Below are 72,089 nucleotides of genomic sequence, written 5' to 3'. Positions count from 1 at the left end.
TGCTCCCAAGTTCTACAAGAACACGTAAAAAGAAGTCACTTGGCTCGCATGTGAATCCCTTTCCACAAATGAAGTAACTACATTTCACTCCTAATCACTGATCTCAAATGAAAATCATACCACAATCAAATAATTTTTTTATAACATTAGATATTTAGAATTCAGGGAATCTTTTTGACTTATCCTTCTTGTCACAAGCATATATATTTTACAAAATATCACAAACCCAAGTTCTTAACGTGTATAAGTTATGATCTATTCTTCAATATTACATAACATCATTTTTTCTTAGGACTTCAATAAAAGATTATTTTGAAACATAAGGAATAATTCATTCTGAATTAAGATATAAGAAACTTTGGAAAGTGTTTAAGACATCATTATCAATACCACTTATTTCATATTAGATGGTCTAGATTAATAGCATAAAAAATCACAAAATAGAATTAATAAATGTCGTACAATTCAAAGAAAGAGGATTCATATGAAAAATACCAATTAATTCACTATGAGAAACAAAATGATTATAAAGTATATTCATTGTAATCGAAAGGATAATTTCAAAGTAGAATGGATTTAATCTTTTAGTTTATGTATCTACGAGTAACATAAATTACTATATATGGAAACTGAAATGGTCAAGTGCTCTGTTGAAATCAATATATCAGATAGTCCTTAGATATTTATTGCAACTAAACAAGCCAATCAAAGCATATGCATCAACATCATCTTCATACATCTCCACGGATGGCCCAGATTTTACATTCATGCTGTGACGACCCGCTCCCGTACTTAAGGGTTAAGTATCGTAATGGCTAGTAACTGAAGTTACTTCCGGTTAATTCTTGAACAAATAAATAAATGCGAGTGGAAAAAAAATATTAAGTGAGGGTACCAAAATAATCATTGGAGTTTCTATTTTATTACAAAATTTATTGACCAAAAAGGCTAATATTTACATATAAAAAAAATATCATAAAAGTGTTGTTTGTGTCTATTCCGCAGCCCCGCATCTAAGACTTTCCAAAAGCTATTTCTAAATTGCATTGTTTCCTGAAAATTGGTAAACAGCTATAAGCACATGGCAGAATGAGAAATAATATGCCAAAAGTATAAAGGACACAAAATAACTATGGATAGTTATGTAACTAAAATATTTAAGATAACTTAGTTTAAACAAATAATTATTTAAGTAGCAAAACTGAGATTATGTAGATAAATAACCATAACCACGGTACCGAACAAAACAGAACAGAGATCACAGGAGTGACAGTCAGTACAGAGGTGCGGATTCAATAGGTGGCTCGTACGGATTATAGAGGTGGCGCCCACAATAGTGTAGCACTTATCTCTGCACAACACTTTGCTCCACACAGAACAGAAGTCAATAGATCCATGACAATAGAGGGCCATAAAGTGACCAAACAGAAACCGATGGTTATTTAAGTCCTTCAAGGCGTGGGACTCCAGTGGTGGTACTTACAAAACATAATTGTTTATAAGGTCATTGTCAAATATTTTTTAAAATATAAACAAACATATCCATGAGTTTCATTTTAACAAATAAAATTCAGAAAATAATCCACGTAATTAAAATATTAATATAATTTATAAAACATAACTTGTATAAAATAAATTATGGTAAGTCAAAACATACGTAAAATATATTATGGTGACTTAAGGTATAATATAACTCATCTTAATATTGACCCTTAGCCTTACTCCACTATCATAACCTTCCTACTATAAGTTCCTACTACTAACAACTTACGTGTCTCTCCCCCTCTCTTTTTTTCCTTTTCTTTTAGTTGATCACCTCCTCCCGATTTATAGGGAGGTAAGAACATTAGCTGGCCAGTGCGTATCCTCCCACAGATTTGATCATAAATTATATGGATTGATACTCATCTTTAATAAATATTTAAGATAATTACACTTTGGCCCAGTTTTCTAATATAACTATATAAATAAATTAATCCGTAATTAAATTACACTTTATCGTATACCAACAAAAAATTAATTATTTATTTTACTACCACACCCATTATTATTATTATTATTATTATTATTATTATTATTATTTATTTACTCTTACTTTTATTATTTTTTATTTATTAATATATTATCACATACAATCATAATACTAATATAAAATTTAAAGGACAACTTAAATTTTTGGGTTGTTACACATGCATGCCATCTAGTAAAGCATCTGATACAAGTATGTTGAATTAAACGTGACGTCACAAGAAGAATTAGTTAATCATAACAAAATGTCTGAATTAAACGTGACATCACAAGAAGAATTAGTTAATCATGATAGAATGTCAAAGCAAACTTACAGGTCCACAGCTCGATAGTAATTTAATCCACTAATGAAACCTATTTGGTTAAAGTTGGTTACATAATAATTGATGTCTTCTTTTGATAGCCAAGAGGGCATGATAACTGGATTATGGGGTGAACCACCAAACCCAACTTTTTTATGTACACAAAGCGGACCTGGCCTATGAGATGTGAGGAATTTCTTTATTAGTCTTGCAGTGTCAACACGAGCAAACTCTTCTTCGACCTCTCCAAGTTCCTACAGAAAAAGTAGCACATTCACTAAGATGGTGTACCAAGTATACTCTACATGACATATGACAAAGATTTGAAAGAAATATTTTGAAATGGTGTATTAATCAACCATCTAATTTGAAATGAAACAAACCAATATAGTGAATTAACCCATTGATTGGAAGAGTGTTAACAAACCTGAAACAAAAGGTAATCATGGAGAGGCAAGGTTTTAAATATCGAACATTACGTATTGGGATTTTGAACTTTTGATATAATTATTCATCGATATATCAACCGATACTATCCAATATTGGCTGATGTATGATCATATACTATTATTTAGAACCATGTGGAGAGGTAATAGAAAGACAATGGCAATCTCTATAATGACAACCTTGATGTCCAACATTCACTTTGAATACAAGTATTATGCTATCAACAAAACTCAAAAGAAAATACTTCGGCATAGTTTTATAGGTGCAAGTGGTATAAGATAAGGGCCAATAAGAGCATGCCAACTTGCTTCTTAGCGAGCAAAAATCAGCTCAACAACTTGGCAAGCAAAGTCAGCTCGACAACTTGCTTCTTGACGAGTAAAAATCAGCTCGGCAAGGAATTTCAACGTTGGCGAGCAAAGTCAACTTGGCAACTTGCTTCTTGGTGAGCCAAATCAGCTTGGCAAAGAACTCTAAAATTAATCAAAACCATCAACAAACGTCTTGTCGAGCAAAATCCGCGCGACAAGGAATTCCAAAGTTGATCAAAACCATCAACAAACCACTTGCTGAGCAAAATCCACCTGGCAAGGAATTCCAATGTTGAACAAAACACCAACTTTCATCTTGCTGAGCAAAATCAACCCGACAAGGAATTATGATCTTTTCATCAAAATGATTCAGTTGCCCCTTGGACCACGCTAAACCCACTTGGTGAGGCGAAAATACAGCAATCTTCAAGAAAACAGTCTACTTTTTTCATTACATCAATAGTAGAATGGGTTACAAAAATAAAACTAGAATAAAACTTTAGATTGGCAGTGTTCCACATTCTAGGAACAGATCAGCCGTCTATATCTTACGAATTTTATGCCTATTTTCCTCGGACTTCTTACTGCCGTCTTTCAAAACTAATCTCCCCAGATCTCTTCAATCGATCACTCCTTGAGGAGGGATGTCTTCGATTGCTTGGCCATTTGGCAAGGTCTGCTTTGGAGGAGCCGCTCTGACCTCTTCATCAACGTAGCGATCCAAATGCCCTGCAGCCACCAACTCTTCCAAGTGTAGTTTGAGCGCCATCCAATCTTCTATTTTGTGCCCTCTCTCATCATTAAAGGTGCAACGATATCTGAGATTGAACCCTCTCTGGGCATCTCCCAACTTGGTTGGCCATCGGATGTATTCCTCGTCATGAATTTCATTCAATATGCGATAGATCGAGATCTTGAAGACCGTAGTAATGCTAATCCAGGCTTTTAACTTTCTCTTGGCATCATCCTCCGTGTCACATGGGTTAGTAGCGCAGTCATTGTTACGACCCTTATCCAAGTTGTTGCGGTTAGCGTCGCGGTCATGCTCTCTTCCACAGTTGTTTGCACGACCATCATCTTGTCCGACTGCATTGACTTTTCCCGCAACTCTTTTGTCTACCACTATTGGATTTGCCTTCACAGTAGCTGCGGCCGCGTCATCCTCAACTCGGATGTGTTCGTTGATGCGTTGCATGAGTAACTCCATGGTCGTCAGTTGGTTCATGGTAAGCGAGTCTCTGAGTCTATGTCCGATTGGAAGATTGCGCTTGTATTGAGTGATTGCTAGGTTCGTCAGGCAATTGAGAATTCCGCTGAATGTTTCCCAATACTTGGCGTTGTACACCTTTAAAAAGTCATATGTTTCCTTCTTGATTCCCAAAAGGTGGTCGACTTCTTTGGGTGTTTTGGTGTTAGTCTTGAATCGTGTCACGAATGCCTCCGCCAATTGTTGCAACCTCTCGATACTTTCCTCCAGCAGCCTTTTGAACCATTTCAGGCCCAACAAGCCCAAACTCGATAGAAAAACAAGGCACATGAGCACATTGTTTTGCCTGTGCCCAGCCATAACCTGTCGGAAGTGGCTTACGTGCATGTACGGATCGGTTTTTTTGTCATAAAGTGTGAACTTTGGCTGATGAAACTTGAAGGGGAGCAATGTGTTCTCGATCTCTACAGAAAGGGGTGGCGCTCAGCCTTGCTAACTCTCTGCTTGGTGGCACGTGTGCCGCCAAACGTGGTGGTGGCATGGCGACCTCTTCACTGGCTTGCCCTCTAGGGGCCAACTGCTACAGTGCAAGTACCCTCTGCACTTTCTGCCGGCGAGCATGCTCTTCCAACACATCCTTGAAGTCTTTCGAATGGTCGGAACATGAATGTCTTGAACGTGAGGGGTGGTAACTGTTGTCCTTTGTACAAGATGTCGCCACCGGTGCATCGTAGTCTCTGACTCTGAAGCTTCTCGTTACAGAGAGTGAAGGGGTGTAGCGTCTATTCTGACTGTCGGAACGGTGAGAACGAGCGTGCTCACTGTGGTTCCCCACTCCAACGACGCCTTTTCCCTTCATCTAGCATTTTATGGCCTCCATCTCTGTCGCCATCTTCTTGATGATGATATCTTGATCTTTCAGCTTGTCTTCCAAGTGCTTAGTGTGTGAGTCTCGCCGTCGACGGCACTCTTTTGGGCTGATAGAGCGCCCAGAACTCCTTGTGCACTTGTCTCACGTAGCCCTGGGAAGTCCTCGCCCGAAGGTCTCCAAACCAACCATCGTCGGAATTGCGAACAGGTCATCTTTGTGCCGAATGGACTCTGGCGTGATGCCATCGATGGCGGACAACGGAATATCGTCATTGTTCGCCATAAAAGATGACCAGAAAAGCTTGGAGGACAAGGTTTTGTTTGTCGGATTCCCACAAACGGCGCCAATTGTACGAGTAGGAAATAATCATCGCTTTCCATACTCCTTGTGTCCAAGCTTCGCTTATTTTCGACTGACCTGAGAACACAAAGACGGTGAGTTACCCGGCGGTTTGCTGTCGAAAAAACCCTCCGACGGTCAAGTTAGCACACTTAGAAAGAAGAATAAGAAGAAGAAGAGAGAGAGAGAGAGAGAGACAGAAGGGTAGGTAGCTCTGATAACCAGATGTTCCAGACCTATTGTATGGAGGCGTCGCACAGTTTAAATAGTTTTTGCGTGCACCACTCTGCTCGAAATTTTCTGGACGCGTGGTTGTATTGCCCTCTCTATTCTTTATACGTGCACGTGTCAGTATTGCCAAACAACATTTTGGGCAAACTACTAATGGAACTGATGTGCAACTTTAGTGGATTCCTCTCCTTACATTCCGATCGGGCCATGTAGCAAATCCTACCGAGTTATTTCTTGCATGGTGCTATAGTCCGCCCTTTGGAATCGCATTACTCCCGACCAGCAAAAATCTGAGGCCTCTAGCTAACTTCTTTAGTTGTACCCATTCGTCTCCACTGACCTTGCTCGGTCTTGGACCATCGCTTCACTTAGCTTGGCAAATGATTCACGCCGAACAACTAGCCCAGTCCAACTTTTGAACCTCAAGCTAACTCAGTAGCGTGATCTAGAACCTCAGCCAAACTGCCCTCGGCTATGCCCACTCAGTCTTGTAATCCAATAGCATGGCCCAAGTCACAACTAGCTCGGCCGATTTGCTTGGCCCAAACTCCCCTTTCAATTGCCCCTTAATTCCGTCCGCATTCACGTGACCGGAATTACATTACTAGGCCGGGCTAGACTCTTTACTCAGTGGTTCACTTGCTCGGTCGTTGGCCTTAAATCCTTTCTGTTGTAATATGATTGCGATTACACAACTTCAGCTCAGTTTAAGAACTTCAAAGTTGGAGAGTAAAGTCAACTTGGCAACTTGCTTCTTGGCGAGCAAAATCTACTCAGCAAGAAACTTCAAAGTTGGTGAGCGAGATCAACTCGACAACTTGCTTCTTGGTGAGCAAAATCAGCTCGGCAAGTAACTCAAAAGTTGGCCAACAAGGTCAGCTCGACAACTTGCTTCTTGGTGAGTAAAATCAGTTTGGTAAGGAATTTCAAAGTAGGAGAGCAAAGTCAGCTTGACAACTTGCTTCTTGGTGAGCAAAATCAGCTCATCAAGGAACTTCAAAGTTGGCGAGCAAGGTCAGCTTGGCAACTTGTTTCTTGGCGAGTAAAATCAGCTCTGGGAGGAACTCCAAAGTTGGTGAGCAAGGTCAGCTCGGCAACTTGTTTCATGGTGAGAAAAATCAACTCAGTAAAGAACTTCAAAGTTGGCGAGCAAAGACAGCTCGTCAACTTGCTTCTTGACAAGCAAAATCAACTCGGCAAAGAACTTCAAATTTGGCGAGCAAAGACAGCTCGTCAACTTGCTTCTTGGCGAGCAAAATCAACTCGGCAAAGAACTTTAAAGTTGACGAGCAAAGACAGCTCGACAACTTGCTTCTTGGCAAGTAAAATAAACTCGGCAAGGAATTCCAAAATTGGTGAGCAAGGTCAGCTTGACAACTTGCTTCTCGGCAAGGAGTTTCAACGTTAGCAAGCAAAGTCAGCTCGACAACTTGCTTCTTGGCGAGTAAAAATCAACTCGGCAAAGAATTTCAACGTTGGCGAGCAAAGTTAGCTCGGTAACTTGCTTCTTGGAGAGCAAAATCATCGCAGCAAGGAACTCTAAAGTTGATCAAAACCATCAACAAACCTCTTGTAGAGCAAAATCAGGCCCACAAGGAATTCCAAAGTTGATCAAAACCATCAATAAACCACTTGTCGAGCAAAATCCGCCCGGCAAGGAATTCCAATGTTGAACAAAACACCAACTTTCATCTTTCCGAGCAAAATTAGCCCGACAGGGAATTCTGATCTTTTCGTCAAAATGATTCAGTTGCCACTTGGACCGTGCTAAACCTGCTTGGTGAGGTAAAAATATAACAATCTTCAAGAAAATAGTCTACTTTTTTCATTATATCAATAGTAGAATGGGTTACAAAAATAAAACTAAGAATAAAACTTCAGATTGACAGTGTTCCATGTTCAGGGAATAGATCGGCCGTCTATATCCTGCGAATTTTATGTCCCTTTTCCTTCGCCTTTCAAAACTAATCTCCCCAGATCTCTTCAATCAATCACTTATTGCGGGGGGATGTCTTCGATTGCTAGGCCATTTAGCAAGGTCTTCTCTAGAGGAGCCACTCTAACCCTCTCATCAATGTAATGATCCAAATGCCTTGCAGCCACCAACTTTTCCAAGTGTAGTTTGAGCGACATGCAATATTCTGTTTTGTGCCATCTCTCATCATGAAAAGTGTAACAGTATCTCGAATTGAATCCTCTCTAGGCATTCCCCAACTTAGCTGGCCACCGAACGTATTCCTCGTCATGGATTTCACTCAATATGCGATAGATCGGGATCTTAAAAACCATAGTAATGCCAGTCCGAGCTTTTAACTTTCTCTTTGCATCATCCTCCGCGTCATATGAGTTGGTAGCCCGGTCAATGTTACGACCCTTATCCAAGTTTTTGCGGTTAGCGTCGCGATCATGCTTTCTTCCACAGTTGTCTGCACCACTATTATCTTGTCCAACTGTATTGACTTTTCCCATAACTCTTTTGTCTGCCACAATTGGATTTGCCTTCACGGTAGCTGCGGCCACGTCATCCTCAACTCGGATGTGTTCGTTGATGCGTTACATGAGTAACTCCATGGTCGTTGGTTGGTTCATGGTAAGCAAGTCTTTGAGTTTATGTCCGACTGGAAAATCGCGCTTGAATTGAGTGATTACTAGGTTCATCGGGCAATCAAAAATTTTGTTGAATGTTTCCCAATACTTGGCGTTGTACACCTTCAAGGAATCACTTGTTTCCATCTTGATTCCCAAAAGGTGGTCGACTTCTTTGGGTGTTTTGGTGTTGGTCTTGAATTGTGTCACAAATGCCTCCGCCAATTGTTACCACCTCTCGATACTTTCCTCCGGCAGCCTCTCGAACCATTTTAGGCCCAACTCGCCCAAACTCGATGGAAAAACAAAGCACATGAGCGCATCGTTTCGCCTGTGCCCAGCCATAACCTGCCGAAAGTGGCTTACATACATATACGGATCGATCTTTCCATCACAAAGCGTGAACTTTGGCTGATAGAACCCAAGGAGGAGCAGTGTGTTCTCGATCTCTACGAAAAAAAGAGTGGCGCTCAGCCTTACTAACTCTTTTTCTGGTGGCGCGTGTGCCGCCAAGCGTGGTGGTGACATGGCGACCTCTTCACTAGCTTGCCCTCTAAGGGCCAGCCGCTGCAGTGCAGGTACCCTCTGCACTTTCCATTAGTGAGTGCACTCTTCCAACACATCCTTCAAGTCTTTTGAAGGGTCAGAGAATGAATATCTCGATGCTGTCGTCGGACGTAAAGGGTGGTAACTATTGTCCTGCGCACGAGATGTCACCGCAAGCGCAACGTAGTCTCCAGCTCTGAAGCTTCTCGTGACAGAGAGTGAAGGGGTGTGGCGTCTTTTCTGACTGCTGGAACGGTGCAAATAGGCGTGCTCACTGTGGTTCCCTACTCTAGCGATGCCCTTTCCCTTCATATGGCATTTCATAGCCTCCATCTCCGTCACCATCTTCTTGATGATGGTATCTTGATCTCTCAGCTTGTCTTCTAGGTACTGAGTGTGTGAGTTTCGCCGTCAGCGACGCTCTTCTAGGCTGACAAAGCGCCCAGAACTCCTTGTGCGCTTGTCTCGCGTAGCTCTTTTGGGCTGAGTATGTGAGTCTCGCCGTCGAGGACGCTTTTCTTAGGATTTCAATAAAAGATTATGTAATGCCCCCAAAACATAACATAATTACATCCGTAAATATATAGAAGATAGCATAAATCAGAGTCTCAGTCCTTTCATTACACGAGGTTAAAGATACAAAAGAGTTTAATATAAACAATAGCCCTATTGGCTTACATCTTTCTAAGCCTTAACTTGGTTACAACAAAAGTGAGCTTCACTCTTTACATATTTAGCCCCAGGCTATACAAAATAAAAACATAACAAAACATGAAGCTCTTGCTTCCCAAAGTTCACTCTCATGCTATTGCCTTGGAGGAGGCATGCCATCATTACCTGAAAATGTTATTCCCAACTAGGGTAAGCCATAACCCAATAGAGATCATCTAACACAGTATATGAAACTTAACAAAGGTATAAGTACAAGTGCATAAACAATGCATGTGGTAAAGATTTTCTCAACATTTAATACTTATAAGCTTTCAATTTCAAGCCTTTATCCATTCACTTTCAATTCACTTGTATGTTCTCCATTCACGAGTCAATTTCATTATTTTTCAACAAACGAATTAAGGCTACAACTCAATAAATTGCAAATCACACAACACATATGCATAAACACTTCAAACTTCTTGTTTCACGGAAATTTCGTCCACGGGCAGCCGTCAAACAGGACTCATGTAAACGTAGGCTATACAAGCACTACAATTTCCATTTTATGGATATTTCATCCGCGGGCTAGGCACCCATGTATAATTTCGGGACTTTCACCCAGGACACTCCGGCCAACTTAATTATAATGGAGTCTATCCTCTTTCTCCTACCAAGCAAATATCCACACACATGCAATGTATTTAAACAGATAATCAAACATGAAGCACATCATCTTTCCACTTCCTAACAAATATACATATACAATGTATATAAACATGGTTATATTCTATGACAACCATCAAAGATTGGTTTCAATTTATCTAATCCACATGCAATTTCTACAACAATCCAAAGTTATCCTTCACCGATAGCCCAATACAATTATCTCTAAACAGATGTTCAATCTTAACAAATAGTTTATTCAAAATTTCCAAAAGAGTAAGTTAACCAATTCCACCATTTATGTCAATACCCTCTCAATTTCATATTTCTAATACCAATTCCAATTTTTGTACAAAATAATAGTTTGACCCAATTAGGGCAATTTTTCATTTTTTCCAAATATTAGTCAAGTGCCAAAATCATCAAATTAGGCATAGCACAACATCATTTTCAAACCCCACAAACATTAATTTCATTTACACTCAAAACCCCTCTTTGAACTCTATACTCAAAACCCAAGGTTTGTTTTAAAACATCCCCAAATCACACCATTGTTACACAAAAGACAATATCTAAGCTAAATATTATATGAAAGTGTAGAAGGAATCCCTACCTCAAAGAAAAAGACGAACCCAACAAGAGAGAAATTCTAAGAATTCTGAAACCCATTTTTATTCAAATAAAAATGTAGATCTTGGCAAGCTCTACCTTTTTCCTAAAGGCACTAAGGTAAAAAGGAGGATGGATCTAGATGAAATCTAAGAGAGAAGGTGAAACATAGAGAGAGAAACTCAAGAATAAGTTTTTTGAAGAGTTTTAGAGAGAGAGAGATATAAGAAAAAGTGACTCAAAACTTCCTCTTCTCGGACTGATATTCATGCAGTTCTCTCAAGCGTGGAAAGTCCCACTCGAGTGTAAGACACAGACTCTCTCTCGAGCGTGAAACTGGACGCTCGAGTGTCAAATGCACTCTCCCAGTATCCGCAGACCTGCAAAAATGCTGAAAGTTGTAGAATCCCACTTGAGCGCGAGAATGTCCGCTTGTGCAGAGGAGAAAATTTTGTAAACCCCGCTCGAGCGAAAGAATGTCCACTCAAGCGGAGAGACCAAAATCTGGGCAACATAGGTTTTGAAAAGGGAGCAACTAACCTGTTCCAAACGCACAATTACAACCCGATAACCAAAAAAATAGATAGGAGATAAGGGAAACAAGATATGTATAACCTTTCAACCCATACAACCTAAGTACGGAATACAACAAGAGATGTGCAAAGGAGCAAATTTTGTGAACCCCGCTCGAGCAAAAGAATGTCCACTCGAGCGGAGAGACCAAAATCTAGGCAACATAGGTTTTGAAAAGGGAGCAACTAGCCTATTCCAAACGCACAATTACAACCCGATAACCAAAAAAAACAGAGGGGAGATAAGGGAAACAAGATATGAATAACCTTTCAACCCATACAACCTAAGTACGGAATACAACAAGAGATGGGTTAAGAACTGGAATCGCTATAGATTATTTTGAAACAAAGGGAATAATTCATTTTGAATTAAGACATAAGAAACTTTGGAAACTGTTTAAGACGTAATTATCAATACCACTTATTTTAGATTAGATGGTCTAGATTCATAGCACAAAAAATGGCAAAATAGAATTAATCAATGTCGTACAATTCAAAAAAAGAGGATTCATATGAAATATACCAATTAATTCACTACGAGAAAGAAAATGATTATAAAGTATATTCATTGTAATCGAAAGGATAATTTTCAAAGTACAATGGATTTAATCTTTTAGTTTATGTATTTATGAGTAACATAAATTACTATATAAGGAAACTGAAATGGTCAATTGCTCTGTTGAAATCAATATATCAGATAATCCTCAAATATTTATTACAACTAAACAAGCCAATCAAAGCATATGCATCAACATCATCTTCATATATCTCCACAGTAGATACTATGAATATGCATGGCCCAGATTTTACATTCATGCATGCCATCTAGTAAAGCATCTGATACAAGAATGCTGAATTAAACGTGATGTCACAAGAAGAATTAGTTAATCATGACAAAATGTCTAAATTAAACGTGACATCACAAGAAGAATTAGTTAATCATGATAAAATGTCAAAGCAACTTACAGGTCCAAAGCTCGGTGGTAATTTAATCCACTAGTGAAACCTGTTCAGTTAAAGTTGGTGACATAATAATTGATGTCTTCTTCTGATAGCCAAGAAGGCATGATAATTAGATTATGGGGTGAAACACCAAACCCAACTTCTTTAGGTACACAAAGCAAACCTGGTCTACGAGATGTGAGAAATTTCTTTATTAGTCTTGTAGTGTCAACACGAGCAAACTCTTCTTCTACCTCTCCAAGTTCCTACAAAAAAAAAAAGTAGCACATTCACTAAGATGGTGTACCAAATATACTATACACGACATATGACAAAGATTCGAAAGAAATATTTTGAAATTGTGTATTAATTAACCATCTTATTTGAAATGAAACAAACCAATATAGTGAATTAACCCATTGATTGGAAGAGTGTTAATAGACCTGAAACTAGAGGTAATCATGAAGAGGCAGGGTTTTAAATATCGAACATTACGTATTGGGATTTTGAACTTTTGATATACTTATTCATCGATATATCAACCGATACTATCCAATATTGGCTGATGTATGATCATATACTATTATTTAGAACCATGTGGAGAGGTAATGGAAAGACAACCTCGGTGTCCACAAGCTAAAGATACAACACGGTCCAACATCCACTCTGAATACAAGTATTGTGCTATCAACAAAACTCAAAAGAAAATACTTCAGCATAGTTTTATAGGTGCAAGTGGTATAAGATAAGGGCCAATAAAAGCATGCCACAAGTGTGTCACATCTGCAAGTGAAGACACGTGTTTAAACTAGTATAAATGAGTGGATGAGATAACCACACAACTTACTCTTATTGGCCAAAAAAGCCACCCACGTACATGGAATACCCAATTTTTTTTTTCTATATATATTTGTAGTAGAGAACTCCCTTAATTTTGCCATCAATTCTTGAATTGATAAATGTGCACCACCTATAAAGAACAAGTTAACCTCAAATCCAGCATCAAGAGAGATACGAATAGTATTCAACTATCATCTGAAATGCCCAATATCTTATACTACTATATTAATGACCAAACTTCAATTCAAGTAAGATAACTCCAAAACAAAATTGCTAAGTAAAGAAAATTTTCAATCGCCCAAAGTTATCTTCTTGAAAACAAAACAACTAACCAAAATACATCTTATCTCAATAAATATGGAAAGGCAAAATAGTATAGAAACAAAATCTCCCAAATATAATAAATTATTCAACTAAGATTATTTATAGAAGTAGCTAAGTGTTCACAGGTCCAGCTAAATTGAACCGTTGTCCATTAAATGCAGAATATTCTGCATAATCCAAATAGTTCTGTAGGCAATATGAATTCTTATAAAATGGGCAAGGTCAACTAAATAAAAAAAAAAACACCCACATCAAATAAAGGCTAAGTTTGGAAGAAAAGAATCTTGAGAAAAAATAAAAACATGATTCTGAGACCACATAATTTCATAAAAGGTGATGCACCAATAAATCCCAAATTATAAACTTATAGACTATTTAGTCCTAAAAGTTTTCTTGTAGATTGAAAGGTCCCATTATAACGAAATTGACCATTGAGGACATATACATTGCGCTCATGAGTGGTAACATTAATGGGCAAGCTTCGTCATTTAACACTGTGTTAAATTACGAAACTAAGACATCGGTTCCTTATGGTGTTGCATTATTATTTCCTTCTTGGACGGTGGTGAGGTTGAATTGAAGGAAAGATTTGGGGTTTCAAAAAGGAAACCTACATTCGAAAGTGGAAAGGGCGGAAATATTTGGGGCAAGGTAACCCTAAATTATGGGAACCCTAATTTGAATGTTCCCCAATGTTGTCACGGTGACGTTCATTATAAACATATTGTGGTTAAAGCGAAAAGGGATCATTGACATTGACTTCAGACTGCATTTGCATCAAGGTTTATTGTGGATTGAAAGTCGGTGTTACGTGGCGCAACGTCCAAAGATGACTGTAAGGAATGGAGGTATGAAATGTGTTACTGTCATTTTTTTATTTGTAAAGTTGTTTGTTTGATAGTAATAACAATAGTGTGAGGATGTAATGTTGTTGTTGTTGAACTGAATGTCGAAAGGAAGAGAGGTTTCCGTGTAATAAGAATGATGTTACCGTGTCTGAGTGGGCAATTGATTAGTGTTTGAGTTTGTTGTTGTTGTTTAAAATTGATAGTGTGTTGTGTTTGTGGAATGTTAAGATTGGTGTTAAAACGATATTGGGTACGATATGGGGAATGATTAACATATGTAAATTTGTGTTTTGAAAATGTTTTGAACGTTGTGTTGGGGAATTTTATTTGAATAACATTGTTGTTTAATGTGCTGGTTAACATTCATGGGTGTAGACGAGCTCCCGGGAACTCTCCGACATCCGCGCTCGCGAGGGGGACGCGAATCTCGTTTCGTTCCGAGCTTACTGCTACAGTTCGGACTCAATGTCACGGTTCTGAATCTAATCTCGCAAAGTGCAATGCGAGACCGATAATTCACCAAAGAGTCCAAATCTGGCAAATTGTTTTGGAAAACTGATTTTTGTAAAGAAGTGTCAAATATGGACTGCTTTGCCAGATATAGAGTCACCACCTAAATATTTTATTGGGAGAATTTAGGAAACCCTGACTCGTGCCTAAGGCCACGTGTCCGTCATCACCAAAGTTGCCTCGGCTCGGGAACTTGGGTACGAGAGGGGAAGGTCATGCAATGAGCACCCCCGCTCGCCCGATTAAAGATCAGCCTGTACTAAGCATGATATCTTGTTTTTGAAAACACATGTGTTCTTATTCCGGTTATTAAACCTAGAATTACTATGTGATGCGCACAACAAACAAGTATAGACTAGATCGTCTAAGTTGGAACAAAACATTGCATTTCCGTTTGTTTGAACAAAACATTGCATTTCCGTTTGTTTGAAAACAGTTTGAAGTTTGCTACTCGTAAGTAGGTTAAATCGCGGATTTCAATGAATTGTTCCAATTCAAGTAACCCAACCTTCACCCACAGGCATTCAGGCAGTTATAGCAAATAAGCAATTAGCCTCATGGCAAGCATGCTTTTATGACAACAATAACACACATGCAGTATGCTAAAGCATAAACACTCACAGTGTACTCCGAGCCAAAACATAGAACTAGCTAGTAATCAATGCATGATCCTAGTTCATGTTAAGATGGCTAATGCAACACATGCAAAATGCAACTAGAAATAGGCTTGACTATTCTAACATGGCATATGAGATGCAACTTAGTACATGTATTCAACTTGGAATTGAAATACAATACAGTTAGTATGATGCGCTGAGCCCGGTGCATGCAATGCAGATGAATGGATACAAACATGCAAGCATAAGGATGCTAATCAAAACATGGCCTAAAACTAACTACTGAAAGCAAGTAAGTAAAAGGGAGAAAGAAATGGGGGTTGGAAGACATGCATACACGTACGCACACTTATTACAACAATATGCCCTCTCGACGGAGGGTCCGGATGAATAATACTGACCAACTAACTAACTAATTAATAAGCTAATTAATTATTATATAACCGAATGAATAACTAGCTACAACTAATTATTACAAAACTTAATTAATTAACTAATTAAATTACAAAACCAAATGCTAATTAGCAAGTAAGGAAAACAGTAAACAATGTTGTTCCAACTCTGGTTGGGGGAGAAGAGGATGCATGCTCGGTTGCCGCCCCGAAAAGCTCTCCGGTTGCTCTTTAGAGGCTCTGTTTGCAGGGTGTCCTCAAAGAATTCCTGCTGAACCTTACCAAAACCAGTCTGGGGAATACACCAGTGGCCTGCCGGCCATGAGGAGCCACTGCCGACCCCTCTGCCGACCAAGAATGAAGGACTGCCGGCCATCTGCAAGGCACTGCTGGCCACTGATGTGCTGTGACACCAAGCTGCAGTAGAGCACAAAATAGAGAAAAATGAGGGTCTTCCAAGGGTATGTACGCACTGTGCCACTCCATATCATTTCAAAACATCAAGGGAGAGGCATAATCGGATCCAAGACCATCAATCACGCATCTCGATGCATGATGGCCAAAGATTCAATTTGTGCAAATTCAATGTAAAATGAATGCACAAATAAACATATAAAGCCTAAAACTCTATCATGCATCGTCAAGAGCGTCGGCGACCGAGAATTGAGACACGTTTCATCACTTGAAGTATGAAACGTCCCTCGTTTCTCATGCTCGGATTTAAGACTTAATCCAAACAATAATGCAATACAAGCATGGCATACACATTGCAACTCAAGCATGCAAACATGTAATATAATGTGAACAACCTAACAAGGCTAATGGCATGCACAATGCTAATGCATGCAACAACTAAGTATACACAATGCAAATGATGGCATGCTCACTACAATGTAACCTAAGCATACACAATGCGAAGTATAAGGCATAGACAATGCGATGTAATGCAAGCATGCAAACAACATGTAATCAACCATGCTCAATGGACTTAAACCGAAAAGGACAGATCTCAGATATGCCCAAATTAGTGGCCAAAAGTGTTGGAATGAGGGCACAAAAGCAAAGTATGCATGCACAATACATTAGCCCAAGAATTAAAGCATAAAGACACAACTCTCAAACATAAGCAAAGAGTGATAATCATGATAAGATGGCAATGAGGTAAACTCTGAAATATCATGTAAATAGATGCCAAACCCACTAAACAATATAAGCATATAGCATGCTAGGATGTTCAAAGCACGAAACTAACGAAGGGACTCAAGCCAAGGCCACATGAATCAAACCCCAAAGGGCCAAGGACAACCAAAACAGTCCTAGATCATGCCAAAATGAATCTAAAACATGCATAGACCAAGGCCAAAATAAGTCAAAATGGAAAGCATAAAGCATGGTGTAAGTAAAGCCAACAAGGGGGATTGTACTACACCTATTACAACCAAACATGGCATGACTTAACCAATAGAAAACAGAGTTATGGTATGATAAAACAAGCCCAAAAACCCACTGAGATGGCATTCTAAGGACCTAAGCATAGAGGCATGCACAAGGATCCATTCATGAGGCATAAAAACACCAACTCTTCAAGGCATTGAAAGCATGACAAAGACAAGTTTTTGACCATGAAACATGCACTGAAATAACATTTCAAATGATGCCAAAGCATGCAAACATCACAAGTATAGCATGGTAGGGGCCTCAAAGCTCAAGACTAGTCGAAGCATTTACACTATAGAAAACATGAGTGATATGACATGGAAGCCCAAAACAGTCCTAGAACAGCCCAAAATATGAATAAAAATATGCTGTAGCATAGCCAAAATATGCTAGAATGATGAGTCAAAACATCATGCACATAAAGCTAGTAAGCAAGATTTGTTCTACAAGTACATGAGCCACTCAAGAGACTACCAAACCAACTTTAGACAGAGTCATGACATGTCAAATGATGATAAAAAACCCACTGAAATGGGGCCAATACATGCTAGCAAGACATGTTACTTTGATGAGCCAAAAATGGGATTACACTACACATACAAGATGCATGCACAAGGTAACCAAACCAGCCATGGAAAGAGTTAAGGCAGGCCCTAAAAGTCACAAAAAAGTGCCTAAACCAGGCCTCAAAAGTATAGGGATACATGCTCCTTTGATAGGCCAATAACTCAAGCAAACAAAACAAAAAGAGAGGGGGTCACCCCCCCTCTGATTTGAAGCCTCAAAACCACATGCCTACCATTGAAAATCCACTGGATTTCAGTGGCTAAAAGGCCAAACCAATACTATTCCAAAGGCCTTAAAGCATGGCACAAAACAAGGCCAAACAAGGCATACAAGAGGGTTGTACACCCCTAACACCAAAAAGACCTTAAACAATCATCAAAAAAACTTTAAAAAAAAACTTTTTTTAGTTGATAGCAAGGTCTAAAACAATATGCAAGGATGGACAAAATGAGATACAAACAAAGGCTTAAATGGGGAATATACTCACCCTTGAAGATTAATTTCAAAACCAGCAACCTCAGAGGCTAGAAACCAAGTTTCAGAGCTCAAGTAACCCTCCCAAGAACCTCATCTCAAAGATGGTGGTATATCACTATGTGTTGTAGTGCAAAAGTGCAAGAAAAATGGACTTTAGAACATAAGCAAACACAATATAGAGAGAGAGAGAGATACAACTTCTCCAAAATTTTCTTCCACCTCTGATAAAGAGGAAGGGCCTCTCCTTATATAGAAGAATGCAAGAAGAAGCTTGTTAAACAAGCTTGGCAAGAGCTTCATCCCTCCATACACGTGTATGAAGGGGAAAGGAGTGAAAACCAGCTGGTTCAAAAGATCTGGCGTGAAACCTGCTGAGACAAGGGGTCTACCGGCCATCAGTGGTGGCCGGTAGTGGCTCATTGATGGCCGGCAGGCCTCATCAATGGCCGGCAATAACAAAGGCATGGCCGGCAATGCACCAAGAGAATTATGCTGGAAGGACCAACACATGGTTCAAAAATAGGGCAAAAAGGATACAGGGTTTGGAAAGCTCAAACTTGTGACGTTCCGCCGTGAAAGTTAAGCACTCAACGAGCAATCGAACTTGTGGCTGGATATACCTGCAAACACAACCAAGTCTTGAGGACGGTCAAAAATAGGGGTCTACAATGGGGTTGCATCGTTGATGCGTAATATGTATTGTAAATGGCATGTCCATGGCACATAATGCTTTGGAATGGGAAAATAGTTGTTGGGTATTTTAAACGTGCATTAGTCGAATACATATTTAGGATTCCTATGATTTGGACATGTGTATATGGTGTTAGGGGACAATGTTAATGTGGCTATGTTGCTTTTGTTGTTGGTTGTGGAAGTGTGACATTGCAAAATGCAAGTAATTGTCGCGCAACACTGTGTTTAGTGTGTATACTAAGTGGTGTTGGTTATTTATGCAGGTGTGATGCTGAGGCAGTCGCCATATAAGAAGTGTAATGGCGTGGCACATGACATGGGGGATTCTGATTTCACGTCGGACCCGATGGTAGTCAAAAGACAGGGCAAGTTACCATTCAAGGGGAAAAAACAAATTGTTCATGTAATGAAGAAACCAGTAATCGACACTACGCGTTTGATATATCATTCTAATATCAACGGGGTTATCAAGACCGTGATGAAAATCAATTTGAAAGAATCCCATGAACGACACTTGCGGAAAATCACCGTTCTGGCCAATGATTAATTCCATCCGCAAACATAACCTGACGCCGAATGTATATAAAAAATGTGATGAGACGGTATTTCACATAAAGCAGGCATACAATCGTAAGGACGAAAAATTCTACATCGAGGGGAAAGGCGTACCACTTCATCGAAGCGATGTCCGACTAATTTTTGGTATCTAATGCAGCGTGGACCAGCTTGATTTGGTTCATAGGTCGAGGCCACCGTTTGATTTTATTTAGCGTCGCTACGACATTGTGGGAAGGATATCGTGCAAAAAAATTAAGGAGCTATTAGACGATACAGTACAGGGCAATAGTCGTGATGACGAAGAAGACATCGCAAAGCTACTGTCATTGTATATATGTGCAAAATTGTTTTTTACCATAACCGGAGAGTTACTTGGCTAGGCGTTTGTCCCAGTTATTAACAAACTAAGTACGATACAGTTGTATGATTGGACGGCTGCAATACGGACCGCGTTAATTGTGTCACTGAACAAGTTCCATGATCGGCCGGAAAAGGTAACCGGATGTGTTGTTGTTTTGCTCATAAGTTAATGTGACATGTTTGAAATAGTATGAATTTTTCAGTTAAGGACATGTTTTAATTAGTTTAGTAGTACGTAGTGTTCATGAATGTGTTTACAATGTACTGCAATTTTTTTTATGTGAACACACCAACCTCATCGAACCGAAACAACACAATGTGCTGCCATGGTTCTACAAATGGAGCATTGCAACTTTGACAACACAAATGAAAGGGATTGACTGGACTCGCAGAGGACAATTTTAGGTATGACACGGTAGAATGATTTGAATGTTTTTATTAGAAAATACGTAGTAGAGTTGGTAAAAATTATGTGTCATGTTTGATGGGTGAGGTGCGATAAGCTGGAGGGTGCAATTGTTGAACGATACAAAATTGGTACAACATTAGTTAGTGGTAAATGTACGAGGACAGAAGGCAAGCTGTTGGAAGTAGAACCAGTGTCGGTGCGTGCTGTTGTGTCACGTAGGGATGTTGTTTCTGATGTTGTAGAGCCTAGTTTTGATTGTTGGCGAGTGGACTCACCTGCAGGGGGCCACGTCGAGAAGGGCAGAAGGATGGACGAGGCAGACACTCACGAATGAGGCAGCAAGTGTGTTACGAAACATGGCTTGGGCATGGTTGTTAGAGGTGAAGGGTGGCTAGTATTATTTTCGGATCTGCTGGATTTGTTAACCACGCAACTAATTGAGAATGAGGATCCAAAAGTAGTCAGTGATAGTGATAAAATGAGGGAAACATTTAAAAGAAGAACAGAGCTGGAGGACGAATTGGGACAGAAATCAGAATGTGTGCGTGAACTAGAAGGTAAGGTTATGAGCATGGAATGTGCACTTGGTTCGCAAGCTACAAATTTGTGTATGGGGTTCGATAGTGTCATCAACTCAAAGGACGCTGAAATTGCACGTTTAAATGCCCTCCTGTTCGAGATGAAAACAACAATAGCATGATTGGAGGACCAGGTTGACGAGTACGAGGTGCACGAAGTAACACAGTCGGCTAGGAACGTAGCTTTAGGTCGGGGCACATCATCAGACCAAGGTGGTGGCTATAAGTCAATTCCACAGTGCCATAATAGAACCGGCAAGCAAGGGCCACCGAAACACATAACTAGTGTCGATGCTAACGGATGTGCAGTAAACGAACCACGTAATAACGATGTTGATGCAGTGAATCGAGGTTTTGTTGTCGAAAACATAATGAAACCAAAAATGGGTGAAGCTGCAGATCGGTTTCCATCATTATAGGAAGGTGTATGTAGTCCCACAGAGGAACAAGGTCCATGCCATTCAGTGGCCACAAGTAATGCAGCCCTAGCAGCAAATAATACAAACATTAAACAGGTTCTGGATCGGCCAGGTATTGATGTGGTAGATAGGGTAATAGACTTTGTGAATATTGAGACCCCAAATATCACATCGTTGGTACGGCGTGTGAAGAGCAAAGCTAGGCGGGAGTGGAGGTTAGAGGATTATGAGTATCCTGGGTTGGTAAAGCGTTCCAAACAATCAAAAAATGAGGGCAACATCGAGCCAAACACAAATGAGGTTATAATTAACGTTGAAGACAACAAGGGAGGGGAAGACATGGGCAGGATTTGGAATGAAAAATCGGTATACGGTTTGGAAAATGTTGGCTGAAGATGAACAGAAACTGTTAGAGGTGGTGTACACCTTCGAAGGGGACGGGTAATGTATACATTTGACAGTATTGTTGTTGTAGTTTCTGTGAAATTGTTTATACCATTTCAATTTTACTTATGTGATTGTAATTTGGTGTAGAGCTGTGATATGGAGTGCACCAGATCATGGTGTGCATGTTAATTTCAAAGACATCTAGGCGCTTGTACAAGGGGGTGCGACCGCCGAGAATGTAAGTCTGTTGTGTTAGTGTCGGTAGCGCAATATCGCAAGTCCCACCATGGTTATGGGACATGTAATGTTGCTGCATATGCGCATCATCGTGTAAGACTAATATACTTGGAAATGTGTGTAATTTGTGTTGTTAGGTTATTGATGCATATGCTGAAATTCTAAAAAGTGCACAAAACCTGTCAGCTTCTAATACAGTTAATTTCAATAAATTTTACTTCTATAACAATGTGTGTTTGGTGCCTACATGTTATTATGAGTAGCGTTTCATTGTTCTTTAATTTGATTAATTTATTTTTGATAATGGGGCAATAAATGTATGGTTTTTTGTTGGTTTGTCAATGTTTGTAGGACATGATGAGGAACCCAAGTGTAACGTCCAAGAACTGTTACCTTAACGTACACGTGACAGCTGCCTCTAGGTTCAGATACGTCCACTACCCTATATACCATGCGAATCATTGGATGACCATGGTGTACGATTCAAACTCCAGGACATGGACACACTATAATTCAATCAAATCGCATAGAGGCAATAAGGATGATCATTTTGCTGAGGCGGTGAAAGTGGTAAGTACAATTGTATCTAAATTACATGTTTTTGTGGGATGTGTGTGCGTTACATATATGGTAACAGTGTTTGTTCGATGTGGTTGATTGGGTCATGTTATGTAACACAGAAACAGTGGGTTGTGGATTACACAAAGCGTGTGGTAGATGTTACGCAACCATTTGTGGGTGTGACATCAAAAAACATCGACAGACCCTTGGAGGCTTTGGGTGATTGCCCTTAACAATACCCGGAATCGTATATGAAAATTAAAAAATCAGTTAAAATTTGTTCCAATATTTTTTTTGTAATATATTTCCTTTGGCAATGCTGGTTAACATGTTCCCGCGTTGCCTACTAGTAGACTGGATTGCGCTGTTATGGTATGCTTTATTATGCGGTAGTACGCAAATAATGTGGAGGTGAAAGATTCAATGGATGGCATGTCAGCCAGGGTGTTTAGAGCAAAAATGGTTAAGGCATTCCTCAATGATCCACAAAGAGGGCTCTGAAATCGACCTTTGCCTTGACTGATTTGGTCGAATGCATATATTACCTGAACTATTTTTGTTTTATGTGTTGAAATGATACTGTTTGGTTTTGATAGTAGTGATTTTTTGATGGTGCACTACCTATGTGGCCATTATTGGAGAACAAACAAATTTTAAGTACAACAGCATTATAAAAACAGGGAGCAAACACCCGATGCTAAGTTTTTTGCGCGTTAGCATATGGCGTGAATTTTGTGTGCTTTTGATTACAGCGTGTTTGTGAATGATGTTAATTTGGGGTTTAATAGATTTTAATGTTCATGGGTTGGATATGGTAAACATTCAGTGGATCGATTGGCGTTATTTTAATGCGTGAAGTAATTTTGGAAAAAACAATTGTACATTGGATGTAACGGAAACGTTTTGTTGATTGTGTAGTAATTAATGTAGTCATAGGGTAGTTAGGTTTGAATGAGCAGTTGTTTCTATTTTAATATTTGAAGTGGATGAGGCAAAGAGGGTTGTTGCTGAAAGTAGCGTCACCTCGTTTGGCAAGTGCCCCTTTTAGCCAAAAAGTCAAAAAATTACTAAAAAAACCAAAAAGCCAATAACCCATACCAAAAAGTCAAAGATTCCCTTTTCTCTCTACTTTTTGCACATCTTTTCGTAAAAATTCAAAAAGTCATTCCAAACATACTAGTTTTTTTTACATCACATTTTAGCCAAAAAACTAAAAAGTTACTAAAAAAGTATGTTCCCAAACGAGGCCTTAATTTTATATGGGGTAAATTACATATACCTCCCTCGAGGTTTAGCTAAATTACAGATACCCCCCTGAGGTTTCTCAAATTACAGATACTTTCCTGAAGTTTATATTTTCATAACGAATTGCCCCCTGAGGTTTATATTTTCATAACAATTTACCCCCTAATTTGTTATGCAAATATAACCTTCAGGGGTATCTGTAATTTCTCAAACCTCAGGGGGGCATCTGTAATTTTGCTAAACCTCAAAGGGGTATATGTAATTTGCCCTTTTATATGTGGATAACATAATATAGGATCATTCAAGCGTACCATATTATTGTGTTGAGGAGGTTTGCATTGTGGTAAGAAAGGGGATGTTAATTTGAAATTATCAAGTTTGTGTTTTGAAATGTGTTGAACTCTATGTTGGCAAAATTTATTTGAATAACATTGAAATTGTTACTTTGATGATGGTGTTATCGGTTATAGGAGTATTACACTGCATAATACATGTACATACCATGTGACATCAATGCACAACAAACATCGAAAGTATTTGTACACCGTATTAATATATTAAAATTCCATGTAACATCACATGCACAACACATATCCAAACTCTTTAGTAAGTAACACAATTATGTGGTTAATGTGGGTTATGTTACTTCATTCGCTGTTGTGTAACAAAATTATGAGCACTTGTATTTGTGAAACTGAGCTAATTTTTTTTGTGAAAAGTTAGTACAACCGTTAAACGTAATGGGAGGTGGTAGGACACAATGCATTTGAGATAATGTGATAAATGTAAAAACAAACCCACATTCCACATCATATTTATTTGCAACAGTAAAAGCATTATGATGTGCGTGTTCAAATCAACAGTAAAAAATGTTTGGAAAGGAAAATTGTCCGACGTTGCAATGAATTGGGAACAGACCCACAATCCGAATAGAAAATAAGCATGGTGTAACACGACTAAATCGGCTCCTTGCATGTCTTCCTATTGTGGTTGCCAATTTGTCCACACCGACCACAACGAATCCGTTGCACGACTTCACCCTTTGATGGAATTCTCTTACGTTTGGGCCTAACAAGCAGACGCTTCACCTTTGGCAGCGCAATCATAAAATCATTGGGCGTAAATGCCGGTTTCTCAACAGTTGGAATCGGATATATTGTTCCGCTATACGAAGCTTGGAATTCGTCAATATAATAGTACCTTTCAATCAAATCATATATATTTCATTCGCTATTACAAAAAGCGACAGCAGTATGGGAACATAGGAACCCATTTAGCTGCCACTGGAAACATGAACATGATCGCCTTGTCACATCAACAGAAACAGATGGGTGAAAGTGCACCTCGTAAACATTGTCATTAGCCTGGCTGACACTCTAAGCCCTACTATCATTGTACGCCGTGACCAATTTTTTCCCTATTTTCAGGCATAATACGTCAGCCCATTTCCTTGACTTGACTCTATGCTCTACCATTTGTTCTATTATTTGACCCCTAACCATATCGACCAACCTAGTAATTGGAAGATGATGGGCCTCCCATATCCAGTTATTGAATGATTCAGCTGCGCTCGACCACATCTCACCGTAACATTGCCCCCTGAAAGGTTTAGAACAATCAAACAAAATTCAACCCGAATTCCCAAAAAAAAAAAAGCAAACTGCTACCATGTTACTGTAGAAAATGAATTGAAAAAAATGAACTCATTAAACTACTACGCAGACCGGGTACAATCAAACTTACATGAAGTACGCATTAGCCCAGTGGGATGGTTGCAAGTCTTTCAAAAAGTTTTCAATCACAACCGGGCTGGACTCCTTTAACACCTCTATTTTCTGATTAAAACATGCTATAGTAGGCGTGTAAGCACATTCTCGGAGCTTGCACATCAACCCAACTTTGTGCGATGTGTTAACATATTCCATTCGGTCTCTCAAATTCATTTGAAGATGTAACAAGCAAAATGTCTGATGTGTCGAAGGGAAAATAATTGGCATAGATTGCAAAAGACCCGCGTGACGATCAGATACGAACGTCAACGTACGCCTGCCACCCACGACTTCTTTAAGATTCCGTAAAAACCACTTCCAATTTTGTTGATTTTTAGAGTCAACAATTGCGAAGGCCACTGGAAACAACCCTACAAAAAATAGTGGACCAACCATATTTGAAGTACACACCATGGGAATGCAAAATGTTAGTGCATCTGTAATCCTGCATGCATTACATATATGTATAAAGGATTCATAAAAAGAATTGGATCAGAAATGTTAAATTATTTTTCGATTACAAAATAAGGAAAAAATTTTGATACCTTCTTATCTTTATTGTCGTCCTTCGCAGTAGCAGCTAGCAAATTCCCCTTGAATCTGCCTTTCAAAAACGTCCCATCCAAAAAAAGTACTAACTGACAATGATTGAACCTATCTGTACATACACGGAATGATATTAAATACCGAATGAACCTCCCAGTTTGTTGGTGAAATTCAAGGTTAATGTAACTGTTTCAGTTCTTTTCCATAACGGAATCGCTATACCACATAATTTGGTCGAATGACATAGCGTGATCCCCATACACTTCACCCCTCGCTTTCTCAACTCCTAACCATGCAACCCGGTAACTAATAACCAACCCATAGTCATTTTTCAAATCAAACACAATGTCTGTAGGATGCGTCAGTGGCTAATCACGCACCCAATTTGCGACAACACTTGAAACCAAATCGGACCCCGTCCGCGAGTTCCTCTGTGTTCGTACAATACCTCCATACTTGTGCACACTATCCAACTTCTTAACACATAAAATCCCATTCGATGGCAACACCCTCGCATGCACCGACCATGTGCATGTTGTGGACTCTGCAAACTTACACACTGCTGTAATGCGAACTGAATCATTTTTCACATACTTGAATTGAAACCCGCATTCCACGGCATACTTGCATAATATTTCCCGAAATTCATTAGCACCACCGACAAAACATTGTCCAACATGGGTAATCCCAAATGCTCATTGAGTAGACCAGAACATCTTTGATTTGTTAGGGCAATATGTTAGTAACAAATCCGTCTGATCGTCCATATCGAACGTCCGATTACCAATATTTGATTTTCCGCCTTCATTACAATACGCATCCCCGTAATTACCACCCACCGGAACATCCCGAATCTAAATAAGAACATCAAAATGGTTCATCTCAAATGACTTCGCAAGGCACAAAATGTTTCGGATATCGTCATCACTATCAACCTTAAACTTCTTATGCTCGGGGGCAATCCACAATATATACACCGCATCCCGTACCAAGTCGTCGAACTTTCCACAAATAGCATCGACCAGCTATGTGAATGTCATCGCGTGATGCAACCGAACAACAACATTGGTTTGCCCGTAAGTGCACAACAACAACAACACATCATCCATACCTGTCACGCAACCCATAATCGAACCGTTAGACCGCTAACACATACGACAATGAATGAATAAAAAAATGATATTTGACATTTCACACCAACTGTTCGCTGCTAATGTTGCAAACTGTGAACAAAATCAAACCGTAAAATCCATGAGATAAACAACACACCCACACTTCACCCCCTTAAAAATTACCTTACACATTAAAAAAATTCAAATCCAAATAATAACAACAACATTGGCGCTGAAACTAACCAATTAAAAGCAACTGTGCATATTACAAAAATTCAAATCCAAATAACATTAACAACATTAGCACTGAAACTAACAAATTAAAAGCAACTGTGCATATGTGGATGTTATCAGTACCCACAATGAAGCCATGTGAACAACCGAAAAACGTTTAAAAAATGGGGGAAAATAATCCCACAAAAACACCAATCGCAATGATAATGACACGGAAAATAACATCGCAACGCACCACACTGTCAACCACAACATCATGGGCAATGACATATACATATGCAAAACACACGACATTGCGACTTACCTGCTGCAGCACAACGAGGGCGACTGAAAAAATCACCCAAAACTGTGAACCAATGGAACAACCCAATCAACATCCACCACTCCCCTCCCAAAGTCAAACCAAACCCTTGTACACGTTAACATTACCAAATCCCCAGCCAACACATTGAACCCTTTATTTAGGAAAAAAGAATCCCACAAAGGGTATTACTGTAAACTGTAAAAAGCCCAAAATTAACTAAGCAAACATTACCAAATAAAAGGGGACTAAATGGTGCATAAGAAAACTCTTAGGACTAAATGGTTCAACTCTCCACAAAATAGGATTTATGGGTAAATTTTCTTTTCATAAATGAGTTGATATAGGAAAATTGATTCTAATTACCTGCAAAAATTACATTATCAAATTAAGTAGGAATCAAATTTCTAATAAAACCAACTAATTGAATAACATTAACACAAAAAAAAACTTGACTTATCTCAATTCCTAATATACATATATATATAAGTCTGGGTTAAATTTTAAAATTCGTTTAGTAAACTTGTCAAACTCAAGATAGAATAAACATAACACATAAAATTAGATAAATATATTACTTATATATTAAATAATATAAAATATAGTATATTTGTATATTTAATATATAATAATGTTTTATGAGCCGAATAAGTTTGATTATTAAGCTAATATTTATTTTAATTATCGAATTTCAAACCCTGGTTCAAACATGATTAGTGTAAATGTGTTAAGTCTAGCTCAAACTTACCCCCCCTCCACACAAAAAAAAAAAAAAAAAAAAAAAGAGTCTAGCTCAAACTTGATTTCCAAGTTTAATAAATAAATGAGCTAAACTAATATAGACCAATGATGTCGTTTCATACGTAGTCAATGTTTAAAAATTAATAATTTTAAGCAACGTAAACAAATCAACCTCACCAAACTATTTAGAGCTCTTAACACCCCCCGCCCCCCCCCCCCCCCAAAAAAAAAGTCTAGCTCAAACTTGATTTTCAAGTTTGATAAATAAATGAACTAAACTAATATAGACCAATGGATGTCGTTTCATACTTACTCCCAATGTTTAAAAATTAATAATTTTAAGTACCGTAAACAAATCAACCTCACCAAACTATTTAGAGCTCTTTTGGGGACAACCCCCCCCCCCCCCCAAAAAAAAAAAATTCTAGCTCAAACTTGATTTTCAAGTTTGATAAATAAATGAGCTAAACTCAATATAGACCAATGGATATCGTTTCATACTTACTCAATGCTTAAAAATTAATAATTTTCAGTACCATAAACAAATCAACCTCACCAAACTATTTAGAGCTCTTTTGGGGACATTAGAAGTAAGTTATTTATTGGACTATTTTTATCACATTATCTCTCTACTTTTACATATATTTTCATAATAAATAAAAAAGTCAACTTATAACTCATACTTAAAACAACCCTTATATTATTGAACTCTTTTTCTAATGGTGATTGTAATAGTAGTAGTAGTAGTGCAGATGGTAACGAAGGGATGCTAGAGATGGTGGAGGTGGTGGAGATAATAGTCGGATGGTAGCAATGGTGATCAAGATGGTATTGATGATAATACAAGTAGCGACAATCAAAGTGATCATGATGGTGGTGGTTATAAAATCATGGTAGTGGAGGAGGTTATGATGGGATGATGAAGAGGGTGGTGATGATGAAGGAGGTGGTATGGTGGTCTGACTTATTGAAACCCAACTAGCCCAAACACTTTTGGGCGAGGCCATTTTAGATGCTTCCAGTCTGCATGAAATCGACCCGACTATTATATAACTTAGAATTATTTTTGGAGTTGGTCAAGACTTTTTATTTTTCAAAAATGATCCGAACCCCCTCCAAGGATGACCCCCACGATCTCCTCTGGCCTTTGATTGGCCAGATTTTTTATTTTTTTTTTATTTTTTTTTCTTCTCCTCCAATCACCAACCCCACGTGTGTGTGGGAGTGATGGGGGTTGGTGATTGAGCGAGATGGGTTTTACGGTGTCACGAAGCCTTAACTTCTTATGTTGTCAAGTGCATATATTTTTATTTAAAATATATATTAAAAAAATTTAGATAAATAAAATACGTGAGACTCAAACCTTTGACCTTTAGTTGAATAAAGAAAATACTTATCAATTAAATAACACATTATACATAACAAATATTTTATTTATTTTTATATATTTAAATTACACACTCAGTGGCTGCTATTTAAAAGGTGGCGTGTACCTGTACGTTAAAATTTTCCCTTATGCCTCTTGAGCCAAAGTTCTCTTCTTGCAGTTTCGTATTTGTGCTCGTTTTTACAAGTCTTTGGGTCTACTTTTAGGCCTAATTTTAATAATCCGAACCGTTCATATTTTATGATTTATTCAGTATATCATACCTGTAAAAAATCAAATTTATCGGATATCAGAAAGTATATGTTCGAAAAATTGTTTATTAAATTCTTTAAAAAATAGTTTTTAGTTCAATTTTTCGAACACATACTTTCTGATATCCGATCAACTTGATTTTTTACAAGTATGATATACTGAATAAATTATAAAATATGAACGGTTCGAATTATTAAAATTAGGCCTAAAAGTAAACCCAAAGACCTATAAGGACAGGCACAAGTACAAGAAGAGGATCCTCATTCATGCCTCTTTCTTTCATTTTGCACGAAACGCTACTTGGGGTTGGGGGTCAAAATCAGACCCAACAATCTCGCTCTATCTAGACTGTTCCGACTTGGAACGGTGTCTCGCTTCGGCGGCGAGACTGGTTCAGCGGCGACAATCGACGGTACGCACTCATTATCTGCTCTGCGATTGATGACACTATTTTCTAAGTCTGCTTTTACCGATCTAATTTTTCTCTCCCATTGATTTGGGTTTTTTTTGCAAAATAAGGTAATTTTTCTTCTCTTTTAATGTACATTTTATTTTTTGATGATGATGGTGATGATGTTGGTTCATGATGTTCATATAAAATAATTTGATTTTTTTTTTTTTTGTAAATTTTTTTTCATCTATACTAACTAATGAGAGAGTTTGAAGGTCTGGGTAGGATAAAATTACAGAATTTTATACTTTTAGGGCTATTCTGGATTATTTCTCTTCTTTTTTTTTTTGGGTTAAATTTTTTTTTGATTGTTTGTTTTATTTTATGCCTCTACTTATGTACTCAAATCCAGGTGCCTCTATGTTTAATCTTTCTTCTTCATTGTCAGTAAAGGTATGAAAAGAGAAGTGAAAACCCTAGTTTGCGGTTGATAGACTTTTGTAAATATGATTTGAGAGAATGAGTTGTATTTTGAGTATGTGATATGTAGAATTATGATTTTAAGGTAGAAAATTTGTTTGGTTATGATTTTTGAATAAAGTGTTGAATTGAGTTTGAATTGTACGCGTGGAATTGAGTTTTGAAAGTTTGATATAACATGTGAAATAAGAAAATTTGTTTGGTGATGAGTTTTTAAAATAATTTTCAAACTTAATTCAACCTATAATTAATAATTAAACATAAAACTCATAACTCGATATCCGTATTTTTTGATCAACAGTCATAATTAAACTATTTTTAAAATACTTAAATAAAAAAATGATTTTTTTTTTCAATTAATTGTTTTTAAGTAATTTTTTTGAACAATTTTTTTTTTCAAATAACTTCTATGTCAATTATTTTATGTCAATTAATTTTTCTGCCAATTCATTTTTTAGGCCTGTATAAACGTTAAAAATATTAAAAATATTTTAAAATATTAAAAATATTCCGAAAATTAAAATATTAAAAATATTTACAATTAAAATATCAAAATATTAAAATATTTTTATGAAAAATAAATATTAAAAATATTCCTATAAAACAAAATAAAATATTTAAAATAAAAAAAAAATAAAAAATATTTAAAATAAAAATTAAGTTGTTTTTTAGTTTTGAAAATAGTTTTGAGTTGTATGTTTGGTTATGAGTTTTGAAAAGTAATGATTATAGTTTGAAATGAGTTTTGAGAAACAACAATGATTCATCCCACTAAAAACATCACCACTAATAGCACTAATGCATTAAAAAAGTTAAAAAAAAAAAAAAAAAACACAACTCCAAGACCAAAACATCACATCATTAATGACGGGACCCACTGCCACCTAATTAGTGGGAGCATTTTCTTTTGAGAAATGAGTGTAGAATTATGATTTAAAAGCTGCAACTACTTTTGAAATCTAAACCAAACAGAGCCTATTTTTTTCAACGACTTCAAATCTTCAGATTTGTAGTGACTTGTAGAAAAGCAAAAAATCCTAATTTTTCAAACCCTGAAGCTTTATACCGAGGACTTAAGAGATATTCTTTTGCTTTTTTCTTTTCTTTTTCCATTTTTGTGGTCAGTTTCTGTTAGAATTATGAATCTTTACTTAGGTTTTCATTTCTTAAATTTATGTTCTTGTTCAAACTCAAATGCTATTTGGTTGTTACTAAAAGGTGCAAAAAGAAAAGTGAAAGTTACATTTTTGTTATCTTTATTTTGCAATACTTACAAAGAAACAATTTGGAATGAAAATTTTCTGCTGTTGTGCAGTTTGTGAGTTTCTCTTCTAATCCTGTGGAGAATGTCCAACTAATTGGTAATATATTGGCAATGCTATACGAAGCGACACTGAATTGAGTAGGCTGAGTTAGTTTGTCAGTTTTGATCAATTACTCTTGCTACTTGGAGAGGCAAAAATGCTTGAAATGTTGCCGATATTACCCCTTCCAGCGCCCCCCTCTGATGGGAATCTTGGTCCTCTTCCCCCATCTCAAGTTTCAGAGCAATCTGATGATGAGAAGAAAATAGAGACCGAGGATCAGAACAGACCTAACTCTGTTCCCACATCAATTGCAACCCATACAAGAACCATTGGAATTATACATCCTCCCCCAGACATTAGGAATATTGTCGATAAAACTGCACAATTTGTTGCAAAGAATGGACCTGAGTTCGAGAAAAGAATTATTGCAAACAATGCTGGCAATGCTAAGTTTAATTTCTTGAATGCCTCGGATCCATACCATGCTTATTACCAGCACCGCCTCTCTGAGTTTCGAGCTCAAAATCAAACTTCTTCCCTACAGCAGCCTTCAGATACATCTGCCTCAGAGTCGGCTCCTTCTGTTCCTGACGCGGATGGTAACGAGGCAGTTACAAAATCTGACCCCTCGGCCCAGTTTAGACCTGTCCGTAAAGTTCTCGAGCCACCAGAGGCTGAGCAATACACCGTTAGGCTTCCAGAGGGGATTACAGGGGAGGAATTAGATATTATTAAGCTCACTGCCCAGTTTGTGGCTCGTAACGGAAAGTCTTTTTTGACGGGATTGACTAGCAGAGAGATTAACAACCCTCAATTCCATTTGTTGAAGCCAACCCACAGTATGTTCATGCTTTTCACGTCACTTGCGGACGCATATTCAAAAGTTTTGATGCCTCCAAAGGGATTGACAGATAAGTTGAAGAAGAGTGTCACTGATATGACTACCGTGCTTGAACGTTGCTTGCACCGGCTGGAGTGGGAACGTTCACAAGAGCAAGCAAGGCAGAAAGCTGAAGACGAGATTGAGCAGGAACGGGTGCAAATGGCTATGATCGATTGGCATGATTTTGTTGTGGTTGAGTCTATAGACTTTGCAGATGATGAAGATGAGGAGTTACCTGCTCCAATGACCCTCGAAGAGGTTATAAGGAGGAGCAAGATGTCAGCTGTGGTAGAAGAAGATATTGTCGAGCCCGGAAAGGAAGTGGAAATGGAAATGGATGAAGAAGAGGTCCAACTTGTTGAAGAAGGAATGAAGGCAGCTAGTCTTGAAGAGAACGGCGAAGAGAAGAAGAATGAGATGACCATGCCAATGGAGGAACAGGAACCACCAATGAGAATTGTGAAGAACTGGAAGAGGCCCGAGGACAGGATCCCTGTAGAAAGAGATCCGACAAAATATGTTGTTTCGCCAATCACTGGTGAGCTAATTCCCATTAACGAGATGTCAGAGCATATGAGGATCTCTCTCATCGACCCCAAGTACAAGGAGCAGAAAGAGAGGATGTTTGCTAAGATTCGGGAGACTACTCTTGCTCAGGATGATGAAATTTCCAGAAACATTGTTGGACTTGCACGGACCCGGCCTGATATTTTTGGTACCACGGAGGAAGAAGTTTCTAATGCAGTCAAGGCAGAGATTGAGAAGAAAAAAGACGAGCAACCAAAGCAGGTCATATGGGACGGTCATACGGGGAGCATTGGTCGCACTGCAAGCCAGGCCATGTCACAGAATGCAAATGGAGAGGACCAAAACGACACTGCGAATAATGATTCAAGGAATCTTCCGGGGCCTGCCGCCCCTCCCCCTCCTAAACCTGGTGTGCCATTGGTTCGGCCACTTCCTCCTCCACCTGGTCTAGCCTTGAATCTTCCTCGTCTACCCCCAAATGCAGTCCAGTATTCAACTCCAACTAGTAGTGGAATGCTTGCACCACCTCCACCGAGGCCACCAGTTAATATGATTCCGTCTGTGCAGCCACCTCCTCCAATGCAACTAATGCCTGGACAGCAATCCCTTTTCTTAAATCATCCACCCCCAATGCCTCCAATTTCTGTGAATCCACCACCTAGTATTCCTGTGCCACCTCCACCTGGATCTCAATTTACACCCCTGTCAGCTCCTCGGCCTTTTGTTCCTCTTTCCATACACCAACCAGGCATGCATATGGTTCCACCACCACCTTTACCTCAAGGAATGCCTCCGCCGCCACCGCCTGAGGAAGCTCCTCCGCCGCTTCCAGAAGAACCGGAGCCAAAGAGACAGAGGCTTGATGATTCTGTTCTTATTCCCGAAGACCAGTTCCTGGCTCAACATCAAGTATGGAGCGACTCTGCATTTATCTTTATTCATCATTTGAGTTATTCATGTTTTATTGAATTATTCTTTGCTTGGTTTATCTGCTGTTTGTATTATCATTTCAGACTATTTTTTGGATTTTCAGTTCCTGATTGAAGTTATGCATTCTTGTTTTTTTGCAGCAGGGACCTGTTCGCATCGCTGTATCTGTGCCAAATGTTGATGAAGGAAACCTCAAAGGGCAAGTACTGGAGATAACAGTACAGTCGTTAACCGAAACCGTTGGCAGTCTGAAAGAGAAAATTGCAGGAGAGATCCAACTTCCTTCAAACAAACAGAAGCTGAGCGGAAAGGCTGGTTTTCTCAAGGATAATTTATCTCTTGCATATTACAACGTTGCTGGAGGGGAAACACTTGCTCTTTCTTTAAGAGAGCGTGGTGGTAGGAAGAGATGAATGGTTTTTGTTGGCCAGGCCTTTAAAGGTTCGTATTGGAACTTTCTTGTTACTGTGGGAATTCTCCATATGAATTGTGGGACTCCTTAATTCAACTTTATTAGGTGTTATATTGGGAGATATGTTGGTCATATAATTTAGACAGTTTTAAAATTTGATCAACGTTATCTTTACTACAGATCTGATGTATTGGCAATCGTCTGTTGAGGGTAACAGGAAGTGAGCTGTTCTTTGTCACTAAGCGGAGAAGTTGATGCTGTCTTATACATACATGTTTGTTATCTCACTATGATTAGTCATCAGATCTTCTTGTTGAGATGGATTATTTTATGTTTGTCCTTTCATGCTGTTCATTGAATTCGATAATTCTGAATTTTGCTATTGGCAAATTAGTAATTTGAAGCTCTTTCTAGAATGCAAGTTTTGTTTTGTAGGGATATACTTGAGCAGGAGACGAGGAACTGTTGTGGAAAGATCCCATGCTAGCTATGTCTCAACTGCGGTGACAGGTGGGATTTTGTTGTTTCCTCAGTAGAACAGAAGAATAGACACTTTTCAAAATGTTCAAGGACAGTTGCCACTCCACCACCACCACCACCATGACGGCAACCGTCACACCATTGCTGCTGCTGCTCCACTACTTTCACTGTCTCACCAGCACTGCCACCATCGCCATCAGTGGGGGGGGGGGGGGGGGGGGTTTGGGGGGTGTTGGAATTGATGAAGTAAACGGGTTGGTTATGGTCATTTGTCCAGCCAGTTTATTAAATGGGCAAGTTTGGTTTAGATTGTTTTAATTGTGCTCAACTCATTTTCACTAATTTTTCATGAAAGAATTGCTGATAAATGAATGGTAAATGAAAAGCAATTGAAAAATAAAGGAGATGCAAATGAGGCCCTTGCATCGGAATACAACTTTTATTTGTACTTTTTTTAATTGCTTTTTTCCAATGCAATTTATCTAAAATTCTTCCGTTTTTTTCCATATGTTAATTGCAAGTGCATCCGGATGGATTTGAGAGTAAAATTATCTCAACTATGGGACTGTTTGTTACAGTTTTTGGAGATAATTGTAACTTATTTTGATTTGAGAATCTGTACCAAATTGGCACAGCTTCTGCTTATAGATAGTTTAAATAAGTTGAAAAAAATTAATTATTTAAAACTGGAGTAGAGATGCTTTTGACTTTTACTTTCTGATTATCAACTTTTCACTTAAAAAAACTTTCACCAAACAGGGCATATATCATTCTTGATGAGTTACAATTTCTTAATTCATGGCCACCCTGCACAGATTCAAAATGCATGAATTGATTTGAGTATTTTAACAATTTGAACCCACATTTTAAACTTATAAATTTATAATTGTGAATTGACAAAATCAGAATAGAAGAAATGTTCGACGGTAACGACATTTAGGAAGCAACGATTAAGGGGCTGAGCAACACTGAAAAATTTGAGAGATGGAAGTAGGAAAATGAAAATATATACGTTTGGAGTTGAGCAATTTATTTATCTATATTATTATTATTAAAAGCCAACAGGAATTTTGGTATCCTGAAGCCTCTCAGAAATTTTTTTCCATTTTTTTCAAAATGGCCATAACTTCTTAAATAATTATATTATTTTTACACTGATATTAATATATAGTTAAGGGTAACCTGATAAATTCAAACCAACCAATTCCATCACCTCACGTTTTCAAACTGCACAGCAGTTCTAAACTAGTTTCAACATCTTCGAATTCTATTTTGAACGATTGAAACCTCGGGAGAGAGAAAGAGAGATCAGATCTGGTGAAGGAGAGATTGGTAGCAATTGTGCACCAATAAAAACCTAATCATACTCGAAGAGATACGAAGAAGTTCAATCTCCTCAAATTCAACACCATCCAAAGACAATTCTTCAAGAACAGGGCATCCATCAACAACCCTCTGGTGAAGAAGAGATTGGTAGCAATTGTGCACCAATAAAAACCTAATCGTACTCGAAGAGATACGAAGAGGTTCAATCTCCTCAAATTCAACACCATCCAAAGACAATTCTTCAAGAACAGGGCATCCATCAACAACCCTCTCGAACGATTCTCCATCAACAAATCCAACATAATCCAAATAAAGGCGCTTAAGTTTCGGCAAAAAAAAAACCGAATCTGGAACATTCAAACCACAATGCTGGCTCAACAACAAATCCACAAGGGTTGTGGAGTCAAAATGACCAGGAATTGACACACCTGTGCTCTTCACATTGAAGAACAACGAAAGCCCAGTTACATTTCGCTTTAAAGCAATAGATACCCATTCATCAATGTTGGAATAGCCATAGTCGTGATGACACTAGAGATGGAGTTTGTGAATAGTTGGGACGTCCATGAGAGTGACTGTGAACAAATGGTTCATGAAATTGATGAAATTGGAATTGGTGGTGTTGTTGTGGGGATTCAAGAGCAGAGAATCGTCGATGTTGATGGTGGGAATGGGGATTGAAGCAAAGAGGTTGTTCCATTTGGTGGGTAAGATGGTTGTGCTGGCGGCGAATTTGGTGGGCAGTTTGGAGAGGATGCAATAGAGAATCAATTCTGGCAAATTGCTGATTCTATCTTCGCTACTGTTATCGACATTGGCTAGGGTTTCATGGCGAGTTGGTGACAGAGGGTTGTGAAGGTGTTTATGGCGTTTTAGAGCTGTATCCATGGGAGGTTTTGTTTTGGCCCAGAAGTTGTAATGAGGTATAATTATTTTGATGTTTATTCAATTTGATACGATACTACTAAACAATTTGATATGCTATTTAGGTTGCTTTGTAATGAAATGTAAAATAATTGATAGTGATTAGAAACATTAAAAATAATTGTATAGATTTTTTATAAATATATTATCGTTGTCAGTATATTTTTATTTTAATTGAGATAATGTAGAAGTATATGAGAATGTGTGTATATATATCATATTAAATTCAAAAAAAAAAATTATGCAATTGAATATATAAATCATAAAAAAAAAAAAAACCAAATTGAATGAGGATATACTAAAATTTTTATTAATTGAATTTTCAAATGAGTTTGACACACGCTTTCAAATGAGTTTGCACACGCATCACGTGTGTCCAGTCCCTAGTATGTATAAATACTAGCAAGTTGAGTCAAATGGATTGAAAATTTAAACCGCACAATCGAATCTAACCTGCATAAATTATGTTAACACGCTCAACCTAACCCAACTCAACCCGTCAATGCTCTCAAAACAGACTTTGCACGCCCCTATAATTATCAACAACCAAATCATATCTTGCAATTTCAAGTTGAGCCATACAATTAGAACCGAACAGCCCTGTGGCACCAAAAAAAAAAACACAAACTCCTTGATAGACATTTAATTAAAAGCTCCAATCCAACAACTAAAAATATTGCAAATGCTGAAAACTCACTAGTGATATTGCAAATGTCTGAAATACAAGAAAGCACGAAACAAAACAACTCCGGTCCCAAATGGGTGGAACAAAATCTTTTGCATAGTAATTAATAGATGGGTCTGTTGCACACATCAGCAACTTAAACCTTGTAGCCTCGGCTGTTCCTTCTTCCTCTAGCCTGCTCAAATTTCCTTCCCTTTGATCGCACATAGGGCTTAGTATGGCTGTGCGGCACACCGGGAGCCTTGCCAAAATGTTTCACTGCTTCACGAGAATTCTTGGGGCCTCTAAGGAGTACCTGTATGGGAATCAAGAAAATAATTGATTCACGAAATCTACATATTAACATCGAGGGGAAATATTATAACCCATAATTTTTTTGATATTATTGGTTATAAAATAAAAAGGCAAGAAAAGAAATGCTAACTTCTGTTGATCCATACCAAATGCCATTATCTATTTGCTCAATTTTTATCAGAAATCGATGGTAATAAACATGGAACACTCAAGTACAGTATAGCACAAGCTAACACAACATCCACAGACCCACCTCCAATGGCTTTTCATAGCTATATATAATTCAGGAAACCACCACTTAGAAAAAGGGAGTTTCATAGCTAAGTGTCCATCGGAGTTTCAAGATTCAAGACAAAATATTTTTTTTTTAGAAAAAGGAGGGGGAAAAAAATGAAGAATAACTGCAAATGTCTATGAATAAGCTTTGGCATTTAATTGATGTGTACTGCAATGCCAGACCAGAGCAACCTGTAGCCTAGAGATCGGAATTCTAGTGAGACATTCCAATGGGTACAAAAACGTTCAAGGATGTCATCACAGTAACAAAGACATTGGCCACAACTGGAAAATTTTCAAAAGGGAAAGAATCATCTGATTACAAGAAAACTAATTATAAAATCACCAAAGTACTCACAAAGTCAAAGCACATTTGAAGTTGACAAAAACCTCAACACACACTAGGATCCATAACTAACATAGTTCCTAAACTCTCTGTTGGCTGTCATTTCGTTTTCTCAATTGAAAAGAAACAACAGGAATGGTTAGGTGTATTGTTTCAGATTCGTCAATATAGTAACATATTTTGGTGTCTTGTGATTTCCATTTGTATAAATGTGAATGTGCACATGTTACATGTAATTGTTGCATAATACATTTCAGAGGATATTTTAAAGAAAACCAAGTACTAAAGGGGAATGCAATTTACAATATACCCCAAAAATAATCAATGTGTTTGATTTTAATTTTTTGAATTCAGTGTTCAGAAATTTGAGTTTTTTGTTTTTAGTATTTTTTTTGTTTTTAGTAAATATTTTTTTTACTTTTTAGTATTTTTTTTACTTTTTTAGATGCACCTTACTTGGATGTATCTAAAAAATAAAATATTTGTAAAAAAATATTTCAAAAATAATAATAAATACACAAAAATACAAAAAATATACTGAATTTTCGTATTTTTTTATATTTTTGGTATTTAGTGAATTTTTTAAAGATTTTTTTCACGAAAATTATACTTTTTAAGTGTATTTATGTTAAGTGTGTCTAAAAATTAAAAAAATACTTAAACTATGAAAAAAAATCAGTAAAAATAAAAGAAATACCGAAACAAGAAAATAGAATTTTCTGAAAAGTGTTTTTAGAAAACCTAAACCAAGCAAAGTGATTCGGTTCTTATAAATTTCAACTGATCATTGGAGGTATGTTATGCCAGTCTCCAACCCCCATGATAAAACGTTCCATAAAAAGTCAATAGTAAATCCCATTTATAGGAGACAAACACAATAACAAATAGCTGTGTGAGTTGATAAGAAAATCCATTCTAAACACATTATCTAATCAAAATATATGATCTAATCCAAATTGCGCAAGCATAAAACAAGAAGTATAATTAAATTGCATACCGTGTTCTGCCCAAGTGGAGCTCTGAGGGCCAGCTGATCAAATGTCAGGCACTCACCACCGGCCTTCTCAATCCTTGCTCTCGCTGTCTCTGTGAACCTCAGTGCAGTCACCTTCAAGGCAGGAACTTCATGGGCCCTAATGTCATCAGTAATGGTACCAACAACGACTGCAATCTTTTCGCCCTGGTACAAAACCAGTAGCAATGTTAAACAATTATATCCACAAAAACACTATTTTAGAGTATACAATTGATTCTAAAAGTAAATAACAATACATGAATTTAATTCTAAAGCTCCGTTGAACAACAAAGAGAATTATGTTTAGAAACAAATGGTCAAGAAATGGCACAATCTTTCTATAACAGAAATGAAGCAACTTGGAAAAGCATTTTTAGTCATTTTTCCACTTTCTGTCCATGACAGATTCACAATGAGATCTAAATAGACATAAATCTCCAATTTCTGATTATTTGGGATATGACCAAAAAAAAAAAGGGAGTTTCTACTAGTCAGAGCATAATACTGTGAATTCTTAGTTTTTTCAACTTCCAAAACGACAGAAATATTCAAGATTTCTTCTTTTTTATATATATCTTTGTGGCAGCTTCCTCATAACTTGAATCCTAATGCATTTTCCACATATTGCATACAATATTCACAATTTTTAGAGATGTTTTCACAATTTTTAGATAGTTACATACACCATTCACATTTCTATAACAGAAATGATTCCACTTGAAAAATAATTTTTAGTCATTTCTCCTTTTCAGTCAATCATAGATTCACAACAAGATCTAAATAGACCCTGAATCTTCGATATCTCATTATTTGGGATATGACAACCAAAAAAAAAAATGAATCTCTACTCATCAGAGCATAATACTATGGATTTTTCGTTCTTTCAACTTTCAAAGCAACCAAAATATTATAGATTTCTTCTTTTTTATATTTCTTTGTGGAATCTTCCCAATAATTAGAAACCTAATGCATTTTCACATATTTCATACAATATTCACAATTTTTAGAGATATTTTCGTACACTATTCACAAACTTCTACACAATTTTTACACATACATCGCAACTAATGACTATAATTTTCCTAAATATGCACAAGATCCTAATAACAATATTGATCTATGGAGAGAGAGAGAGAGATAGAGAGAGAGGAGTCACCTTTCCCTGCATGAAACGAATCAAGCGAGAGAGAGAGATAGGAGGCTTATTGACCTTGCTCATGAACAACCTCTTCAGTATCACAGCATTGAACTTGCTTCCCGTCCTCCTCACAAGAAAACGGTACAGCTGAACACAGATCAACCGTCATCTTATTCAAAAAAACACATAGATTTGAAGATTTGAATATAAACACATACATACATATATATACACACAGAGATAGAGAGAGAAAGTGAGAGAGAAAGAGAGAGAGGTGTGCCTTGACGAGGAGCTTGAGATAGATATCTTGGGATTTGGGGGCGGTCCTTTTGGTCTTCTTGCTCTTGCCACCGGCTTTCAGATCGATACCCTATCAACAACAACATGTTATGTTAATCCAAGAAAAATGATAAAGACGTAGAGACTCTGATTAGGGTTTCAGAGAAGGAGACATAGATACCATGGCTGCTGCGCTTGATGTTGCTGTTACACGCCGCGACTCCGCCGAAACCAAAAATGTGTGCAGATATAGAGAGGGAGAGAAGGGCTTAGGGTTTTTTATTTTGGTAGGGATCAGGAAAAAGGTAGGGGTTCACAACTAGCCGGGATTTGATAAGTTTGGGCCAGCAGGAGTTGGACTGGGCTTGGCTCCAACCCATATTCTGGACCGGTCCAGTCTGAGCCTGCGGACACTACATTCCGATTCATTCATCTTATAACTTTTACAACAATGATTGATGGTCACAATTTTTATGACTCAAATAGTTTGAAATTGTCAAAATGACGTTATTTTGAGTGCAAAATAACTTTAAAATTGTCAAAACGATGTCATTTTGACAATTTCAAACCATTTGAACTACAAAAATTGTGACCCTCAAACATTTTTCTAACTTTTACAAGGAAAAACAAGTAACTTTTTATAAAAAAAAATAAAACACATGCATAAGGAGTTATAATCAAATACTATTTAAGGTATAATTAAAATAATAATTATAATGGATCATAATCAATATTATAATCAATAGAGGTGAGTAGCAGATATACTGATATGCTCAAATCGACTGAACCGAACTGATCTGCCGCATTTTAAATGGATGTTTGATGACGAGCTGAGGTTGTGGATTGATTTTTTCATTCCGCCTAATTTTGGACGGATGGTGGATTTGAGGTTCCTTTAGCCACAACTACCAAACCGCAAGTACCTCTAGTAATTTATAAGATTTTGTGTTTTCAATTTATTTAGATATTCTATTTGTATTTTTAATTAAAAAAGAGTTTAAATATTCTGTTGAATATATTTTGTTGAAAAAGAGTTTTCAACTTGAATATATTTTTTGAATTGAAAAAAATAAATGTATTATTTATTTATATTTTTTTGTTTTTAAATCTAACTCTAAAAATAATAAATAAAAAAGATGTATATGCTGGTTAGTTTTTGTTTTCAAAAACAGATTTAGATGTAATAATTCAGAGCCATACAATCTCTATTACTGTTCTATTTATGATTTTGGTGGTTTGAATTGTTTTTATATTTTAAAAATTACAAATTGTAATACTTTATGTGGATGAAGCATATTGTGATTGTAATATTCTAAAGTTTCAAACTTTCTTTCTTTGGATGAAGCATGCAGTGATGTAATATTTTTTTAAGTTATTGACCATAATACTTTCTTTTCTTTTTTTTAAATAAGTGCACAAGTTGAATTATGTTAAAAATTTATAAATTTTTAAATTGTCAAATCAATTCACATCCATCCGCCAATCCACTCAATCCACATCCGCTGGATTAATAGACGGATGCGGATTGATTTTCTCCAATCCGCCAATCTGGATGGCGAATGATGGATTGAAGGTTCCGTAGCCACAACCGATCCACGCCCACCCCTAATAATCAATCATAACTACTTTAGGCATAACTCAATATTTTTTTAATCATAATTGAAATAATAATTACAAGAGATCATAACTAGCACAGTGAGCTATAACTAAATTATAACTAGCATCACAATTCATAAATATTACAAAAGTTATAACTGTGCATACAATATACACCTTTTTTTTTTTTTTAAGTGTATTATATAATTTTCTGGTGATACAAATAAATCAAGGGCCAGCTGGTAATTTATAGACATTATTAAAGGCATAAAAGTGCTGGCTGGCAGCTTACCTGAAGGATACTGATTAAGTTTGACATATCCAGAAAAAGTTAAAAAGTCAAAAAATTACTCAAAAAGTTAAAAGTTAACACTATTTATCAAAAGTCAACAATTACGGCTGCACAACTCTCAATCTTAATTTTCTCCTACAAATCAATTTTTACAATTTTTTATTACACATTTTTCCATAAAAAGTCAAAAAGTTAACCCAAATATCTATATTTTCTTCCTCAAATTTTTAGTCTAAAAAGACAAAAAGTACGCTTATTTAGAATACCCCAAACAACCCCTAACTTCAACCAACCAGTCCTTTTGGCCTCATCTCGAAACAATTATATTGATGTGTTCCACAATAATTGATTGACAATTTTAGAGAAGGTAGAGTCTTGGTTTTCATATTAGTGTATCTTCATTGCTCACAACTTAGCTATGCGAAACTTTGTTCTAATTTTAATTTGCCTTCCAAATTCTAAATATTTTTGTTCATGTCATCTACCTTTCATACATATAATCTTATTTTTATTTTTATTTTGTTTTTCATTTTACAGAGGTGAGTGGATCACATATATCTATGAATATGACCTCTATTGCTTTATGTATAAAAGTAAGAAATAAAATTATCTTAAATTATATATGTATAATTATTTTGTTTCATGATAGTAATAACAACAGCCTACAATAAAAGAAAATCAATGTGCAGATAGCCGGACTACGATAGGTGTACACTAGCAAGAAGATCTTAGGGACAATAAAGGATCTACCTAATGTGATTAGGAGCCAAAATCTTATCATTGAGTTGGTAGGAAGAGTGTTTAAGGACCTAGCCTCTCAATGCTCTTAGTTTTGTGTTCTTTTTAATTTGTTTTACATTATACTTGAAAAAAATGAATTGGTTAAAATCTATTGGACATTGTAACATTCATATATGATATAAGCGAGTTCAGAACCCCTGCTATGGTTTTCGGTCATGCTTCTTGTGGTAATTTCAAAGCGATGTCATTTTGATAAAAATAAATAAATAAAAATTCATTTTCCCCCTCTTTTCCTTTCTTTCTTATTTGTTCCAAAACCTAACCTATCTTTGAAAGAGACGAACAGAGAAGAGCGGAGCAGAGGCGGAGGTGAAACGTAGAGGAAGGTGGCTATTGGTGACTCCGGTGACGTAGCAAGGAGAGGTGGCAACGAGGTCATTCTCAAGATCGGCTCTCAAAGGGAAAAAGAAAACCCATAACCTATTTGGTTGCCATGAAGCCTAGGATTAAAGATTACTTATTATTGAGTAATTTACTGTCTTTGTTTTTGAATTAAATAAAAATGGACAAGAAAATAAGAAAATCTTAGAAAGAAAAAAGAGCAAAATAGGGGATCTTTGTTGATAAACCAAAAGATTTGAGTGCGAAATAGTTGAAGATATATATATATATATATAGAGAGAGAGAGATAGATGAGTAGACCACCTTGATGTGATTAAGAGCCATAGACTCCAAAAGAGGACATCATCTTAGTGTCTTGCAAGTTACATCTAAGAAAATGGACCTGGGAAATTTTTGAAAGTTTTTCACTGTTGGTTTGATCATTGAAGAGGTATATTTAACATCTTATCCAGCTTAAGCTTGTCGCCGTCGCATCCCCACTGCTCTTCGTCTCTTTATTTGTTAGGGTTGCAGCCTCTCTAACATTTGAGAGATAAGAGAGAAAACAATTATGGTCTCTTTAATATGAGCATTGTAAGTGAGAGGCCAGCTTTTAAACTAATTATGTGGTGTCTCCCCCTGTAGGTATAATTAAATTGAACATAGATGGTTGTAGGAAGCTAGGAGGAGATGAAGGCTTTGGAGGCCAATTTAGAGATGAAGTTGGAGCATAACTATGTGGCTATTATGGAAGATTATACAATGGGACAACCCTTAAAGTTGAATTATGGGTCATTTATAAAGGTCTTACAATGCTTCTTTAGAGAGGATGAAACAAAGTTATCATTGAAACAGATGCTATGCAAGCCGTGAAGCTACTGGAGGAGGAGACTGAGGCAAATTCTCCTTTCAAAGGCCTTATAGAAGATGCCAAGATCATAATGCGAGGATGTGAGTGTACAATGCAACATGTGTTCAAGGAGGGTAATCTTTGTGTTGATGCACTTGCCAAGTTTGGAGCTGAACAACCCGAGGATATTCTGGTGGTGAACAAGTTACCAGTTGAGATTAGGAGTTTGCTTGTTGCAGACATTATTAGCACACCTAGGGAAAGTGCTTAAGCCTTTGTTTTTTGTTGTTTTTCCAATGTACCTAAAAAAAAGGGTAAATTACATTGACATCACCTGAGATTTATATTTATTACAATTCTCCCTCACCTTTTGAAAATTACATTCCCCTCTCTAATGTTTAAAGTTTCATTACAGATTGCTCCTTCCAGCAATTTAATTTTTTTAAATATCAATTTTGCCATCACTTGGTAAATTAAATTGGCACCCCTCACATTTTAGAAATTACAATCCCCTCCCCAAGGTTTAAAGTAACATTACCAATTGTCCCATCGGTTAGTATTAGTTGAAAAAAAAAATCATTGGAAAAAAAATTAATTGAAAAAAAAATTTGTTAGTCAAAATTTTAAATTTCTGTTTAAAAACCAACGTAAATTCATTTTTTGAATTTATGTTTTTTCCTCAAATTTACAAACTGAGACAATCATTTATAAACTAAAAAAATTAACAAACAAGTTTTTATAATAGTTTTTAAAATTTTTGTAAATATAAATTGAAAACTGAAAACGAAATGGTTACCAAACAGGTCTCAGATGGTAAAAATGTCAAAAAATTAACAAATAATTAAATAAGTTATCAACGCAAGAAATGACTTATCAAAAGATTCTTAGGCTATGTATAGTTTGATTTTTCGATTTTTTTTAAATTAAAAATTAATTTGGTTAAGAAATAAAAAATCAAAAATAATTAAAATTTTTATCTTTCGAGTGTAATAAACATAAATATCAAGGGGTGTCAATGTAATTTTTATCTTACGAAACAGGTCTCAGGTGATAAAAATGTCGTAAAATGCACAAATAATTAAATAAGTTGCCAACGTAAGAAATAACTTATAAAAAGATTCTTAGGCTATGTATGGTTTGATTTTTAGAAAAAAAATTTTAAAAATTAAAAATTAATTTAGTTAAGAAATAAAAAATAATTGTCATTTTTATATAATTTTTATCTTTCGAGTGTAATAAACATAACCTCAAGGGGTGTTAATATAATTTGTATCTTACGTTAGTTTTTAAATAGAAATTTAAAAATTTAACTAACAAAATTTTTTTTCAATTAATTTTTTTTCCAATTAATTTTTTTTTTCAATGATTTTTTTTTTCAACCAATACTAATCGAGGGAACAATTAATGATGCTACTTTAAACCTTGGGAAGGGGATTGTAATTTCTAAAATGTGAGGGTTGTCAATGTAATTTACCCAGTGAGAGCAAAATTAGTTTTAAAAAAAATTAAATTGCTGGAGGAAGTAATCTGTAATGAAACTTTAAACCTTAAGGAGAGAAATGTAAAAAGTAAGAGAAAACTGTAATAAATATAAACTTCAAGAATAACAATGTAATATACCCAAAAACAAAAAGAGCAAAAAAAAAAAAAAAATTCAAAACAACGTCTTTTTAAAAGTATTGCAAGAATCACCATAGCTTAACATGTCAGGGGATCCACACTCGATATAAGCATCCGAAATACATATTTTGTCTTCATAGTTGGGCATTGGATCAAATCATGTTGTTTGAGTTTTATTTGTATTCAATTAATTAAAAATTCACTTGAAATCCCTTAGTAATGTAAACAACTAAAGATTAGTGAACAATACCACTTTTAAAATGACACAATTAAAGTTTGATTGAAATTAATTAAATTTTAACACTTTAAAAATCGTTAAGAAAATATTCAATTACTCAATTAATAGTTCAAAGTCCAACTATATATTTGGACACATTAAATACTCATAGAACAGTATTAATGTACCATGTATGTACTTTTTTTTTTGGGTAAGCAATGAACTATCATAAATTAAAGAAGGCAGAAGTCTGAGTATACATCGCTGCCATGTACTTATTTCTATCCCTCGAGAACCTAGGTGGTATAGGCCTATTTGATAGAGATGTGAAAAAGTGTTTATAATTTATATTTAAACAGTTTATATTTTATAATTATAAATATAAGTTGATTTTTGACTTATAAATTAAGCATCTCTTGTCCCACTCAAAGAATAAGTTGATTTCTGATTTCCAAAAAGTTATAAGCTATAAACTATAAGGTAAACCAAACACATCAAAATAACTTAAATTAAGCTGAAAACTGAAATAAGTAGCTTTTCAGTTGCACCAAACAGGGCGATAGTCATTTCAATTTTCAAATTATTATTTTAGTCAAATAAAAAATTAATTTAAATATAAATATATATATATATATATATATATATATATATATATATATAAATCTAATAAATAAATTTAGTAGTAAATTTATTTTAAAATTTCCTTACCTCTTTATATATATTATGCATTTAATTTTATAATAAAATTCTATGATGTTGTGCCACACAGGTGATGGTGGGGTGAAAATGTACTTTCCTTCTAAATAGTTGAGAAAGACTCTATTTATGAGGGTGCGACGACTTGTTTTTTAAAGGGCAAATTACATATACACCCCTCGAGGTTTGGTTAAATTACAGATGCCCCTTGAGGTTTGAGAAATTACGAATTCTCCCCTGAATGCTATATTTGCATAAGAAATTAGGGGGTAATTTGTTATGAAATATAAACCTCAGGGGGCAAATTGTTATGAAAATACAAACCTCAGGGGGCGGGATGTAATTTCCGAAACCTCAGGGGGGTAATTGTAATTTAGCCAAACCTCGAGGGGTGTATATGTAATTTGCCCTTTTTTAAATGGTGAGGTTGATTACGCAGGGCGTGTTTGGTAATGTTTATGTCTTCAGTTTATATTTATAAAAATTTTATAAATTGATTTTTGTTTATTTTTTGTTTATTTTTAGAAAAACATAAAGTACAAACGCGTTTGGCAATTGACAAAATGTTTAAAAATATACAAAAAATGAGAAATGACAAGTGGTGGCAAGTGGCAGTGGAAGATGGTGGTGGAAAGTGGTGATGGTGGGTTATGGTAGGTGGGTGGGTGGGTGAGTGGGTGACAGTGGTGGGTGGTGAGTAGTAGCGAATGGGTGGTGGTGGCGGATGGTGGGTGGTGGTGGCGGATGGGTGGCGGATGGCGGGTGGTAGTGGGTGGTGGTGGCCGGTGGTGGCCGGTGGTGGTGGTGGGTGTGCGGGTAACGGTGGCGGGTGGGTGGTGGTGGTGGTGACAAGTGAGTGGCGGATGGCAGGTGGTGGTGGGTTGTGATAGTGGGTGGGTGGGCGGGTAACGGTGGCGGGTGGGTGGTGGTGGTGGTGGCAGGTGAGTGGCAGATGGCAGGTGGTGGTGGGTTGTGATGGTGGGTGGGTGGGCGGGTAACGGTGGCGGGTGGGTGGTGGTGGTGGTGGCAGGTGAGTGGCGGATGGCAGGTGGTGGTGGGTTGTGATGGTGGGTGGGTGGGTGACGCTGGCGGGTGGTAGCGAGTGGGTGGTGGCGGTGGTGGTGGTAGTGGGTGGTGAGTGGTGGTGGCAGGTAGGTGGTGGTGGTGGTGGGTGGTGGTGAGTGGTGGGCGGTGATGGTGGGTGGGTGGGTGACGGTGGCAGGTGGTGGTGGCAGTGGTGGCGGCGGGTGGTAGCGGCAGGTGGGTGGCGGATGGCGGATGGCGGGTGGTGGTGGTGGTGGGTGGTGGTTGGTGTTGGCAGGTGGGTGGTGGGTAATGGTAGTGATGGTGGTGGTGGTAGGTCGGTGGGTGACGGTGGCGGGTGGTAGTGAGTGGGTGGTGGTGGTGGTGGGTAGTGTGGTAGGTGGGTGGTGGTGGTAGGTGGGTGGTGGGTGATGGTGGTGGGTGGTGGTGATGGTGGCAGATGGGTGGCAGGTGGCTGGTGGTGGCAGGGGGTGGATGGTGGTGGTAGGTGGGTGGTAAGTGGTGTTGGCAAGTAAGTGGCGGGTGGTGGTGGCGGGCGGTGGATGGTAGTGGCGGGTAGCGGGTGGATGGCAAGTGGGTGGTGGTGGTCATGGTGGCGGTGGCGAGGGGTGGGTGGTGGTGGCGAGTGGGTGGCAGGTGGGTGGTGGTGGCGAAAGATGGTGGTGGAAAATGGTGGCGGGTGGTGGCTAGTGTTGGGTGGTAAAAAAAAAAACTAAAAACTCAAAATGGATACACATTTTTTATATTTTTATTTTTTGACTAAATTTATTAACTGAGACCACTGATTTATAAATTAAAAATTTTACCAAATAAATTTTTATTTAAATTTTTAAAATTTTTATAAATATAAATAAAAGTGTAGTATTTCAGTTGTGCCTTTATTTTTTGTACTAAGAGTTATTGTACTCTTTTCTTTTTATGATAAACTTCTTTTTGAAGTTGAATTAATCTCACCGACAATAAATTAATCTAAGGCTAAAACTCATAGATGGTATAATATTTTCGCAAAACGTGTTTTTCGACGTTCAAACTTTTTTTTTTTCTTGTACTGTTGTGTTTAATTTTATCGTCAAATTTTTTATTTTTATTTTTGGATAAATTACATATACCTCTTCGAGGTTTAATTAAATTATAGATATTTTTATGAAATTTATATTTACATAATAATTTATTCTCTAATTTATTATGTAAATAATATCTTTAAAAATATTTATAATTTTTTAAATCTCAAGAAATATTTATAATTTTATTAAATTTCGAGTGATATATGTATTTTGTCCTTTATTTTTTAAATACGTAAAACCAAGTTCTCGCATCTCATCATAGTCATTGTCCAAAGTCTCTACATTCTCACCTGTCCCACCAAAATTTATTTCCTCTAAATCCACTCCGTTCGTGACGGCCGCGTTAATCTCCAGCGGTTTCTCCACTGTCACAAAACCCTCAAATCCAACCATGCTCTCCTCCAAATCTCGCCGGAAGGTCGTTCCCGCCGCCACAGACGGCGGCGACTCCGCCGACAAACTCGACCAACTCCTCCTCTCCGCCTCCATCTGCAACGGCGAAGACTTAGGCCCCTTCGTCCGCAAAGCCTTCGCCTCCGGCAAGCCCGAGACTCTCCTCCACCATCTCCGCCACTTCTCCAAATCCAAGGAGGCTGAGATCGAAGATGTCTGCAGAGCTCACTACCAGGACTTCATCATTGCCGTCGACGATCTCAGATCTCTCCTCTCCGACGTCGATTCGCTCAAAACCTCTCTCTCCAACTCCAACACTCAATTGCAGTCCGTCGCTGGTCCTCTCTTGTCTTCTCTCGATTCCTTCGTTGAGGCTCGGAATGTCTGCAAGAACGTCAAGCTCGCTCTCGATTCGGTTCGGACTTGCGTTCAATTGATCGAGCTTTGTTCGCGAGGTAATCTTCATCTATCTGCCAACAATTTTTACATGGCGTTGAAGTGTTTGGACTCGATCGAGAGAGAATTTCTCGACAAAACGCCGAGTTCCACGCTTCGGATTATGCTGGAGAAGAAGATCCCGGCGATTCGATCGCACATCGAGCGGCGAGTCAACAAGGAGTTCGGTGATTGGCTCGTCGAGATCCGTATAGTGAGTCGTAATTTAGGGCAACTCGCGATCGGACAAGCCTCGGCGGCGAGGCAGAGAGAAGAAGAGCTGAGAATGAAGCAAAGGCAAGCAGAGGAACAGAGTCGACTCAGTTTGAGAGACTGTGTTTATGCTTTGGAAGAAGAAGACGATGATGGATTTGGTGGAATTGGTGATGAAGGCAAGGATGGTTACAGCAATGGTGGGAGTGGAATGTTCGGATTTGATTTGACTCCTCTCTATAGAGCTTATCATATACACCAGACACTAGGGCTCGAAGATCGGTTCAAACAGTATTACTTCGAGAACCGAAAGCTTCAATTGACTTCGGATTTTCAGGTATCTTCGATGACACCTTTTCTGGAATCTCATCAGACATTTTTTGCTCAAATTGCTGGTTTTTTTATAGTTGAAGATAGAATTTTGAGGACTGGAGGACGATTGATTTCCAAAATGGAAGTAGAAAACTTGTGGGACACAGCTATGAGTAAAATGTGTTCTGTATTAGAAGATCAATTTTCTAGGATGCAAACAGCAAATCATTTGTTGTTGATAAAGGACTATGTGAGTTTGCTTGGTGTAACTTTGCGGCAATATGGGTACCCTGTTGATGCTTTGCTTGATGTATTAAGCAAGCACAGAGATAAGTACCATGAGTTATTGCTATCTGACTGTCGTAAACAGATTGCGGAAGCACTTACTGCTGATAAATTTGAGCAGATGTTGATGAAGAAAGAATATGAGTATTCGATGAATGTGCTTTCATTTCAGTTACAAACTTCTGATATAACACCTGCATTTCCGTATGTTGCACCATTTTCTTCCACAGTTCCAGATTGTTGTCGAATAGTGAGGTCGTTTATTGAGGACTCAGTGAGTTTTATGTCTTACGGTGGGCAGCTTGATTTCTATGATGTTGTGAAGAAGTATTTGGACCGGCTTCTGACTGAGGTGCTGGATGGGGCATTGTTGAAGCTTATTAATACATCCATCCATGGGGTCTCTCAAGCCATGCAAGTGGCAGCAAATATGGTTGTATTGGAGCGTGCTTGTGATTTCTTTTTTCGTCATGCAGCACAGCTCTCGGGCGTTCCTTTGAGAATGGTGGAGAGGAGTAGGAGGCAGTTTCCACTGAACAAAGCCCGTGATGTTGCTGAAGAGATGCTTTCTGGGTTGCTTAAACAAAAGGTTGATGGCTTCATGACGTTGATTGAGAATGTAAACTGGATGGCAGATGAGGCTCCTCAAAGTGGGAATGAATATGTGAATGAGGTGATTATATATTTGGAAACTTTGGTTTCTACTGCGCAGCAGATATTGCCAGTTCAGGTTCTTAAAAGAGTTATACAAGAAGTTCTTTCCCACATAGCAGAGATGATTGTTGGTGCTTTACTTGGGGAATCCGTTAAGAGGTTTAACATAAATGCCATTATGGGTATTGATGTAGACGTTCGGTTGTTGGAATCATTCGCAGAAAATCAGGCTCCTCTTTTATCAGATGCTGATGCAAATCAGTTGAAAACTGCACTTGTTGAGGCAAGGCAATTGAGTAATTTGCTTTTGAGCAGCCATCCAGAGAATTTCCTCAATCCAGTGATCAGGGAAAGAAGTTATAATTCTTTGGACTACAGGAAAGTAGTGATTATTTCAGAAAAATTAAAGGATCAGCCAGATAGGCTATTTGGAACCTTTGGATCTAGGGCATACAAGCAGAACCCAAAAAAGAAGTCTCTAGATGCAATGATAAAAAGACTCAAGGATGTGAACTGATTTGATACATTACTGTGCGTACGTCCTAGTACTTTTAACTATTCTTTCTGCTGATTGTGATTGTCATTACTTCATAGTTGTTCATTGCTCAATAATTTGCTAGCCCTAATACCCGTTGTGAATTGTCGTCATCTTATTGTGTCCTGAGATATGCAAATTTCATTCTGCATGTATTGCCCTGACTATGCTATTGGTTGTTGTATTTAATTCTTTTGATCAATATTAGTGGATATTTTGTTGCCTCTAACTTCCTACATTCTTGGGAAGATGTTACAGGCCTAGTGCAATGGTATGATTGCTATTCTTACGCCCAAATGCAGGCCCAGGCCTTACTTTTTTTTAGGCCCTAGGCCAAATTCCAAGATGGGGCCCACTATACATGATCATATATTAAAAAAAAAAAAAAAAAAAAAAAAAAAAAAACAGTTGTGGGTAAAATGGTAAGCACTCACAATTTTTATCTTAGTTTCCCCACAAAGTTTGCTTGTATATATAGTTACCGAAATTATACACAAATCGAATTTTAAAATAAATCAAAACACCACTGTTGAGAAGATATTTAAAATTTTAATGTCAGGTTGGAAAATTCATGAAGTTTGAAGGCATACCTCTGGGTGCAAATGTTGTTTTCTTGACTTTATTATCCATGAGTAGAGATTGATAAAGGATAACGCTCACAATTTTGAGTTGGGTGGCTAAAATGGAATGTCTTTTGTCGAGTTGTGTGCTATCTTTTCCTTAAGTAAGGAGATAATTCATTGATACAACAAGATGAACGAGATGAGAAGGAGATGCTTTGAGCAAGTGTTTGAGTGATCCAGGCAAGTATTCCCACCCTGCAAGGGTTCTACCTTCTATCTTGGTCTTGCCAAGGAGAACTAAGGCACTTATTGTCCATTGGGCAAGAGCAACATACTGACTCAGTATGTTGATCGCACTGGGTGACCTTTTTTACTTGCCTACTGCATGGTCCATGTATGAAAATCCTTGCCCTCTAAAGGCTATCTATTGATTATCAGCCTGTGGATCCCCGTGTGCAGTATACCTGCTTTGTCAGGCCTGTCTAAGCCCCTGATGTCCAGCTTTCCAGCAGGTAGGGGCTCCTGTAGTCACGGCCAGGAAGGGTTGCTACGCATTAGTATTGATTATCAGCCTGTGACTTAGGTGGTTTGAGTCAATACAAGCCTTCGATTTCTAATATAGTACATCCCGTGGAGGCCTAGCTTTACATTGTTCAGCCTCAACTATGAAGCATGGACACGCCAAAATGCAAGCCATGGCGGTGTCAGATACGGGGACACGTATGGGACATGGCATCTGGCGTGTCCTCTTAATTTAATTTATTTTTTTTGCAAGAGACACGGCGGAGACACAACGGGGACATACGTGTCCAAATCTGGACATGCCATGGGACATGGCGAGAAGAGTAAACGAGTACAAACCTGGTCGGCGACGATCCAGAGCCCTTCAACTTTGACTTTGACTTCGATGATCCAGAGCCCCATTCGACTTCGACGATCTAGAGCCCCCTTCGACTTCGACGAGCTCTCGCCTTCGCCTTCTCAGAGCTTCTCTCTCTCTCTCGCCTTCTCTCTCTCCCTCGTGATCGCTCTCACTTCTATCTCCCTCTCTCTCGTTTCTGTCTTCCTCTCTCTCGCTTCTCTCCCGTCTTTATCTTCTTGTCTTGATGCATATATAATATATATAACTATTATATAATAATAATAATAATAATAGTTATTATATAACATAAATATACTTATAAGATAATATATACTTATACATATTAATAAATAAAAAAATAAACACATGTATATAAAAAATAAATAAATAATTTAATTGGAACACATTATTTAAAAAATATAATAAATAAATAAAATAATTAATGTGTATTAAAATAAAAATATTTATAAAAAAAATTTAAAAATTTGCCGTGTCCCTGCCGTGTTCGTATCTCCATTTTTTAGAAATTGTTGTATCCCATGTCCGTGCTTCATAGGGCCTCAAGATAGATCCTCCTATCACTTTGTTGTGTCATTACATTGTAGCGAGCACCTGCTTTAGGCAAAAGAGTCCTCATCAACAACTGCTTCGAAGTAACTGGAAGTATTGCTGCTAACTGGTATCATCACCTGCCCTGTGTCCTATTGCTTTCTTCCTTTTCTTACTAAAGTATGATGGGCTATTCCTAAAGGATGCTGTAAAGGATTTTGGGCAGCTGTTTCTATTAGAAGTCTGTAGCCCTTTCAATTAAGCATATAGTACTTAATTGCTTCTTTCATTGTCAACGTGACAATTAATTCAAAAACCAAAATTGGATGCCCCTGATTTAGTAACCAGGGACGCAAAATAATAGGAACGTTAGCTAAGTTTAATTAGTAATCAGCAGATTTTACTTAGCTTTATGTTTGTAAATGTTAATATTTTCTCCATCTGAAATGATTTCATCACACTCGGCTCGTTCTGTTGGCAACCTTGACTTGGGGTAAGTTGTGAGATCTTTGGATATTTATAGCTTTTTTTTTTTTTACTACTACTTTTTGTTGCTAATGATAACGAAGAATGTCATTAGCGGGAGAGAGCTATGAATCCGTTCCTAAATGCCCAGTGGTGTCGTAATGTAATTACAGTTTGACTTGTTTAAACTTGCTATCTGTGTGACATTGCACTTCCTACTTTGACTTCATTGTTGCATGTGATTGTTTGAAAAGTTAGGAGATTATTTTAGAATCATATACCTAGAGGTTCCTACTATTATTTTGATTAATGATCAGAAGTTAAGAGTTTCAGGTCATATACTTTGTTGTGGCCACCAAAATTACTCCACTGGTTTATTAGGTGACATGTCTTATCAGTTCCCAGCTTCATGGGCTCTTATAATGGGAATGTTTGTCATTTTCCTTTGCTTTTTGTTACTAGATTTCATTGGACTTTCCCAATTTCACTTGGCTACCTTTGCAGTGACAGTTCACGGCTCTCTTTTTCAAAGGTAGGACCAAGTGAGAGATGGATACTTAAGTTCGAGATTTTCTCATGATGGTAGAGTAGTTAGATGATCCAAGTCAGTTCTACTATTTCATAGTTAATATTGTATTTCTACAAGCCACACCTTGCTTCGATTTTTCGAGGTCACTGAACATTGAAGAGTACTTGCTTGCTTGCTTGGTTTGTTGAGATTGCTAGTAAATGCTATTTACTAACTGCTCAAATATTTGCATTGAGCTCTTCTTATTCTTCCTCTCTTTCCTTCTGTTTTTTTTTTTAATGATTTTTTCTTAAACTGGAATGTTAGGCTTCTGTTTGGAGTTTTTCACTTCCATTTTGGAAGTTTTTTGTTTTTTGTAATAGTGATTTATTGTATTTTAACTTCATTGTAATTGATTTTTATTGGCTTTATTGTAGTATGATAATACTTTGGACTGGGAATTTTAATACTATGTCTTATACTGAGAAATTGTTAGCGAAAAGTGCCACAAAAAAAAAAAAAAAAAGAGCAAGAAAAAAAAAGAACAGTTAATTACATAGATCTTCCTTTTGGTTTCTGAAATTAATCTGATCTCCCGTATTTTAGTTGATAATATAAAAAGACCTCCCCCATGTATCTTAACGTTTAACAAGTAATAGAAATTCATGATGTCAGCCTTTTTTTAAGTGTTTACACATCAAAACTACCATTGACGTAACCAAACAACCCTTACCAATTTTTATTGGAGAATTCTATCCTGCACCCTTTTTATTATATGCACATTTAATTATGTCATTTTTTTATTATAATTATTATTTTTAATTATGATATTATTTTAAAATATTTAATTATGTCTCATGTAGTAATTGGTTATAATTTTTTTTTAAATTTTAATTATGACTTAGAAAGTATGAAATTATGTCATTTTATTTTGTTATAAGGTGCATGTAGTATACTCTTTTTTTTTTTTTTTTTTTCGTGGTTCATATACTACACATATTTTAGTCTTTCCCATTTTTATTAGGACAAATTACACTAACAATGCTTATGGTTTAGAGCTCGTATCACTTTGGTCTTTGATTTTTTAATTTGATTTTTTAATTGTGACATATTTGATCATGAATTTTGAATATTATTTTAAATAAGTATAATTAAAGATATCATTGCTCAATTTCAAGAATAAAGTAGTCAATTTGATAAATGTAAACTAATTTGACAAAAATAAATGTTAAAAAAATATTTTTAAATTTTTAAAAATTATTTCTACCCATCAAGTATAAAATTATGTAAAATTGATAAATGTTTTATGCATTTATTTATTTTACCAAATTAGTTTTTATTATAATTTTTATTATGTATTTGGATGATGATCATGTAGTGGAGGGTTGTTTTTATTTTTATTAAATTAGTTTTATCTTTTTCAAAACTCAAATACAAATATGGCGACAATTTTGATATTATTATTAAATCAAAAAATTTAAAACTAAAAACATTTCATATATTAAATGTATTGATTACACATTAAAAATTTAACAATCACACATTACATGATCACTATCCATACACGTAATAAAAATTAATTTGGTAAAATAAATAAATAAATACATAAAAAATTTATCAATTTTATATAATTTTATATTTGGTGGGTAGTAATAATTTTTAAAAATTCAAACATATTTTTTTGATATTTATTTTTATCAAATTAATTTATATTTTATCAAATTGATGACTTTACCATTTAAATTGATCAATAATATCTTTAATTATTTTTATTTAAAATAATATTTAAAATTAATAATTAAATGTGTAACAATTAAAAAGATTAAATTGATACAAATTCGAAACTATATTGAAAGTCTCCTCTTTTTTACTATAACGGAACACCACTGTACATCCTTGTTTTCATAACCAAACATCCCCTTTTCTCATCAACACTTATTTTTCACGACCCGCTCTTCGTATCCAAAGGTTAAGTATTGTGATAATCAGTAATTGAAATTATCTCCGATTAATTCTTGAACAAATTAATAAATGCGAGCAGAAATAATATTTAAATGAGGGTACCAAAATAATCATTGAAACTTCTATTATTATTACAAAATTTATTAACCAAAAAGGTCGATATTTATATATAAAAATATCATAAAAGTACTGTGTGTGTCGATTCTGCAGTCTCGCATCTAAGACTTTCTAAAAACTATTTCTGAATTGTATTTGTTTCCTGAAAATTGATAAATAACTACAAGTACATGGTAGGGTGAAAAATATTATACTAAGAGTATAAGGGACACAAAATAATCATGGATAGTTATGTAACTAAAATATTTTAGATAACTTAGTTTGAACAAATAATCCTTTAAGTAGCAAAACTGAGATTATATAAATAAATAATCATAACCACGATACCGAACAGAATGGAATAGAGGTCATAGAAATGACATTCAAAACAGAGATATGGATTCAAGAGATGACTCGTATAAATTATAGAAGTGGCTCCCACAATAGTGTAACACTTATCTACGCACAGCACTTTGTTCCACACAGAACAGTGATCAATGGATCTATGACAATAGAGGGCCACAAAGTCGTCAGACAGAGGCTAATGGTTATTTAAGTCCCCTAAGACGTGTGATTCTTGTGGTGCTACTTGCAAAACATAATTGTTTATAATGTTATAATCAAATATTCTTTAAAATATAAACAAACATATTTATGGGTTTCATTTTAACAAATAGGGTTCATAAATTAATCCACATAATTGAAATATTTATAAAACATAACTTATATTAATATAACTAATAAAATACAACTTGTATAAAATAAATTATGGTAAGTCAAAACATACGTAAAATATATTATGGTAACTCAAGATATAATATAACTCACCTTAAAAATAATATCTTACTCTTTCTTTCCACAACTAAGTCCTCGTTTGAGAAAAAGCTAATGTAGTAACTTTTTTGACTATTTAGTTAAAATATGAATTAAAAAAAACTAATCAGCATGCTTGGTTAAAGTTTTCCAAAAACTGTTTTCAGAAAATTCTACTTTCTTGTTTTTCGTGTTTTTTTTTACAGAATTTTTTTAATATTTTAAATAATTTTTTTTACTTTTTAGACATACCTAACATAAATATACCTAAAAAGTAAAAAAATTGTGAAAGCAACATTTTAAAAATTCACTAAATATCAAAAATACAAAAAAATACGAGAATTTCATACATATTTTGTATTTTTATGTATTTATTAATTTTTAAAAATATTTTTCACAATTTTTTTACTTTTTAGATACATTTAAATAAGGTGCATCTAATAAAGTAAAAAAAATGTTTAAAATTTTAAAAATATTCATTAAAAACAAAAAAATATGAAAATTAAAAAACTTAATTTTTAAAAAATTTAATCTAAAAACCTTAAATCAAACACACTGAATATGTTTGGGATGAATTTTTTGATTTTTTACGAAAAAAATATATTAAAAAATAATATAAAAAAAAATGAAAGCTTGAAACTTGACAAATTTTCCTTTCACGGAAATCGAACTGTGGGAAATCAATGTTTTGGTGCAGACGTGCAGAGCTATGTCCGTTGGAACTTTTGACACATATATATATATATATATATATATATTTTTTTTATACAGGAACGTACAACTACTGTATACTTTTTTGACTAACAATAATGATATATCTCATTAATTTGGGAGCATTAATCGACCATTAATAAGGTGAAAATTTAAAAAAAAAAAAGAAAAAAAAATTTAAGGCCAAAATATCACATCAGTCAATGAAACCCACACATTAGAGCTCCTTTAGTGCTCCTAATTTAGAACTTCCAAATATTTTTTTTTTTGACTAATGTCAAAGTTATCATCACTGTACCACACGCGGCGACATACATGTAATTGAAAAACAATAATGTTTGAGATCATTAAAAATAGTGTTCTAAAAGTACTACTAGTGATATGACAATGGACGAAACTCACTGCTTGTATCTTGTTTTTTTTTATTTAAAATACTTATTAACTCATTAGTGGTACTTTAAAGCATCACTTTTAATGAGATGTATGATTACCGATTGCAAAATCAAAACAGTTGTTTGTGTTGTGATGTTTTGTTAATTATTATTATTATTTTTTTATTATTTTAATTTCTAGATTTTCATGCCAACACATGCAACAATATGTAGGCCTTGTTTGGTTGAAACTTGGAAACGAAATGTAGGGAAAAAAATGTAAAAATATTATTTGGTTTAGTGATTTAAAAAAAAAAATCAAAATCATTTTGTATGTCCTACACATAAATCAATCACTTTTTATTTCTCCTCTTTACTTCTGAATCACTTTTGTCTCTCACACACATCCATTCAAGTACAAACTAATATACAATCTATTTAAATTCCCACACTCGAAAATTATTTTAAAAATATACAACTAAACAAACCAAAAAAATTGGTAAATGCTTTCCCCAATTTTTTTTTTTTAAAATTTATCTCTCAAAACCAAACCACACACACCTATGCTCTTTCGTCCTCCAAAAAATATGTAATTATGGTATGGACTTGAAATAAATTCTCAATTTTTTTTTTTTCAAAACTTTGACATAGGTATACGGTCCACACATATGGTAATTTCTTTGGTGTCTATTGTTGGACAATCTTTACTGTAATTAATTAATTCTGTTTGTGTACTTAACAACAAACAAAATATAAAAGAAATAAAGGAAAGGAGAGAAAATTGTTTGATTACAAAAATCAAACTAGAAATAAAATTAAATAAATAAAAAAAGATTTTATTTTGTTACAAAAATAAAATTAAAATCTGATTTAAATAAATAATAACAAAACAGAAAATAAATAAATAACTTACTTGATTAATTTCTTCAAATAATAATCTGATCAAGTCCAGTGTTTGACACTGTGTCCTTAAGACAGATTCGTCCTTTCCTCGGTGCTTTCAGAATATGGATGTCTATCTCCCAGGATGAAATGATCAACAACAAATATATGTAGCACTACAATATATTTGTACAACGAACACACTAAGTCTTTTATACTCTCTCTAACAAGAAAATAATGCAGCAAAATGAAGAATATGAATGCAAAATTTTATGGACGAAAATTAGTTTATCTGATAACAAAAGAGGACTAGTCTATTTATAAATGGATTGGTGGCTTTCCATTTTGAATTAAACAGCTACAAATCTGTTTAAGACACTGTTTGGTTTGAAATTCGGGTGGATTTGAATTTGAACAAAACAAATTTGGTTTTGGGTTTGAATCTAGACAGACCCGAATTTGAACAAAACAAATTTGGTTTTGGGTTTGAATCTGGACAGATTCGGGTCTATCTGTGAAGAGGTGGCGCGCGCACGTGTGGTTACTTTTGGGTCTAGCCCATTTTGCCTATAACCTCCCTCTCTACAAAACTTGGGTACCCCTTGGGGCACACCCCAAGTTCCAATGCCATGCCTTATAAACCCATTCAAACATTCCCACCAAATCAATGTGGGACAAGCCTTATTCAAACCTTTAAGGATTTTTCACCAAAACTCCATTTTCATGGAGCATACTTTGACTTCAATTTCTCATTCACTCGATAATGGTTTTGAGCAACCAAATGTACCACGTGAATCACAACGCGGCATAGAACGCGTTACCATTTTGACTCGCGAAAATCGACGCACGGGTCCCACCTAAATATTAGACCAAACTTAGCAGAAAGTTTTGGTTTTACCCAGATTTTCTAACCATTTCTAACATAACATTTTGTAAAACAAATTTTGTAATGAATAAAATTCACAATTTTTTGGTCCTTTTGTGGTGTTATGGATGAAACTTGGAAAAGAAAATTGAAATTATAGTCAATTGCGCAATATTGTAAGTAATTTTTTTATATTTTCAAATAGATCTTCCTTTTTTATTTTATTTGTGAAATACTGATTTCTTTGTTTTAGTTGGTTCAAGAAAATTTTGGGCCATGTTGTTTACGTGATGTAATTGGACATAACTACAAACTATACATCAATGGCCAAAAAAACCAAAAAACGATGGTGACTATTATCTGAATGTAGTTGGAGACTATTATCCAATTGTTAACAAAATCAAAATCCAAAAAATTAAAAAATAAAAAACAAAACAAGAAGAAAATAAAATCCTCCATGAACAATCAAAAGTTGGTGAATAAATTATGTGTATTTGAATTCCTGTTTTATATTTGAGTCACCTACGTGGACAATAGTAAATTTGGTAGCCAAGCTGTAATTGTGAATTACATCTGCATACAGTTAATGCATGTGATATGTGTGACGAAATTCGTTACGACAATCCGTGAAATATTGAATTTGCATTAACCATACACAAATGCAAAATACGACAATTTCAAAAAAAAGTTTGTGAAATTTGTACGACATCTTAAAATATGTAAACAGTTTATTAGGTTATGCATATATCATTACAAAACAAGACATTACAACTCAATTTCCCAAAACACATACTACGAAAAACATTTAAAAGCAGTCATGCTAAACAACATTGTCTGACTACCTACCATTTCTCCGAATTTGGTATAACTCTGCCCTTATCCGATGACGCACCTCCGCCATTTCAACGTCCTCGTCCGTAGGCATGACGGCTTCGTCTAGGGCAGCCAAATCTGCGCGATCGGGAATATCGTCATACGTGTACTCTGCCGCATTTCTGACAGCAACAACTAACGCATCATCCTCGCAGTTTCTGCGTATGAAATTATATAATGCCATAGATACAGCCACCAACGGCACTTGTACTCTACGAAAGTCAAACCGAGACATGTTGTGCAAGAATCTCCACTGCGACTTCCAAGCGCCAAATGTTCGCTCAATCACACTCCGCAATGAAGTGTGGGCACGGTTGAACAACTCATCACGATTCCTCGGCTTGTGATGTTGAAAGTGTGGCTGGTGGTAGTGGCTGCCCTTATATGGTGTAGGAAATCCCTTCTTATTACTGTATCCACTATCCACTAGATAATAGCGACTTGTGAATGTGTACATATTAATACATATTTGTTTCACGTGTGGGCAAACAAATTTAACAAGTTATGGCATTGAAAAAATCAACTATTCGTACGTACCATCCATTACAATTGAAAAATTATATTGCGGATCCTCGGTGACAATGTTTAAAATCCGGCTGTCATGCATGCTACCCTCCCAACCGCATGATACAAAGACGAAACACATATTGAAATCACACACTGCCAAAATATTTTGAGTGTGGCAACCCTTTCGGCTAAAATACAGGGCTGCTTCCGACTCCTTTATGCACGCTGGCATGTGTGTCCTATCCAGGGCACCTAAACAATTCTACACAATTCGAACAAGTACGCAGTTGAATATTAATATCAAGTTTTGCATTATAGCCTTGCATTCTTTAACTCACATTTTTGTAGAATTTGAAATCGAACTCGAATTGAAGCATAGTTTTGCGCACCTTAAACGACAAATACTGTGGTTGGGTCTGCAGGTGGGGATCCCTCATGTTTTTGAAATCTGCAGGCGGTCGACAGTGCGCAACGATGAACTTTTTCATTACTTTCAAAACATTATGAAAATAGCGTGATATTGTTTCACTGGAGTGTTAGAATCTTTCTTGAAGCTCTCGGTTAGGTAAGTTTTTTAGAACATGAATGAAGATTACAACACTCTCCTCAACGTGCAAGCCGTGGTCCCGCTCAGGTACATGCAACCCGAAGTTGTTCATAGTGTGGCACATAAACGGGTAAAAACATGTTTGGGCATGCACAGTTCATAGCGAAATCTGCCACTGTGCCCATTATACATTTCCAAAATCCATGCCCTCCCCGTCAAGATGGACATGCGACATGGGACTTTAAGCGCGTGCATCTTGTAGTAGTCGGATGCAATTTTGTACGCTTCAACATAGTTATTATTCATTTCAATCTACCACTCGATTACAAGCGCAGCGACATCATCACACATTTCCTGCATCCGTGCATCGCTGTCATCGTCGCTTTCCATGCCTAAATCACATAACTTCAAATAAAATCAGAAGCATAACATGACAGACTACTACTCTGGCAAAATTAAACATGCAAAAATTACACATCAGTCAAAAGTAAAGGCTGTCAATAACAGAAATATTATGCATAAATAATCAATTATAGTTCGTTTACCATCCTTTTGAGAGCTTCTATTGTATAGTGTTGTTCTATTAGCAATGATGAAATCTTAAATACATAAATTGCACTTTCCCAAAACACGTTAACACATCCTTTTTTTTTTTTACTACCTTACAAGGGTGTAACTTGTAGTAATATTTATTTTTATTTTTTTTTCTGACTAATAAGCAATATACAAATTGCAATGACATATACAAACAACAATGTTCAAATAAAATATACAGAAAGAATAACTTAAATTATTTATTTATTTTTTTAGTACCTTATAAAGGGTCTAACTTCCACTTTTCACATGAAGCCTTCAGCACACTTCACATGTCTCTCTACAAATAGCAACTCTTTTGTTCAAATGGTCGAGTATAGCTGATTTACAACCACTGTTTACATAACTATGAAGCTGCAAATTGGAAGAGTTTAATCAGATTCATGGTTTATTGAAATTTAAAATTTTAAAATCCAAGCATAGGCAAACTCAAGCAATGCACATCCATAATTCTAAAACCCGGCAAATGAAATCCAAGCATAACCATCTCCCTAACAATTCTCCTTACAAAGCATAGTTAAAAACAGCAGGTCCTTAGCAAATACAAAACCAACATAAGCGAAAAGAAGTCCAACACAAAGCATTTCATAAAAAGGCAAGTCTTTAGCAAATATAAACGAAGTCCAACACATAAGTATAGTTAGAAACGAAGTCCTTGATTGCGCAATATGCTTACAAGAGTTGGAACTATTGTCGTCCTCTTTTTGGCTTGTTGCTTCACCTGGAGCCAGCCGATAATGCCTTCATCAGAAGGAATACTCATAACCATCTCCCTATTATTGGGTACCTCCATAAGCGAAATACCGAAATGGAGCAGTGGATTAGCTTGGTCAAGTCCCTGAATTTCATAAAGACATCCATCTGTTTCGGCCATAGTCATACTTTGGCCACCGACAACATGGTTTACAGTGAGTTCCTTGCTTTGTGTCTTCATCGAATTCACCAAATCATCCATGCTTGTTGCCAATGCTTCTGCCCCGGTGATTCGCTTTTTTTGCACGACTGTGACAGATGAGTGCCTCCTTTTGGTGCCACTACTTGATGCGTTAATTGTTGCGGATTTCATCAAGTTTGTCGTTTCAGAGGCACCCAATTCGTTGCTCTCCGTAGAAAAGTCAGCATTGTCAAACTCCCCTTCCACCTCCAGCTGGTTCCGTGTCTCGCCAGGCGTCCAAGCATTTTTACCCGTTGCCGCAGCCCCCCGTGAATACGCAACGCATCAACTCCTCATGATCCAACCGCTTTGTTCTGAACTTGCAACAGTCTTTATCAACCTGTAATACAATACAATGGGAGTACACCATTAGCAAAATGAATAACTTATGTATATGGAGTATGCACATCAGTAATGAACAATTTAAGCATAAATAGTTGACGTGCTTATATATGAAGAAAAAAAAACACACAATATTATGGAATTGTCATGGCATGTTTCATGTTTATTTGAATGTCGTAGGCATGAACAGTATATTTTAAATGAAAATATATGTTTATGGAGTTTGACATCTGTTTATGGCATAGTTGGGTCGTTCTAAGTGAATACCAAAATTATGTAACCATAAGTTAAAATCGTTACCTTCTCCATTCTAGCCCACCATTCATCCGACGCATTGATCAACCCAGTCTCTCTTGGTCGAACCCAATTCCAGTGGGGCCTTTGCGGCTATCTATTAGCTTCGACCATGCACGTCACTCCGCCTTAAGTTGATTGTACCTATTTTTAAGTTGTTTGATGGTATGCGTCAACCCAGTTGCTGCCTCATAAGTCTTAGCCAAAGACCGGTACCCATTCAGATTGATTAACATGTGCGGCCTGTTACCTGCGTCTATTTCCTTAACAACAAGTTCCAAATAGATACATGTGTTCTCCCAGTCCCAATTGGTTTTGTGATGAGGCTTTGGGCCCCTTCCCTTTCCCGGAAGGGGTACGAGAGCCGGATCGAGTTGAAGCCATGCGACTATAGAACATTATAATTTGTGTAATATATTAGTTGATCAGTGCATTAGTTGTAGTTGTGTGAACCATATATTATTATGCTTCTACATTACGTATCGCAGTATTAAAATCACAAAAGAAACCCAATATGTTGATGCTCACAAGGTGTACAAATGTTTACTTATGGAACGGGATTGTCGTGCACACATTTATGAACATAGAATTGACAAACAATAACTTCGCAAACAACACTCAACACAGGGAACACATATGATAAGTAATATATTACATACATAAAGCATAGTACGGTAACCATCTACACACGGATACATATATCACATACGGAAACCATAGTATAGTAACCATCTAAACACGGATACATATATTACATACGGAACAACAAAATAACGACAATGATGGACAAAAAACATGTGACAACGTTAAGTACACGTAGAGTCCGTTCAATGTCAATCAAACGCGCCTCAAAACGACGAACATTGTCTCTGTCATTCTCAGGACGCGTTTGTCGGCCATATTCGTCACACCACCCAATCTAATTGACACATGGCTGAGGTTAAAAAAATTTATGAAATTATTAGTGACGGTTTGACAAGGTAATAATCCCAAACAAGGTGAAGGTGCTTGTACTCACCACTCCACGAGGGCATTGGTAGTACGCACGTCCTGGATTTTTGGCGGACCAAGAAAAATCTTGACCACACAATGCCCATACCCACAAGCACACATAGGGCCTGGTTGTGTTGATGTTGCAATCGACATAAACGAGGCCATATAGTCTGTGATGACATGACAAGCACAACAAAAGAGGTAAACGAGTGTGACACTTATGCTATGGGATAAGTTTCTTGTGTAAACAAGTTTCTTGTGTTCACAACTATGTCAGTGCACGTCATTTGTTATGTCCATAAGAAATTATGAAATGATTAATTGAAAAAAAAACTTTTTCAAAAAAAGATTAATTGAAAAAAGAAGTTAATTGAAAAAATGAACCAACATTAATTAACAAAAAAAAATGAAAACAAATTTAATTGGGAACAAAACAATTTCAAAAAAAGATTAATTAAAAAACAATTATATGAAAAATAATTAATTGAAACCAAAAATTAATTGAAAAAAATTTATTTGGGAAAAAGTAAATGGAAAAAATTTAATTGACAAAAAAATATTTGGAAAAAAAGTAATTGCAAAAAAAGTAATTGAGAAAAAAAATTTGGAAAAAAAGTAATTGAAAAAAAAATTAATTGAAACAAATTTATTTGGAAAAATAATAATTGAAAAAAAACAATTATCTCCCAAAACAAATAATTGAAAAAAATTAATTGAAACAAAATTATTTGAGAAAAAAATGAATTTGTTTCATTGGGAAAAAAAATTATTTGAACAAAAAAATAATTGAAAAAAGACCAAATACACACCACATGTGCAAATACATAGCAAATGGTCCTTCCTTTTTTTTTGTTTCTGTTTTTTATTTTTATTTTTATTTACTTGGTGCACAATTTCAGAATCCCTATTCGTACAATTATATTTCTAACTGGAAAAGAGTAAATACCAATTGTTATATGTACAAGAATTAACACAAACGCACCAACATACAACAAAATGTTTTATCAAACTCAAATAAATTATGTTTTTCCAAGCTATTCATGCCAGGGTTACTTGATTTCCGTTAAGTTTCTAACTTGGGTAAATTTGTACAAGAATTAACACAACTAACCAACATAGAAGAAAAAAATTGTATGCAGAAGCCTTGATGAATGATAATTCTTGCACTACATATACATCATTTGAAAATGCAGACAGTATTGGAAAGAAAAAATAACATAAAATAATTTAGGAATTGTTAAGAAGGAGCAACATATATAGTTTTTGATCTGCTACAAGGAGCAACATATTAGCACGTAAGTGTCCAAAAAAAAGAAAGCATCAGGCAGAAAAATGAAGATCATTAAACATATCCACATAATTGTGCATGAAGCACGTAAGTAGGTAATGTAAATAAATAAATAAAAATATAAGGATCTTTTTTCTCTCCCCCCAATGTGTCTAACCAATGGAGACATGTCTCCCTAAAGTGTTTAAAGTCTGTTCGAATCTAAATTTTAAAAAGAATAATAATAAGACACATTAGAACATTTGTCGAACACGTGTCAAACTATTGGATGAGTGTTGGTGTCTGGTATCATTTTTTTTTTGTTTGATCAACAACATAGAACTTTATTGAACGGCAAGAAACAACATAAAACTTTTAATAGTGTGTCTAATATGGACACACTATTAAAAGATGTCTCTGTTTCTTGGTCCTTGCCTTTCATATGAGGTTTGTGCACATTCTAAAATTTTCTATTTTACGCCCTATTTTCTTTGAAATTGTGAGAAAATGGTTCATCTCCCAACTTATTATAAGCTAAAAATCCAAAATCTATAAGCAAAACTCTAAAACCACTCATCTCCCAACTTAGAAAATGCATAAACTATAAGCAAAAGTAACAACAAACGATTCGGCATAGAATTCTAAAAGAAGAAAATTAAAAACAGCACATTGAAATTGCAGTAAACAACACCAAACACCATTTTATTGACGCTGACATTGACTCGAGGTGGATATGAAAATTTCCCTGCATTTATGGATGTCTAGTCATGTTATGGATTCAATGACATTTCATTGTCTGTTTGTGACTTCCCATTTCAACTTGCAGGTAAGCATGGAACAACTTGTCAAGAATGCTAATGGATATGATCTAACAATCATTTGATTCATGAACAACTAACCTATCACCCGTGTTATGCATGAAAAAATTATAAATATTTATATTTGTTTTAAATTTTTTTTTTATAAATTTTGTATGGGAGAAGTTGAAAAGGGTACTGCAGTAAACTATACACGGATTGTATCTATAGTTATTTGTATGAGGGGATTTTAAATGCTGATTAAGGGATTTTAACCAAATCAATAAATACAGGCATGTGGAAAGACATGTGGATTGAAAAAAGTTAATAAATGCTGATCAGGAGATTTTGACCAAATCAATAAATGCTGAGTTTTTTTTTTTAAATAAAAAATTTAGAAAATTCAGATTGGGATATTGGAGCTCCTACAGGCCTTGGGGTTTAAAAACTCCTTTTTGTTTAATATATAGTATAGATAGATAGATGAGATAATTATAGATATTTATTTTTGTTTTAGATTTTTTTCATATATAAATTATGTTTTTTAAGATTTTTTATAAAAATAATTTAACAATTTTATCACTAACCACTACAACAAAAACATACTTTAGTGGCACTACACTAGTGGCATATTTTTAGAAAATGCCACAAAAAAATGATATTTAGTGGCACGTTTTTGAAAAATGCCACAAAACGACAAACATAAAAGGCTCTAGTGACATTTCAATGTACAAGTGTCACAAAACTACAACAAAAACATACTTTAGTGGCACTACACTAGTGGCATATTTTTAGAAAATGACACAAAAATGATATTTAGTAGCACGTTTTTGAAACATGCCACAAAACGACAAACGTAAAAGGCTCTAGTGACATTTCAATGAACAAGTGTCACAACACTACAACAAAAACATATTTTAGTGACATCATACTAGTGGCATATTCTTAAAAAATGTCACAAAAAGAATATTTGGTGGCATTTTTTAGAAAAATGTCATAGAGTCACAAACATACAAGGCTCTAGTGGCATTTCAATTAAAAAAAGTGTCACTTCACTGCAACAAAAATGTCACTACAAAAACTTTTTATGAATATTTGTAATGGCATTTTTTAAAAAATGTCAGGACACTAGTTTGGTGCAAATTACTTTTTATGGCACTTAGGTGAAAAGCGTCATAAACAAATATTTTATAGCATTTTGAGAAATGCCACTAAGCCAAAAACTTTCCAAGCTTATAATGACATTTTTGAAAAAACAAAAAATACCAATATATTTTCTAAATTTTTAAAATGCAGTAAATGATTAAAAATAAATGAATTAAACTCAATATACACTACAGGAAAAAACATATTCGGCGACTAAATTTCCTGACCAAAACAGCATTAGTTGCCAAAAGTAAAGCTTTTTGGCGACTAAACTATTTTAGTAAAAGTCTACAATTGGCGACTAAAACTAAGTTTGATCGCTGATTATATGGGTTTTAGTGACTAAAAAATTTTTAGTAGCCCAAAGTAAAGCTTTTTGGCGACTAAAAAAATTTGGTAGCCAAAAGTCTACAATTGCGACTAAAAATAAGTTTAGTCGCTGATTATATGGGTTTTACCGACTAAAAAAATTTTAGTAGCCAAAAGTAAAGCTTTTTGGTGCCAAAAAATATTTTAGTAGCCAAAAGTCTACAATTGGCAACTAAAAAATAAATTTAGTCGCCAAAAGTGGTCATTTTTTGCGCGGGAGAACTAAAATTCTAAGGCGGGAATAAAATTTTTTTGGTGACCAAAATTTTGGTAGCTGAAAGTGCATCTTCGGCGACCAAATCCGATTTTGGTCGACAAAAGTTAAGTTTTTTAGCAACTAAAAAACAATTAGTAGCCAAAAGTATAAAATTGGCCAAAAGTGGTCTTTTTTTTTATTTTGGTAGTAAATAGTTTATTTTACATAAATTATGTTCAATAAAATAATTATGTTTATACATATACTTTTATATTAATATGGATGTATGTACTATATAAATAATATATGTTGCATATATAATCATGTGGTGCTATAGAGGTGTAGTGGGAAGAGTGTGGTGTAAAAGGTTTATGGTACGGAAGGTTGGCGGTTCGAGTCTCCACAAGAGCGGATCAAATTGTTCTACAACGAATTATCGTCATGAATGGCACTTGATAGCGTCACGAATAGTGCCTACCATGACATTAAAGTGTCACTGAAAGGTTTTAGTCTTGATGGTATAATGACACTTACAAGTGTCACTAACTCTTTTTTTAATGGCGCTTGATAGTGTCACAAATAATATCTACCATGACATTAAAATGTCATTGAAAGTTTTCAGCCATGATGGTGCAGTGACACATGCAAGTATCTACCGCGGCACCGATAGAAGTGGCACTTGTTCAAAATGCCACAAGACCAAAAAATGTCATTAGAAGAATAGTTTTGTGGCACTTTCAAATGTCACTAAACTAAGAAAATGTTGTAGTGAACCATAGTGTATGAGAGAAGTTAAAAAGGGTACTGCAATAATTATGCACAAGTTGTATCTATAATTATTTGTATGAGGGGATTTTAAATGCTGATTAGGAGATTTTAATCAAATCAATAAATGCAGGCATGTGGAAAGACATGTGGATTGAAAAAAGTTAATAAATGCTGATCAGGGGATTTTGACCAAATCAATAAATGTTGAGTTTTTTTTTTTTAAATAAAAAATTTAGATTGGGATATTGGAGCTCCTACAGGCTATGGGGGGTTAAAAACCTCTTTTGCTTAATATATAGTATAAATAGATAGATAGATAGATAGATGTTTTTTTTAAAGATTTTTTATAAAAATAATTTAACAATCTTATCACTAACCATAGTGTATAAGATAAATTATAAAGGGTACTGCAGTAACTATACACAGGTTGTATCTATAATTATTTGTATGAGGGAATTTTAAATACTGATAAGGGGATGTTGACCAAATCAATAATAGTAAGCATGTAGAAATGCATGTAGAAATACATGTAGATTGAAAAAAGTTAATATATGTTAATTAGGAAATTTTGACCAAATCAATAAATGCTGAGTTTTTTTTTTAAAATCAAAAAATTAAGAAATTAGGATTGAGAGATTGGAGCTCTCACAAAGCTTGGGGGTTAAAAACCCCCTTTTGCTTAAT

The 72,089-nt window shown here is 36.0% G+C and overlaps 5 protein-coding genes across 10 annotated transcripts; 2 read left to right on the top strand and 3 right to left on the bottom strand.

The window, feature by feature from the left end:
* Positions 1–3,707: 3,707 nt before the first annotated feature.
* On the bottom strand, positions 3,708–4,655 carry LOC114280208 (uncharacterized). The gene has a single exon (XM_028222553.2). It carries the CDS (start codon positions 4,653–4,655, stop codon positions 3,708–3,710), a length of 948 nt encoding a protein of 315 aa, XP_028078354.2.
* Positions 4,656–30,310: 25,655 nt separating this feature from the next.
* LOC114280641 (putative splicing factor 3A subunit 1) lies at positions 30,311–36,026 on the top strand. 6 transcript variants are annotated; one of them, XR_014345659.1, is made up of 5 exons: positions 30,311–30,521; positions 32,296–34,607; positions 34,772–35,069; positions 35,221–35,314; positions 35,476–36,026. XR_014345659.1 is itself a non-coding variant. In XM_028223036.2 (4 exons), exons 2-3 carry the CDS (start codon positions 32,442–32,444, stop codon positions 35,039–35,041), a joined length of 2,436 nt encoding a protein of 811 aa, XP_028078837.2. In that variant the 5' UTR covers positions 30,311–30,521; positions 32,296–32,441; the 3' UTR covers positions 35,042–35,069; positions 35,221–35,456. The 6 variants fall into 6 exon arrangements, 4 of the variants coding, with proteins under 4 accessions (XP_028078837.2, XP_028078820.2, XP_082753743.1 ...); XR_003635655.2 differs by having other exon boundaries at positions 34,769–35,069; XM_028223036.2 differs by lacking the exon at positions 35,476–36,026 and having other exon boundaries at positions 35,221–35,456.
* An 802-nt stretch (positions 36,027–36,828) lies between these two features.
* On the bottom strand, positions 36,829–37,734 carry LOC145803829 (F-box/LRR-repeat protein At4g14096-like). Its single transcript, XM_082897195.1, has 2 exons — positions 37,423–37,734; positions 36,829–37,320 (listed from the first exon to the last, which is right to left on the bottom strand). Exons 1-2 carry the CDS (start codon positions 37,732–37,734, stop codon positions 36,829–36,831), a joined length of 804 nt encoding a protein of 267 aa, XP_082753321.1.
* A 710-nt stretch (positions 37,735–38,444) lies between these two features.
* On the bottom strand, positions 38,445–42,211 carry LOC114280630 (large ribosomal subunit protein eL18y). Its single transcript, XM_028223015.2, has 5 exons — positions 41,985–42,211; positions 41,805–41,894; positions 41,543–41,671; positions 40,369–40,551; positions 38,445–38,750 (listed from the first exon to the last, which is right to left on the bottom strand). The coding sequence occupies exons 1-5, from the start codon at positions 41,985–41,987 to the stop codon at positions 38,592–38,594; spliced, it is 564 nt and encodes a 187-aa protein (XP_028078816.2). The 5' UTR covers positions 41,988–42,211; the 3' UTR covers positions 38,445–38,591.
* Positions 42,212–50,536: 8,325 nt separating this feature from the next.
* Positions 50,537–53,360, top strand: LOC114280615 (exocyst complex component SEC15B). The gene has a single exon (XM_028223003.2). The coding sequence runs from the start codon at positions 50,696–50,698 to the stop codon at positions 53,111–53,113; it is 2,418 nt and encodes an 805-aa protein (XP_028078804.1). The 5' UTR covers positions 50,537–50,695; the 3' UTR covers positions 53,114–53,360.
* The last annotated feature ends 18,729 nt before the right edge of the window (positions 53,361–72,089 follow it).

Source organism: Camellia sinensis, chromosome 12, assembly GCF_055761805.1.
Source record: "Camellia sinensis isolate YWXY chromosome 12, ASM5576180v1, whole genome shotgun sequence".
NCBI lineage: Eukaryota > Viridiplantae > Streptophyta > Magnoliopsida > Ericales > Theaceae > Camellia > Camellia sinensis.
The sequence above is the reverse complement of the archived record's forward strand: the minus strand, read 5'-3'. Positions and strand labels throughout refer to the sequence as shown.

Excerpts from the sequence above, each read along its gene's own strand:
- LOC114280208 (XM_028222553.2), bottom strand. The coding sequence starts at position 4,655 with ATGGCTGGGCACAGGCAAAACAATGTGCTCATGTGCCTTGTTTTTCTA.
- LOC114280641 (XM_028223019.2), top strand. The coding sequence starts at position 32,442 with ATGCTTGAAATGTTGCCGATATTACCCCTTCCAGCGCCCCCCTCTGAT. Across the intron at positions 34,608-34,768 it reads AGTTCCTGGCTCAACATCAA|CAGGGACCTGTTCGCATCGC; the intron begins GTATGGAGCGAC and ends GTTTTTTTGCAG.
- LOC145803829 (XM_082897195.1), bottom strand. The coding sequence starts at position 37,734 with ATGGATACAGCTCTAAAACGCCATAAACACCTTCACAACCCTCTGTCA. Across the intron at positions 37,321-37,422 it reads TCATGAACCATTTGTTCACA|CGAAATGTAACTGGGCTTTC; the intron begins GTCACTCTCATG and ends ATTGCTTTAAAG.
- LOC114280630 (XM_028223015.2), bottom strand. Across the intron at positions 41,672-41,804 it reads ATCTCAAGCTCCTCGTCAAG|CTGTACCGTTTTCTTGTGAG; the intron begins GCACACCTCTCT and ends ATCTGTGTTCAG. Across the intron at positions 40,552-41,542 it reads TTCGTTTCATGCAGGGAAAG|GGCGAAAAGATTGCAGTCGT; the intron begins GTGACTCCTCTC and ends GTTTTGTACCAG.
- LOC114280615 (XM_028223003.2), top strand. The coding sequence starts at position 50,696 with ATGCTCTCCTCCAAATCTCGCCGGAAGGTCGTTCCCGCCGCCACAGAC.